The following is a 71,742-nucleotide window of genomic DNA, read 5'->3' on the forward strand; positions in this document are numbered from 1 at the left end:
ACCTTTCACTTGCGCGTTAAAAGAAAAGCAACAATAATAAAAGAAAAAGAAAAATAAAAATAAAAGAAGTATATCCAATATTGTATTGGGCATTTGGGCTTGGCAACAGCAGTAAGCACGTGCACGCACATGACCGAAATGTAGATTTTTTCGTAATTAAGAGAACCAATACTTTCATTATCTTATGGATTTAATTAAAGTTTCCAACTTTTGACGACATTCTTGGTATTCTATTAATTCAAGTAGCTGAAAAAGAGAGTGTTTTGTCAAAAACAATACCAAAGATTCCACCCCTAATTTTGTCTCTTGCAACCTCTTTTGGCGTGTGGGTCTCCGCTGAGTGCAACAGGGAATCATTGAGAATGTTCTTTCTTTCATACTAATATTGGACATCATCGATCGACCACCTGATCAGTGATTTGTAAAGATATCATCAATCTTCACGTCTCTCAGTGTAAAAAGCATGGAATTTGATTTGCACGCAAGTATGATGGAGTCTTATAAGCTTTGCTTTTTGCAAAAGGACCTATGAGCTATCGTTTCCTAACAGCATCTTTATCAGTGTTTTGTACGGCTACGTCAATGGTTGTTTTTTTTTTTGTACGGCTACGTCAATGGTTGTTCATCAGCTTAGAAGTGTAGGAAAAAAAACAAATGCTTGATCCAGAAAAGTTAGATTAACTAATTTGTAACTTTCACTAGTGGATGAATTTGGACCAAGTTTCCAAGCCTCCTCATTCTCACTAGTGTATGTGATTCTTCCAAATTGTCCAGCATGTGTGATTCAAAGCAACACCATCACTTTTCGTTTCGAATAAAAAAGAAAGCATAGCTTACTGCGATTAAGTCTTCATTTGGATATAAATGAAAAATTAAAATTATTTTACTATTTAGTTTATTTTTACTCTATTTATAGATCTTATTATACCTTTTGGTACTATTCATGGATCCCATTATACTATTTCAACTAACTTTTACATTTATTTACAGTACTTTCAACAATAAATTTTCAGTTTCAGCAAAATAAGCTATATCCAAACAGACCTTAAGTTTTAGCTGAATTATTCCAATACTCATTGGTCATTGGATATATATCATGTGTGTGTAGAGAGGGATATATACTACTTGATATAATTTCTACTTACATTATACCAATTATTAATTTTATATTAGATAGATTATTGATATATAGTGAGCGTTTGGATTCGGTGCCTGCGTTTTCCTCTTTTGCGATTTCCCTTTTTTTTTTTTTTGCACGCGTAATGGGAGACAAAGGCTACTATTCATGTACTGTGCATGAACAGTAGCCGAAAATTTTGACTTTTTCAGCCATTTTCAGCACATCAGTGGGTCCCACGAGATCCACAAACTTCACTTTTCAGCAATTTTTTCATTAAAAATGGATCCCATGACACTATTCACACATTTAAAAATTATTTTGCTACAATATTTTCAGTTTCAGTAAAAATAAGCTCAATCCAAACGGACCCATATAGTTATTGTTGGATTACATTGAAAGAGCACTTGCATCTAACTTGTTAAGAGCATTAGCATTTGGGGATGCAAAAAAAATATTTATTACACATTCTCAAAACCTACTTTATTTATTTTACCATCCCATTTTACAACTCACTCAACATCCCAGTTTTGAAAAAGACTGAATGGCAAGCCTAGCAGAAATGATGGAGAGAGAAAGCTTGAAACATTCTGATGAGGAAGCAGATAATTTGGCCCGTAGTACTAAGAAGTTTAAGGATAGTCATAAGGTGGAAGGGGATAAAGGAGATAAGACTCACGCTAAGATAGGAAGCTACAGAGACAAGTTGGTGGGATGTATTCCTGGGGCTTTTGAGAGAGCTTTTGGGTTTGATAGTGATATGCAAGAGGATGTTGAATCAAATAATGAGGATGAATTTGCTTAGGATGGCAATCTCAGAATGTGCTTCTCCAGGGAAGAAAAAACCCATATGAGAGCACCTTGGTATCAAGGTTTAATCATCAAACATTTTGGAAGGAAGGTGGGTTACCCGTATCTGGTATCTAAGATTCAAAGCATGTGGAATTTGAAAGGAGGCATGGATTGTATAGATTTAGGATTTGATTTCTTTCTAATCAAGTTTGAGCTTAGAGAAGATGTGGATTACATACTAAAAGGAGGGCCTTGGTTTATAGGTCAGCATTTCCTTGCCATTAGACAGTGGGAGCCTGAATTCCAAGCATCCACAGTAACTCTCTCCTCAGTTGCAGTTTGGATAAGGTTGCCAAAGTGACCTATTGAGTTCTAAGAACATAATGCTTTGTTAAAAAAAGGTAGAGCTATTGGCCTTATTTTACGTATTGATGCTAATATTGCTAACGGGGTTCGAGGGCGGTTTGCCCATTTCTGCGTACAGGTAAATCTTGATAAGCCGCTCGTTAAAACAATATTTCTTGGGAAGCTTAAGCAAGTCATTCAGTATAGGGGTATTGGCACTCTTTCCTTTGAGTGTGGCTGAATTAGGCATAATAGGGAAGTTTGTCCTTTTTGGGTCAGTGAGAATGGTAAGAGCACTCAAGAAGGTCAGGGTAGTGGAAGTCATGATGAGCAGAGGGATGGTGCCGTAAAATCTGCAACGGAGAAGACGCCGGTTTACCAACAAGAAGCTTATGGTGACTGGATGTTAGTGACTTGGCGTAAGCCACTGAACAAAGCCCGAGAGAAGCCAAATAACTCTAGTTCGAGCCCAATGGACGAGTCTTCTCACACGTCCTATGATAGGAGATTGTCTAGTGCAGGGGATGGTGTTAGGGCGGTTGGGAAAAGAAAGGCGTCGTTCTTTCAGCTGGATAGAGTGCGTAGAGATGAGTCTAAGGGCAATCAGTCCTATCAAAACAAGACAAGTGATGTGAAGAGAATTTTTTGGAGGGAAACTCGTGCTAGCACTAAACAAAAAGCTAAAGGAGTCGTTGACATCCAAAGTAGTTATATGGGCCTGAATAAAGAGAAGGGTCTTTTTGTATTTGGGGCTAACTCAAGCCCACCTAAGGAAGCTGGGCCGGTTCATTCACTTGGTTATGTGTCACAAACAACATGGACTGATTTAAAGCTAGGTATACGAAGTAAAGTCAGGGATTCAAAAACTTTGAGTTTCATCAAACATGAAAAGAACAGAGAGGTGGGCGATGTACTACAAGGGCAAAATAGTCCCAATCGTGGATGAGACGATCAAGTGGATCAAGCAGGACCCAACGGAGATCTAGGGGTGGTTCGACTTGGAGCTGATGCTGGCATGGAAAAATTTATTTCCGTTGACGGCGGAGAGCGGAGTGCTAGGTTACCTTCCATTGATGAGCATGGCCTGGGAGTTGACCCTGAATCCGTGGTGGAGGTTTGTAACGGACAACCTAACTGTTCTGCCACTTCCACCACCAAGCTCAACCTCGTTAGGGACAAGTTCAGGGGAGCTGCTCTCGGAAAAATCGTTGACCGAGATAGAGAAAGAAGAGATGGTAATGGCAATTTCAATGAGGAAGATTCTCATAGACAAGCCTGTGGAATGCTTTATAATGGGGAGTTTGAACAGGGTGAAGATGATACAAAGTGCAGAAGCCAAGATACAAGGTACCATTCTTACCAAAATGTCAGTAGAGGAGAGGGGCATAGTTCACCACTCGGTCACTCTATTCCGTGAGAGGTTAGTGAGCAAAGCAGAGGTGATAGAAGCATGGAAATTAAGAATCATTAAGGATTTATCTTTCTCAGTGCTTTTTGATCCTACTAATTACCCTTTTAAGTTGATGAATACACTGATATGGAATTATAGGGGTGCTATGAAACCCCAGTTTAGAAAAACGGTTTTGGATTTGGTGGAGTGGCATGCTCCAATATTAATGGTAATCACAAAAACTAGATTGAGTGGTGCTAGAGCTGTGGAGATGATTGAGTCCCTGCCGTTTGATAGGTCAGTGGTAGCTGATACTATTGGCTTCGCGGGTGGCATTTGGCTTCTCTAGAGGACTGATATGGTGCATGTGGAGGTCTTGGCTTCAACTGAGCAGGAGATACATGCAATTATCCGGGTAAGGTCTCAATCCCTTAGCTGGATTATTAGTGCCATTTATGCTAGTCCTAGGTTTGTAGAAAGATGCATGTTATGGGATAACCTTAAATTGATTGCTACTTTGCACGATCTGCCTTAGGCTCTTATGCATGACTTTAATGAGGTTATTGCTAAGGGAGAAAAGGTTGGGGTAATCCAATCTGTCAAAGGAGGGTGCGGGCTATAATGGATTGTATGAATGAGTGTCAAATGATGGATTTGGGGTTCTCTGGGCCCAAATTTACTTGGACTAACAAGAGAGAAGTGGGAGGTCTTATACAGTGTAGGCTGTATAGGGTTTGGGCTAACCCTGACTAGAAAGCTGCCTTCCCTGAAGCTACTGTTACTCATCTGGCCAGAGTTGATTCTGATCACTGCACTTTTCTTCTTAGTTTGTGCCAGAATATACCTCATGCCTCCAATCGGCCATTTAGATTCCATCCTATGTGGCTGAGTCACAATGATTTTCCTGCCATTGTTAGGGATTCTTGGGCTGGCATGGAATATGATCTTATGGGTGCAGTCACTAGATTCACTCACAAAGCTCAAAGTTGGAATAAAGAAGTATTTGTGAATATTTTTGCAAGAGAGAGACTAATCATGGGAGATTGAGGGAGCTTATTGAGGGCCCCTTAACCCGAGGAGAAGATGATTTAACTGTTAGACAATGTTTTGATGAGAATCATGTGTGGATGCCTTCAAGCATTTCTTTTGAGCCCCTAGGTAATGTGCTTAATTCCATTTTGGCCACTCCATTCTCTTGTGAGCCTCAAAATAGTGATAGTCTCATGTGGGCCTATTCCAAAAATGGCTCATTTTCTATTCAAGCAGCCTATCTTATAGAAAGAGGCTTAAACCCCTTGAACCCGATTTCTTTGTCTTTCAAGTGGGTTTGGAAAACTGATACTTTTCCAAAGATTCAATTCCTAATTTGGCTATGCCTCCATAACAGTCTTCCCACGGCTCATGTGCTAGGTTCAAGAGGTTTAAACCTCGATACAATGTGTAAAGTGTGTAACAAGATTTTTGAAACCATAAAGCACTTGTTCAGAGGATGTGAGTTTACCCTTCAGTTCTAGATGCAAGTTCAGGTTCCCCATTGTTATAGACACTCTTTCAATCTTCCCTTTAATGAGTGGCTGGAATACAATTGTAAGGATGTGATGAATACAGCAGTCAAAGGGATGCCTTGGAAGGTGTTATTTCCTATGGGTCTGTGGCACTTATGGATTCACAGGAATGACTTTTTGTTCAGGACAAGAACAATTAATTCTCAGGTTTGGAGAAAATGTATTCAAGGTAGTGCTGAATTCTTTTCAATTGGGCTGGTGACTAAGACCAAACAATTGAAAACAGTGGTTCCTGTGGGTTGGGAGAAGCCACCGAGAGGTTGGTTGAAGCTCAACACAGATGGTTCAGCTATGAAAAATTCGGATAGAGCTGGTGGAGGGGGTTTGATCCGGGATCATGATGGGGCTTGGCTGAAAGGCTTTGCAAGGGGGCTCAGGTACACTAGTAGTGCCTTGGCTGAACTGTGGGCGCTTAGAGATAGGTTGATTCTTGCTAAGGAGATGGGGATTCAGCAGCTAATAATTGAACTTGATGCTTTGAGTGTTGTGATCCTTTTGAACAATGACACTGAAAATTCATTAATGGAACCACTTCTAACTGATTGCAGGAACCTTTTGAAGGAGTTTCCCTGCAAGCGTGTGATCCATGCTTTTCGGGAAGCAAACCAATGCGCTGATGCATTGGCTAAAATGGGAGCGCAATCATTGTATAGTCTTGATATTTTTTGTAACCCACCATCTGTAGTGGAGGCTATTTTGGCTGCTGATAAAGCTAATATGTATTGTAATAGACTTGTAAATTCTTAGTTTTTTATTAAATCATGGTTTACCAAAAAAAAAATCCCAGTTTCTATTTTTACATACAACTCATTAAAATAATATAAACTATACCAACAAATAATATAAGCAAATCAATTCTCTCTCTTCTCTCTCATCTCTTTCTCCCCACTTTTCCTCTCTCTCCATTAAAATATTATTTTTTTTTTTTTTTACAACCCATGAATATTAGGGTTGTATATATACAACCTTACTATTCACAAATGATCTAAATTTGTAGATACCCACCCCCGAATGTAGCATATTTTTAAAGATCTAGGTTGTAAAATAGCAACTGGGAGGTTTTTACACCCCCAATGCTAGTGCTCTAAAGAAACATTTCAACAAATCCATAACCAAAGACACCTTACTTCCATGCATCAAACTCAACATTTTATCTAGCAAACTTAGCAAATGAACAGTGTCTTGATAACTCTATCAATAAATTGTTCATCTCCAAAGTTATGAAAATTATTATTATTTATTCTAAACTCTCTCTCTCTCTCTCTCTCTCTCTCTCTCTCTCTCTCTCTCTCTCTCATAACGGTTCATTTCTCAAGATCCTCTCTCTCTCACATAACGGTTCATTTCTCAAGATTCTTTGCCAACAACGATCCAACCACCACTCTCTCACCATATACCACCTTCAACTACCACACATAAATAGATTTGACCGCTAGTGCCCTATATCACCTCTCAAGACCATCCACACGTTTGTGAACCGACCTTCCTTTCTTAAATCTGTGGTTGTCACTTGACCTAGTTCTTAACAACAAATGCCATTGCAACCACAAACTTGACCTCACCACAACCAAAGACCCATTTTGGAGTTGATGCAGATTTTAATTTGGGTTGGTTGGGAGTGTTTTCTAGGTTGATGTAGGGTCAATCTAGGCTAGGTGATGTAGGTTCAAATTTTGGTTGGTGTGGATTTTTTTTTGGATTGTTGCGGGTTCAATTAATGGACTTTGTTTTAGATTTTTTTTGGGTTGATGTTAGTTGTGGATTTTCTGGGTTGATAGTTGAATGGGTTGTAAAAAAATAAAAAAAAAAAAAAAAAAAAAAAAAAAAAAAATCTTTTGTATTGATGCAGGTTCAATCTATGTTGTGGATTTTTGGTGCTTGACATGTAGGGATGGCAATTCATGTTCGCGAGACAGGTTCGCATTGTGTCAAGCCATGAGTATTCAGTTATATGGGTTGACTCAAACCCGGCATATTTAGTAAACGTGTCAGGAATTCTCAACCCGAATATGACTTGTCTATTAAACAAGTCGACCCAACCCGACATGTTTAACTCGTTTAATTAACAAGTCATGTAAAGGTCAATACAAATAACCCATTTAAAGATCTATTTGATTAATAGGTTATACCTAACTTATATAATTTTTATCAATTCCCATATATCTAAAATTAAAATACAATTACAACTATAAATATAGTAATAAACATATAAAAACAACCATTTATTAAGCAATAATATAAAAATAATTAATAACTTTATAAGCTAAACGGGTCAAATGGGTTCACATGTTAAATACATACACGACCCGTTTGTTAAATGGGTTAGCCGTGTCAACTCGAATATGACCCGAACTCATTTAGCCTCAACACATGACCTATTTATAAATGGGTTAGTCGTGTCGGGTTCACAAATCGTATCAAATTTTGCCACTCCTATTGATATGGTTGAATTGGAGGAGAGGTTATATATATATGGGAGAGAGAAAAAAAATAGAATAGAAATAGAGTACTAAGACTTATGTAGTTATTTGGGAATAAATAATTAGGTAAAGTATAAAAAGTGGATTTTTAGATCAAATTTGACTAAAGATATGTTAAGCCTTATGTGAATTCTCTAATCTCATACATTCTCTATTCGCATAATATCATGATAATTAGAGATTAATAACTATATCATTTATAAAATTATAAATGTATAACTTAAAAAAAAAATTAACTTCAAAATTATACATAGAACAAGATTTATTGATTAACTTTGTGTACATGTTAACAAATTATTTTATTAAAAAAATTAAGTAATGTAATATTAATAAAAAGTTATGTGGAACTGTATATTTATATTTATTTTTTTGATGGGGTCGAATTGTTATTAAAATTTTCATAATTTTGGAGAATGACAGTATTCATCTCTATATGTTAATTATTGTGACTACTAATTGGGATACAACTTTTTATAAGGAAGAATAAAGGTTAAGATATTAAGAGTGGGCAGCTCTACTCTTCACTGTTCACTGGATTCTCTCTCAATGTCTACTTAATTTGTTGCTGACATGTCTTGTCGATGATCATTCTAGGCTCTAGCTTACTGTCTCTTTGTTGACATATTGGTTTGTTTGTTTCATTTTGATTCAAGTTTACTGTCTCTTTAGTTGACATATGGTTTGTTGGTTTCATACTTTCATGTTGTTTGTTTGAATCAAGCTGTAGTGGGGAAATTAGTGGGGGGAAAAAATTATGTTTTGGCGGGCGGTCGGACCAAATGAATAGGAGAAATCACAACAACATTTTTCAATGTTTGGGGAAATGTCAGAAATCTACTCCTACTTTTGTAGACGAGCCCTTGGATTTTTAATTCATGTAACAAATTATTCCCACAAATGTTATTTATTTATTTTTTTTTTTTTGAGAATCAATCCAAAGAAACTTTATTAAATCAACCAAAGTCTGTTACAAGAACATGATGAAGTTGTGGTGGAACATCCTCCATCCACACTGTAAGAGCATCAATGTGTCTAGCGTATTGAGCTAAATTATGGGCTAGAGAATTACTCGATCTGCGGGTGTGCAAAAAGGAAATACAAGAAAAACTTCCAAGACTCTGCTTGATATAGGAAATCAAATGGCCAAAGGAAGTAAAGGACTCCTCCTCACTTCGTAAGGCTGAAATAATTAGCTCTGAATCTCCCTCGACAATAACAAAGGGTAGATGGAGTTCAAGAGCGAAAGAGATGGCTCGCACCGCTGCCAACGCTTCTTCCACTTCGTCTGAGGAAGATGGTAACATATATATATATATATATATTTTTTTTTTTAAATAAAATTTTCATCCAAAATCTTGTTTATTAACCAGACAAGTTAAATGATAAGAAAAAATTGAATAAAAAATAATGAGCTTAGTGAGATAAGTTTTATTTTTTAAAATAGGATCAAAATTTCTGATATTTTTCTAAATTTTAAGGGAAGTTAGCATAATTTACCCAAATTTAAATATCAAATGAGTATAAAGAAAAATCTACTAGAAGAGGTTTTATGAGGAGGTTTCACTACCTTTGCTTGACGTTTAGATACTATCTAACACAGTAAATTTAATATTCTATACAAACTATATTGATGAGACTATACTCTTAGACATAGTATGAGATAGAATATTGTATAAGGCTATAAGCATTCTCCTCCCCTGCATGTTGGTAGTAAAAAAAATATATCAACGGCTTTCATTAGACATTTCCATAGTATGACAGAGACCGTCCAACTTTGACCACTACAGTCTACATACGCTTTCATTAGACTAAAAGTTTAAACATGTTCAAACTATTTATTATGGGTTTAAGTGATAATTTAATGATAATAATATCTTTTGTGATGTCTTATATATATATGGTTTGAATCTTACCTTCCTTTTCCTACCATGTACTTATTTAAAAAGAAAATGGAAGTTCATTATTGGAATTTCATTGTCGTGGGTTTCAGTTAACTCAACTACTAAAGTTTCTTATGATTAAATAAGAGATTTGAGGTTCAATTTCTGCCTATATAAAAAATCGATTGATTTTTTGGTCTGATGATAAAAAACTATTATAAAAAAACGGACGTCATTAGTTGAAACTCTCTTTTAAAAAAAACAAAAAGATGGAAATTTTATGATTAATTATGGCCAAATAAATGGAATGACACTCTTTTTTACTCTTCTTGAGTAGGAGATGTCTAGATGATTGTGCATCATTAGTATTATTAATTATCCAAATAAAGCAACAGCCGACAACAAAGTCCATTAAAATCTTCTTCTTCTTCTTTTTTTTTTTCTTTTTTTCCTGATCGAAGTAAGGATACCCTGAGTAACATTGCTCCTTTTTAAAATTATGTATTCAAACTACTTGTTAAGACTTAAAATGGCAAGAGCCTTATATCAAAATTTTAAAAAGTACTTGTTAAATGAACTAGATCATCCGACCAATCCGATTTACCATGAGATTACTTACTATTTCTTATTTTGCTTTATTATTATTATTATTATTTTTTTGGCAGAATGCTTTCTAAGCTCACCATGCGCTATCAATTTTTTTTTTTGGTAAACACCATGCGCTATCAATTGCGTTCATATAAACATGCATTGCACGCTCGTCTATATGATTTCTTCCTGTTCATAAAAAAAAAAAAGATTTCTTCCCCTTTTGTGTGTTAGTGCCTCCTGCCTCCTGGCATGCAGGTTTTTAGTGGGCCCATTAACATATCATAAGCATTTTAAAAATAATAATAATAAATAAATAAATAACTGATATTTAGTAATTTTTAGTGGGCTTACTAAAACATTGTAATCAATTTTTTTTAATAAAAAAAAATCTGATATTTAGTGATTTTCTGTTTGTTATTCCACTACTTGCCATCAAGCAAAGTCTAACTTTGATTTTGCAAAATTGTGAATCTTAAGTTCATAACTATAAGTGACACTAATTTTGTGAATTCTATCGAATTTCCATAGTTAAAAAAGGAAAAAAGAAAAAAAAAAAATCAATTGCTATGCTAAAACTGAAGGTTTAATGAAAAGCCTTTCAAAACAAGGATTTGGATTTTAATTTAAGCATTCTTTAGAACTAGTATGTAGCCCCGTGCTACCACACGGGAATTGATATATTATTAATCATGAGTTTATTCATGTTTAAAAGACTCAGTTAAGTCTAAATTCATATTATTAACCAGAAAATTTCATTAACAAAACTTAGCAATATATATATTTTACATAGAAAGATGAACCTTGGTGACAATGTTTATCCAAAAGATCCATTCACGCTTTTGAATCTTCAATCTCTATTGGTGATTGAAATTTTCGCAGCTTAAAAAATTTTAAATTAAAAAAAAAAAAACCCTCAGAGTTGTACTCATTTTGTAGTTTTACGATAGGTCATTTTGTAACATGATGGGCATTTGTGTGAAGAAAAAACCTCTGAAGTTCCATGGCTGATAAAAGAAATTCTCTCCAATCTCTTTTTATAGAGAGAGGGGTTTGTGCGTGTTTTTATATATCCTTCATAGTTGTATTATCACGAAGCAGGTCCAATAGATTTAGATTGGTACTACCGATTTCCAAAGCATGAGTGTTTAATGTGTTATTAATTTCATCTCATTGGCTTCTACACATGACAGCAAAATTAAAAATAATTAGATTGTACACGTGTATAGTAAAATTGGACTCCAATTTCAGATTCTAATTGAACAATTGGAATGATAATATATGATAGTAACAACAATTGGAAAATTCAAATAAAATTTCGAATTAAATTGTAACAATCTGAATAAAAAATTCCAGTAGAAAGACAGGGTGGAGTGATCCACTCCAAGAAGTCGACCAAACTTGCGTAAATATAGAATAATAAATCTCTCTCCGGAAAATTTACATTATTCATAACCTTTACCTTCACTGAACATTTTAAAAACATAGTGACTCACATCTGCCATCTAAACATCTACAATCGAGTCATCTCCAATTCGCGTGAGATTCCATTGATCACTAAGTTCCTTTGCAGCCTACAAAAAGTATCATCCATCGGTCCACAACAGTACTTTCTTCATTGTTATAGGTGCCAAACCTGAACAAAAAGCCAAATATAAGGATAATGAATTTTAGGCATAATGTGCATCTAATCACATATTAGCAATTTATAACAAATGTAAAGATGTAAACTTTGTAAGTGAATGGTAAACAAAACTCAGTGTCAGAACCAAGAAGAAAGCACTTTAATCCGAAACTCAGTGCAAATGTAAAGATGTAAACTTTGTAAGCAATTTATAACAAAGATGCAAACTCTGGCTTTGCTATCTTTTTGGAAATTATGCAATGTACCCAAACCAAGTTCTTATTACCGATATTAATCTCTTTGGTTTTCACGTTTGACTACAAAATCATGAAAAAACTTAATTAGCACAGTAACTCACTTGACCCGATACATAGAAGTGGTTTTAATAAGAATGAGCCCACATACATTTAGCCACATGATGCAAAATTCAATTTCAATTTCAGATTCTAGACACATGGCACAAAATTAGAGTTCTAATTTGGAATTTAATTTCACACTCTCTCTGCTTCACCTATTATTTTATATATAGATTAGGGAAATACCATGTAAACAATATTTTTACAACAAATCTTAAGTGTCAAGTTGTTATTGGTTGTTATTATTGGAGTAAAAAAATAATTTTAGTGTTAGGTTCAAATTTAAACCATTAACAACTAACCACTTATAATTTATTGTAAAAATATTGTGAACGTATCACATTTTTTAAAGACTAGAATTGCATGCAAGGCATGCCAAAATCATAACCATTATACTGGTAGAGATATCTGCCCACCATTATTTCTAAAAACATCATTATGCTAAGCATTGTACCAAATTATCTTTGGTGGGAAACATCAATAAACATCGATCTATACCACCCAAGTAACACCTACAGTGTGATACAACCCCCGAATTAATTGTCACCCCCACCATCCCATCTATTATACATATTTTTCATCTCTCTCTTTTGGACTCCTGCTCATTTGGTAGTACTCTTCATGCTGTCTCCTGTTTGGTTTTTTAAAGAAAGCAAAGTAAAAGACGCGCCATGTTTTACTGAAAATAGGAAAACATAAAAGGTAGAGAGAGAGATAGTAATTGGCTAGCCAAGTAGCCAACAATGCTGCCCATGAGTCAGCTAAATGGGCGGCCAAATCTATTTATGTTGGTACCTTTGTCCTTTTGGAAATTCCGGCTTGTGTGCACTACTCCAAGCTTCAAACCAGTAAGATCCTAATGTCCTTTGTTGTTCTTTGCCGCTAATAAAAGTTACATCTTTTTAATATAAGCAAGAATCTAATGTTCTGTGTTGATCTTTGCTGTTAATAAAAGTTACGTCTTTTTAATAATGAAAAAAATGGGAGAGGATATGAATAATTCATGTAAAAGAAAAAAGTTTTTGATGCACTCCAACGCAGACACAACTAATCATTTATGTGGAGCCAAATTACAGTATTGTGATACCCAAAATCTCTAAGTTCCAAACTTTTAATTTTTGGGCCCTGAATGCTAAGAGTCATGTAATTCATGAACTAATATTTATTGATATTTCTAACGGAAATGTCTAAAGTTTAAATCTTCCCTCCCCATTGTAACTATCGAATTAATAAATAAAAAAGATCCTAAATAAGAGTCAAAGTATCAAACATATAGTCATTGAGGGAAAAAAATGTTCATTTTCTTTAATGCTAAACAAGTTCTTATTAGTGGCACTTAGGAAAATATGTAGGGTATTTTTTCCCCATGTAGTTAACCAGAGTTTGACAACATGCCCCTTAGTTGAAGGGATGTTGTCCTATGGCATCTCCCCCATAGTTGCAGGGGGAGTGGCTCGTATCATGTTGCATTATATAAAACAATGATAGTTGTATGTGAGTCAATACTAATGGTCCGTTTGGATTGAGGGAGAGAGAGGGGGAATAGAGTAAACTTGGCCCAAAATTAGCATATTTTCAGTCAACTCTACTTTACTCCCTTTCACTCTCCCCTCAATCCAAACAGGTCCTAAATTTGTATGTGACAAGGGATGTCCTTTTATAGATGCGCCTTTTTTATATAGATGAGGTCAATAGCAAGCCTCCATGTACTTTTTTGCCAAGTCTCAGCTGGGATAGAATGTCTCGAGTGAGAGATTTGATCATTCTAGGTGTAGCTTGTATTAGGTTATTTTGTTTTATGAGTATGCTCAAAGACTTGATTGGTTGGCTAACCCTAAGTTTTTAGAGGGTGCCAACTAAACTTGACAATGATAATAATTTCTACTAATTTTAAGTACAATAATCTTTTAATTATGCAATAAATTTAACATCTAAACTAATAAAATTATTTAAAGGAGAATTCATTTGCATTAGATGCAGTAAAACTTAACTTCGTTTCCATTTTATGAATATTTTTCCAAATAATGTGAATTTAATTAGTCAAATATCTTGAGTGTTTAGACTCAGAGAATCTCCTTCACATTATTTCATCCTAATAATATGGAGATATTTATTTGTGTTTCTTTCAACCAACTTATTAAAATATTTGAAGCCTTGAAAGGCATGCATGGAGTAAGGCACTTCGCTCTTTATTATATGTGCAGTGACATGAGGGAGCTCAAATGCGCAAATACAAACAAATGGACTATCAAATTAGATTTGAAGAAACATTGGGGCAATTGCCCCCTTGATCTCCTTATGACCATAGCCTCAACAATTAGCAGTAGCACAAAGCAAATTATTCTTCCCCCTTTATAAACACCCCCCCCCCCCCCCCCCACAAATATTAATTTTCTTTTAAGGGCCACGAAGCCAGAATGGCGAATCGGGGGCTTAGCTACAGATCTCATTGTGGTTGAAGGGAGCTAACTAAAAGCAATTATGTTGTAATCATTACCAGCCCCTGTCTAACAAAGTGAAAGAGAAAGTATTAAAGCATTATTAGGACACAATTATTTTATAACTTGTTAAGTAACAAGTAACAAGTTTTAATTTTTTTGGTAATACGACAAAGCAAATATAGAATAATTGCGAATAAGTCTGTTACAAAATAGGTCGACTTTATTAAAAAAAAAAAAAAATCTTCAATCTCCACTGCAGACAATGAGTAATCAAAATAAACATAGTCATTAGATTATTTAGCTCCTCACTTAGCAAATGCATTCGCGTATTAGTTCACATCCTTGAAAATGTGTTGCACTCTAGATTTGTGGAAGCTTAACAAGTTGTGATTGCAATAACATCCTTTCTTAGTAAACTCTTTTAATTGACATTTAAAAAAAATGAAAACAAAAGGCAATTGAGATTACTTTTATAATGCACCAATCACAACATTACATATCAAACTCTGTGTGTGTGTGTGTGTGTGTATATATATAATTTATTTTTGATAGATACAATAGATTTTCAATATATAGCATTCGCCTCATCACAATTATTCTTTATCATCATACCAAGATGCTAATTGGTTTTACAGTGTATGTGAAGTTTGAATCCCAAATATCTTATTTAATACCAAAAATTTGTACTAATTGAACTTGGGGAAGAACAAAGTTCGGCCCATACCAAACTTAGGCTGAGCACCATCAACCATAGGCCCATCCTACGAATGAGAGTCCCGAGCTAATTTGCTTAGGCCGTTGTTCTCTATAGCACCCAAGCAAACCTCTTATATCCCCCAAGGAAGAGAAGCAATGCTTTGGGGGAATCCACCAACCGAGCAAAAGATTCAGCGTTAGGTTCAAGTAACGAGGAAATCATGCTAGCAACAAAGCAATGCCCCCCCCCCCCCCCCCCCCCCCCCCCCAACGCGATGTAAAACTAAACATTCTAGAACAAGAGTCTAAACTCAAAAGGCCACCCAATCATCACGAGTGGAGGGACCCGCATGTCAATAGAGTATTCCCTCATCATTATGGGCTCACTAATGGGAGGGTATAGAAAGGAGAGGAGGGGTCAGTAACTAAGGTTAGAACATTTTTTAGGGGAGAGAAAACACGAGAGAAAGAAAATGAATCATCAACCAATACTAGAGTAAGGTAATCTAGCTCGAGATGCCTTAAAGACACCTCGTTTGTCTGAGATCCTCCTCGGGCAGCATATTTCTAGTAACAGATCACCTCACAATCATACATCACAACCATTCATTAGCCAGACTTCTCTTACGATCTCCCACTATGTACTATACCCAAAGCAACATATAAATTAATTTGGAGTTCAAGCTCAACTATCTAGACATCGTTGTGGACTGCACCACCGCAAAACTAGTTACAAACCACAAATTATTAAAAAAAAAAAAAAAGGGTCACTAAATTTATTGAATAAATTTGTGGTGAGCTATTGCTATTAGGCTATTATTGTTACTGTTACTATTAGTATCATGTGCGACGTAGGTATTGGTCATCACTAAATTAAAGATGTAGGCATGCGGGTCTGGCAGGTTGATCGGGTTTCCGGGTTGAGTGGACACCCCTTACTTTAAACATGTTCGACCAAAAATACCTTAAAAGATAATTAATAAATCCTTGAAAGATACGGTCTGAGGCGGAAATAAGAGGTATACGGCGGGAAAAAAAATAAGCATATCAAAAACAAAAAGCAAAGGGAACTGAAAACCTCTCAAATTAAAAGCAACCTCTCTCCTATCAAAAAAACAAGAAGCAACCTCTCTCTCTCTCAGACCATTTAAAAGCGACTCGAAGATAAAAAGAAACCCGAAAATGAGAAACTCTCTCTCTGAGTTTTGTCTTAGACAGAGATATTAGGAACAGAGTCTGAGACTGAGAGCTTCTCAAACCAAGTCCATTGCCTCCATCTTATGATCACAGACACAGCCGAATCTACTTTTTCACAGGTACGTACGTACACACTTTCATTTCTCAAAACAGAAAAATCTAAACAAAATTCTACATTTCTGTGATGCCATTTTTCACAATGATCTTTCATTTTACCAACTTTTTTTTTTTTATAAAAAATTTCTGTTCAAATTCCTCAAAAACTGTGTCTACATTCGATTCTATCTAGACCTGATAATAAAAATCGATGATGTGACGGTATCGCATTCTTCTCCTCTAGTTGATTTTAAAGATATGATTCGTTTCTTTGTGTCAATTGCATGGCGTAAAATTCTTTTGGCATATTTTTGAGTGCTTTTGCCTCTATAATGCGCGCTCCGTTTGGTTGCTGCGAAAAGAGAAATGAAAACGAAAATAGTAAAACTTGATGCTCATAATTTCATTATTCGGCATTCCAGATAATGTGAATGTATTTCCTTACTTTAACTACAAAAATTCTCAATTTTCTCCCTAACCAAACAAAGAGTAAAGCTAATTATATTATTATTATTTTTTTTTTGATTGAGAAATTTAGCATTTTTATTATTATTCTGCTAAAAGGAATAGTAGTTCCACAAAGAATCATTTTGCTTTGTTTTACAGCCTCTTTATCTCTGAACCCCACAGAGCAAAGTGAAACGAAAATCTCACACCAATCAAGTGTAATGACTGAACTGCCAAAGATAAACCCTTGAAAACCTCAGAAAAATACTAGTCCGAAGCACAACGAAAGCGAGGGCATAATGGTCGTATAGAATATTTAGTAGGGTTAAAGGAGAAGCAATTCTGTTACAGAGTGAACTTACACAACAAGAAAACAGTGAGTACCTTTTTCGTCAACAAACTCCATGACTAATGCTTACACGCATCCCAAGGAGATGACCAAATTCTGTGAAATTTTTTTTTTTTTTATTCTTTTGAGTTTGTTTGTTTAATACTAACTACTGTAGTAAAAAGTTTAGTTTGTGTGAGAGAGAGATTGTGGGTCCCAAATAATTAAAAAACAACGATGAATTTTTGTGACTCTATTCTAACGCATGCTTTTTCAGCAGATTTCACGGTCCTGATTAGATCCATCAGAGTAGGTATCAGCCAGTCGTCCTTTTGTGCCGTGCGTTGCACGTTTCTACGGTACCAGAAAAATTCTTCTGTGTGATTTTTGTTCGTGGTAGATACGCTTTTCCTTAGCTTATTTGATTTATTTTGGTATACATAATTTTTTTAAATCTGATTTTTTTTTTTTTTTAGTTTCTCTTTTAGGCGTAGTTGTATTTTGCTTAGTTTAGCTTTAAGTAAAATAAGTTATCAAAAACTGTACTATTTTTTTGTATTTCAATTTATATTCCATTAATCATAACTTATCATGTATTTATATAACTTTCTTTATAAAATTGCAAAAGTTTAAAATAGAATAAAAAAAATTAAATACATGATAAGTAGTGATTGGTAAAATATAAAGTGAAACATAAAGTTATACAGAAGATTTGTATTCGTTTAGACACTGAGCACAAGCAATTTTCGTAATAAATTTTTTTTGTATAACAGAACAATATGCACATAAATAAATGCATTTATTTACAGTTAAATGCATTCATTTTAAAGTATTAATATGCACAGTGCATATAAATAAATGCATTTATTTATTTACAATTATGACAATTGACCACTAGACAAGCACATAAATTTATTTATTTATTTATTTAGCATAAGATATCAGAGTTCAATCTCTGTTTATACCAAAAATCAACTAATATCTTAGTCTAAGAATAAAAAATTATTATGAAGCGATATAGAATAGAACTCTTAAAAAAAAATAAATAAATAAAAATAAATAAAAAAACACATTTCGTATATCTCTTATTGCCTATTTGCCTTAACACACACGGTGCTACATAGCTTGTAGGCTTTCATTGCGTGAGCTGTGTGTAAAAGACAAAGTTATTTACAAGCCCAATAAAACCAAAAGCCATAATTAGCCCAACCCAATCCAAACTCCACCGAGTCAATTTTTGTTAGACAATTGACACTTAGGTAACGGTACGTAAACATTATTGGTATCCCATATTCCAAGTGCAATAATGTCTCTGAATCACAATCTGCAATGCAGGGAATCATAGAGCAACTAGCTGAATGAAGAATTTTTGAATAGGGGGATCTTTCTTTGCTCCATATCTATGCTCTTTGTTACAGAAGACAGAGCATTGCCCAGCTGAACTGTATAGGTTGTAGAAATGGAGAGCGGTGAAAGCAGAAGTAGCAGTAGTGGGAGACACATTGTGTACAAAGACTCCTCTTGGTTTAGCCAGTTCCGAAATGGGTCCAATCCTTGGATGGCCAGATATGTCTACGCCTTGATATTTCTAGTTGCAACTCTGCTAGCTTGGGCTGCTCGGGATTATGGACGCTCTGCCTTGACAGAAATGGAGAGTAAGATTTTTTGCTTTGATCTTCAAAATTTTGCTGCACATTTTGTGGATTTTTTATGTAAAGAACAGTGATTTTTTAAGGAATTTCAAGCCTGTTGTCATTGCTCAAGCTCTTTTTCCTGTACAGTTAGTTTAAATGTAAATTTCTTTCCCATTGCTGTAAACTAGGCATCCTTGTTGGCACTGAATAAATATCCATTTGGATTTTACATACATAAACATCCACATTTGTCTAGGTACATTTTGAAATGCATGCATGATATGTACAATAATCCTTAGTAACATTGGTTACAACTTACAAGGAAGGTGGTTATGAAACAAATTTGTAGTCTTTGAATTGTATACAATTGTGGTGAGCCGTGAATTTACACATGATCAGGGTGGAGATATAAGAGGTTTTTTTTTAAAAAAAAAAATATGCCTAGGCTTTGCTCCTAAAGTTGGTGAAGTTCTTAGTCAAGCAAAACAACACAGACTATTTTGATAATTTTGTATTCTGATCAGACCATTAGTACATCATGTCAATGCACATTTGCTGTGGGTACAGGATTAAAAGGATGTGAAGGTGAAAAAGATTGTTTGGGTGCTGAAGGTGTTCTTCGAGTGAGCTTGGGTTGTTTTGTATCCTTTCAATAATGGGAATAAAATTCACTTTAGTTCTCAATAACAGCTTGTCTTAAGAGTTTCCTTTAGTTGAAAAGCAGCTATTTGTATGATTTATGATGTGAGAAGAATGTGAATTAATTTGCGCAGCGTGTGTGTATCTTATAACTATGGTGTCCCTTGACCAAATTGTTCAGCTGTCTACCTAAATGATTTAAAATAGAAGTTTTACTGTGTTAACTCTTGGATTTTGTCCTGTAACCTTCATTTCTTTCTTCCTAATGGATCAAGTGAGCCTTAATACTACTTTAGACGTTCTTCATCACAATGTGTCTTTCAACAACTGGTTCCTCGAAGTTGGGTGAGCCCAGAGATTCATGGCATTCTGGATGGTGGTCTGTCAAGATTCCTGTGTGGATTTCCCTCACCATTATCCCTTTTTTGCTTCCTTCTGCCATTATTCAACTCTATGGTTAGTCCAATTCCATTTCCCAGGAAGCTTGCTGGTTTTATCTTTTGCTTAGTTTAATGAAAATTTTCAAATCTGTTGCATTTTTTAATTAGCCAATGTTGTGCCTGACCTTTTTTTTTTGGCAGGAGGATTTGCACATTTTGGTGCCGGGTATGTATGATTCCTGTTATAAAATCATGTCTTCAAATCACATATATAGAATATGTTTGTACTAGGAGTTGCCGATATAATTATTTTATGTTACTTGACTCCTTAAAATTGTCTAGAAATTTTTAAATGAAGTTTTTGCAATTCCTTGTTCAGGGTCTTCCTTTTAATTCAGCTGATAAGCATAATCAAATTCATTATGTGGCTGAATGATTGTTGTCATCCCGAAAAATGTGCAGAAAGATGGTAAGAATCTTCATCCAAATAATTATTTCAAGCCCGTTTTGCTGCATTGTAACATATAGTTTGCTTGAGATATTATGTAACAGTCCAATACTGTACTTTTTATTTGTATTCATCTTTGGTGTGCTTTGTAGTAGGGCTGTAAATGAGCCGAGCTAAGCTGAGTATTAAAAGTTTAAGCTTGGCTCATTTTCTTAGTTCACAACCTACTTGATTAACTTATTCTATTTTTATATATTGAAACCATGACTAAAATGAAATATCTCTTCACAATTTTATGAATTTTTACTACGAATAGATTGTTTGTATCATCAATAAGCTACAAGTAATAATTTAATATCATATAAACCCATGACAAACTTATACAATCCAATTTCAAGTCTATATAAATATATTTTTGGAAAAGTATACATATAAAAAAATATAATATTATATATAGTTAAATTGAGCCCTCATGTTCACGAGCTTGTTCATGAACACATTATTATGTTTGAACTCAGTCCATTTAATAATCGAGTCTAAACTTAAGGCTTGAACTTGACTTGTTTTCTAAACAAACGAATATAAACAAGTTTTTTCTTGAATCGAGCTTGAACTGTTCATAAACAACTTGGTTCATTTACAGCCCTACTTTGTACTCCTCATTGGTGGTTTGTCGTATATGTTTTATTCATTGAGCTTTCCTAGTGCGGCAAGTGGTGAGACAGCGATAATATATTTTTATTTCACCTTCACAAAACTCTATTCATTCATATACAAGTCTTTAGTACATCTAAGATAGTATGTGATTAAAATAGTTTAAGATGTCTTGTTTCATAAACTGTTTTGACGATTTCAACGGTCACACACGCAAACAAAAACACTAAATAATGCTTTCTTGCAAATAGGAATGTACTGTGGCTTTTAGACAATGATATTAACTACTGAGGTTGCTCATCTCATTCTCACTGCAGCCAAATTCATGTGATGTTACTCGCAACTACTGCATATGTTGTGTGTTTAGCGGGAATAATTTTGATGTACATTTGGTACGCACCAGAGCCATCTTGCCTCCTCAACATCTTCTTCGTTACCTGGACCTTGGTACTCCTCCAATTCATGACCAGCGTCTCTCTTCACCCAAAAGTAAGTTCTGATCATCAATGTGCCTCTCAGTTCTTTCATATTCTAAACGAATTTGATTTAGATTGCTAATCTTTTCCTGAAACAGGTAAGTGCTGGCATCTTGTCACCAGGGCTCATGGGGCTTTATGTAGTATTCATCTGTTGGTGTGCAATTAGAAGGCATGATTTCTAATCTTTGGTTGCTTTGCTTAAACAAATGTTATTGTTCAATGGTTTTAAACTTACCATTCATAATTCTTAGCTTTTCGGGCAAACATGTCAGTTTAACGAAAGCTTTTTACTTGCAAATCAAGATGTTATGAGGTTGGGGAGTTTATATTGGGACTTGAGGACCCAATTTTGTAGCCCATTGCTCACTTCTGACATAAACAGAAAAGTACATGAGGGGGAAAAGTGGTTTGAAGAAACACCCTCACCCTTCCAAGTGAAAAGTTATGTGCCAAAAAGAGATTGTCTTTGAATTCTGCTTCAAAATCTAAATTCATTCATCTGATCAATTAAGCCAATTTAATACATTTAAATAGAATGGTGGAATCTTAATGTGGTTCATTTGTGCTTTCTGTTATCAATTGCTTTTAGAAAATCAATGTTATCTTCACATTTTCTATTTTTCTAAATTGAAAACTATCCATGTTTACAGTGAGCCAACAGGGGGAAGTTGCATTAGAAAAGCAGAGGCTACAGACAAAACAGACTGGCTTACCATCATAGTAATATCTGGATTCTTCATAAATCTTTTTAGTAGTTTGGAGCTCGGGATTTATGATTGTTATCTCACAATAAATTTTTTTTGTGATCTGTGCCTAAAAGTACTTTTGAGTTTTCTAAGTTTGACAACTGATTTCAGTATTTCTGAATTGTTTATTCTGAAAATCCAGGCCATTGCCAGTCTTATTAAAAAAACAAAAACTTTTTAGTTAATTTATCATCTTTCAACTGCTCTGGCTGGCTATTTAGCGTTATGCTCAGTGTGGCTAAGCTTATTTTATTAGAAAAATAAAGAATGTACTCTCTTTTTTTTTTCTGGAACTCAATGATCACATAGACCATGAAAAACACACTTGGATCTGTCACTTTTACACCAAGGCCAATAGTTCATGATAAGCCAGCCTATACTGTACATACAAAATGAACTAATTTAATAACGAGGTCTTTGTTTTCTTTTTCATCTAAAACAACACACCAAAAACATCTCAGAAGATTTTGTAAAAAAATGTTGTAACTTATAATCAACCCTCAATTTTGGCCAGTATGTTTAATATGACTCTGGCAAGCTTTTGTTTTCACTGTCGCAATTTTATGATCCTCTTTTCCCAGTGTGACAATGACTTTCATATGTTGACAGAGCTTTGTTGTTGCTGTACTTGCAATGGTTATTGCAACATTTTCAACAGGCATAGATTCCAAATGCTTTCAGGTTTGCTCCATATTCCCAACCAACTTCTAATTGGTTACCAACATTTCCGCCAAGGTCTATCTAACAACAGCTGCAGCTCAGGACGGATGACGTGCAAGCTGAAGATGATGATGTTCCATATGGTTATGGCTTCTTCCATTTTGTCTTTGCCACAGGAGCAATGTACTTTGCAATGCTATTGATTGGTTGGAATACCCATCATGCCATGAGAAAGTAAGTTCTTGTATTATCTTTGGTCCATCAAATTGGTCTAACTAAAATATTTCCAACGTCAATTATAAAATGACAAAACCCAACTTCAGAAGCCACAAAACCTTTTCCACATATTATTCTATCAGTTCATGGATCATTAACAAAAATCATTTTCATGCTGAGTAAAGCAATGCCATACCTGCAAAATACTCACTAAAAGCATGCCACATCTCAGAGTTCAACCTGTATTTTTTCTCAGTTAAGCTCATTATAAGCAGATTTACTATTAGTTCAATCTGTTTGCTTCCTGTCAACATAAGTATGATTTTGGCAAGGAAATGATGTGTTATTCCCCCATGCCCTTCTGCAGGTGGACTATCGATGTGGGTTGGACCAGCACATGGGTCAGAATAGTAAATGAGTGGCTGGCTGTCTGTGTTTACTGTAAGTACTGTAACAAAAACCAAATGTCACATGATGCTTTTCTGAGGATAATCATTTTATCAGAAAAGTTGGATGAATTATGGCTATTTTGAGAGTTTGGATTACAAGTTACAGCAAAGGCATAGAATATTCTTAGTTGGAGTCTTGTGACATTTTTGATAACTAGCATGCATACTTACTAAAGACTAACTATGTTTTGCAGTATGGATGCTGGTGTCTCCAATCATATGGAAAAACAGACATGCAGCTGAATCCACATGAGATATTCAAAGAAATCTCCATTTTTTTTTTCTTTGGTCATTGCCCACTCATTTATTGTGCATATGGGAATCCTTCGCCCCTTACAGATAGGAAAGGAACTGCTATATACTCAAGACTCAGGCCAGAGCAACCCAGCCAATATAAGTGTACTGATTGGATTTTTTTTTTTTTTTTTTGGAAGATATACTCCTCTGGCTTCATGCAAAGGGTGAAGAAGGAAAACAAGAATTATTCATATTACTTGAAAGATGAGATCCATCTTGTTATTTGTAAATACAGTACTGGCAGATCATATAATGGATATCTTATGGAACTATAAAGGTCTCGGATGCTAATGAATTTACCAAAGAAAAGAGGGGATCCATGATGAGTTGTAGTAGAAGTTGTTTAACTGGTTTGACGAGTTATTTAGCTATCCAACTACATTTATAAGGTACGTGATTTTCCTTTTCATGTTGCAAAAGAGATTATACCAAGTACCGACGACCCTCTCAAACATTGCCCAATACAACATCCTAATTCAAATTGCAGCCACTTCAATTTGGCCAAGCTCATACCAGGAGAAAGAGAGAAATTTTTTTCAAAATAAGTAGGAGGGGATTGTCAATATCAGAGCAAGCATTTATATCCCTATTTCATGGCCAAATGTCTTTCCAACGAACGACCGGTAAACGTTTGAATCAGATTTTCATTTCATCATGAAAAAACTACATTTTTTTCAACAATTTCTTCCGCTTAACCATATATGTATCTATGGTAATCTTTCTTTGAGCAGAACATGTGTTCAAGCTGTACTAAGGGCTCGCTAAACTATTACTGTATTAAAAAAAAAAATGTTTGAATTTAGAAAAAATGACCTCCCCGTATAAATGAGCTACTCAGACTTCATTGCGGCAGTGGCAAACTATAAGCAGAATGTTGCATTTGTAAACAACTCTTTGACCATAAATTTTGCTACAACTTGATTAAATGGTTGATTGTGAGTAGGGGATAATCGCTGTCATATGGACTCATCATTTTTTCTTGACCACTCCATCTCACAATTATGTCAAAACTTGTGTCCTTAGATTTCTTTGGATACTCTCCATTTAGACAAAAAATAGGGTGTCATGTCCTAACAATTTAGAAAATTGAGTATAATCAACCCATGATAGAAATTTATAATAGGCTAAAGTACACTTTTGACCCTTAAAGTTTGAAATTGTTTTCATTTTGTCCCTTTGTGATTCAATATTTTTATTTTGGTCCTTCATGTTTGATTTCATTTTCATATTGACCTTGTTATCCATTTCTATTGGTAATCTAGAAGCACCTGACATTATATGGGCGACGTGTCTTAATGGATAACACTTATTTGACATTTAACAATAATACTATTGTTAGAAATTTGATTGTTATTAGATTAGTGTTGTCCATCAAGACACGTCTCTCATATAAGTCAATTTTCATTAGTAATATTATTGTTTTTTTCATACAAAACAAAAAACAAAAAACAATAATATTACTAATGAAAATTGACTTATATGAGTGACGTGTCTTGAAGGACAACACTAATTTAATAACAATCAAATTTCTAACAATAATTACTTAAATGGATGGCATGTTTTGATGGAAGACATTTATTTGAAAAAACAATAATATTACTAATAAAAATTGACTTATATGAGTGACATGTCTTAAGGGACAACACTAATCTAATAACAATCAAATTTCTAACAATAATTACTTAAATGGATGGCATGTTTTGATGGAAGACATTTATTTGACACTTAAAAGACCAAATTACTAATAGAAATTGATGAAATAGCTAATATGTAAACAAAATCATACATGGGGGCCAAAATAAAAATTTTGAAATGCAAAGGGCCAAGATGAAAATAATCCCAAATTTTAAGGTCAAATATGTACTTTCGTTTTTATAATAACAATTGTTAATAAACTATATCAGGAAAGTTTTTAACACCACTTAAGAAATATAAAAAGATGTCAGAAAAATTAATTTTTTTATCATTTTCCCATAAAATATTTCTAAAAACAATTCCTAAACCAATACCCTTAAAGCATTCGTTAATATTTTCCTTATAATAATTTGCCAGTAATCCGTGCAATATACAAAAAATTTCAACAAAATATAATCTTTTTTTCTGTATGGAATTTGATAAGGGTAAACTACAAGTTTGGTCCCTGACTTTCACGCCGTATGTCAATTTGGTCCTTAACGTTTCACATGTGTCAATTTAGTCCCTAACCTTTTGATATTGTATTAAAATAATCTTTACCGTTAAGTGATGAATGGAAAATACTGACGTGGTTAACAGTCAAAATAAAATATTATTTTCATGCCACATATATTGCGACTTATATTGCCACATCATCATAAACTAAAAAAAAAAAAAAGCGTGGACTAAAAACCTAGAACTTTCTTTTCCTTTACTTTCTCAGGGATCATTTTGGGGTTAAAAACTCAAACTGAAAACTCAACTTTATTCATTTTCCCAAATTTTCCCAGCAACCAAACATGGAAAAAAACAGAACTTCAAAGCTCATGGAACCATTCTTAAATCCCCATTCCCAGATTAAACAATAAAACTTAGCATGTGGTGGAGTAGAGAGCAGCGGCAAGATTTCTCTACCTAGTCCCTACAATCTTTATTCAATGGCTAGTCATATGGAGGAATTCTGTTGGAAATCTACGGCTTTTAATTGATATTTGTGTGGGGTCACTTGCCGATGAGAACTATGGTTTCCTCCTAGCTAATAATTCATATACAAACTACGTTTTCAATTCTTTAACAAATCACCTCCCCAAACTCCCTCACAATCCTAATTCCGATTATCTCAACAAGAAGACTTTCCCACAAATGGAAAAGCACCGTCAATGAGGCCCCACCCCACCATCCAAACATGCTGAGTTTTTGCTATTTTGAATTTGGGAATAGGAATATCATGAGCTTCAAAGTTTTTTTTTGTTTTTGTTTTTACATATATGTTTGGTTGCTGGGAAAATATGGGAAAATGAAGGAAGTTGAGTTTTAAGTTCTAACCCCAATTTGGTTCCCGAGAAAGCAAAAGGAAAAGAAAATTCTGGGTTTTTAGTCCATAAACTTTTTATAGAAATTTCTTATGATGACATGGCAGTATATGTGGCATGAAAATATAATTTTATTTTGACTATTAGCCAAGTCAGCATTTTTTATCCATTACTTTAACGGCGAAAATCATTTTGACACAATACCATAAGGTTAGGGACTAAATTGATACATGTGAAATGTTAGGAACCAAATTGACATTTAGCTTAAAGGATAAGGACCAAACTTATAATTTACCCAATTTGATAATTACAGTTTTTATTAATAAGCATTTATAATGATTATGTTTATATATGACACTATCATATCTACCATTTAAAGAAAACATGATTGAGCAAGGTTTTATTAAGGGATGTAAATATAGGAGGTTTTCTTGGGAGAGTTATTCTAGGACCTCAATAAATTTCACACCTATTTTCACTACTATCCTATATGGAAAACTATGATTGGTTGTTTATCAGTTTCACATGAACCCACCTCAACCACATTAGATAGTTGTGAAAATTAGTCTAGAATTAGTTATGGTCCTAGAATTTTTCTTTTTTGGGATATTTATAGAATTTAAACATAATTAAAAATAAGTTTTAGAATAATTATGTAGAAAAAATGTAATTATCAACTTTGCTATTAACACAACATTTTTCACAACTTCTTAAGATAGTAAACTATGAATGGTAAACAATCACTTTTACATGAACTTACCACTATTACAACTTTTATTTTTCACCACTCATGAATCATGACTCCCTCCTTTTTTCCAAGTAAATTCCATTACTCAAAACCTGCTACTATTTAAAAGTTAAAGGCCGCTATATATATATATATATATATAAACAATTCCACCTTATGCCAAGAGTGTTTTCAAATTCCTTCGACATTATTTCAAGAGCTAAGTGCAAAGAGTAGGTTTTGGCGAGGAAGGCATGGAGACATATCACAAATTCATTGGGTTAAATGGAAAACTATGTGTAGAAGCAAGACGAAGGGTAGTATGGGGTTTCAAAATTAGGAAGCCTTCAACCCAACATTGCTAGAAAAGCAAGGGTGTAAGATTCTCCAAGAACCAAGTAACTTAGTAATTACGCTCTATTTGTTTCTGCAATAATATTTTCTAAAAAATAAGTCATTTTCCAAAAAAGTATTTTCTATAAAATTATCTCATTTTCTATGTTTGGTAGCAATTTTAAATGAGTTGAAAAACAATCTCATAACTTCCCTTATTTAGCTTGCTATAAGATAGAATTTTTTTTCTTTGACTCATTTTTTCTTATGTTACCAAACACTAGAAAACACAAAAATATATATATATATATATATATCTTCATACAAAATTTTCCATTAAAACAAACAGAGCGTTAACCATATTCTAAAAGTATGATACTTCTGAACCACGAGTTTCATGGAGGCAAAGATATGATCTAATTCCTCATATACATGGAAGAGCATTGTTGCAACTCGAAACCTAACTGAGATGGGTTGTGTGTGGTAGATAGGGAATGGAGTATGAGAGTGTGGAGTGATGTTTGTCGACACTCTCAACTCATATAGTTATTACCTCAAGATTGTAAGCCCAAGACAACATCATGGCAAGCTCCCCAATACCCTAGGAAGCATAGACACTTCATTTGGGATAACGTACCTGTGTCGGACACGCGTCAGACACTTGACACTCTTCGGACACTTCTGCATGCGTGTCCCAGCCATGTCTATTTCAAAAAATAAAAAAATACAGGACACAATCGGGACAAGAGAACAAGAAGAATCTAATACCCTCTCACAAAACAAAAAACATCATGGCAAGGTCCCTAATATCCTAGGAAGTATAGACACTTTGTTTGGGGTGTCGTACCAATGTCAGACACATAACACTTCTCAGACAATTTTGCATGTGTGTCACAGCTGTGTCTTTTTTAAAATTAAAAAAAAAAAATGTGGGACACAGTCGGGATAAGAGAATAAGAAGAATCTAATACCCTTTCACAAAACAAAGAGAGCCCATGCTCTGAATAGTAATAGTGTATTTAAAATTTTAATAAATATCTTTATTCTTAATTTTTATTCTAATTTCCAAACATCCTTTAATAGTAAAGGATTTGCTTTATTGTCCATTATTACTCTTAGTTTGATATATATATATATATATATATGAATATGAAACATTATATAAAAATAAATTGTTAATAATATATAGAAATATGAATAAAAATATATTTAATAATTATTTAATAGACGTAACCTACCATAACAGTTTTGTACTTGTAATCATACCCATATCTGTATTCATGTCTGTGCTTCTTAGCTAATACCAACCGGTTGTTGTTACTAAAAGTCTAAAACTATACCCATCGTTGCAAGCTTGCCAAAGACAAGAGAATTTGATTTTGGAATGCAACACCAAGTGGCATTTTTACTGTGTGAACCGCCTAAGGATAGCGCTAACACAGAAAATCAAGATCGGGTAGAGACTACAGAGGTCTAAAGGAAATTCAAGCTACAAAAATGTGAAAGCCATTTGGGGTATGAGGGTACCAAGTAAAGTTAGGTTGTGTTTGGAAACTCAAATTTGAATTTATATTTGGATTTTAAGTGCATAGATTTGAAATGTCTTGATTTCAAATCCAACTATTTTATATGTTTAAAATCTCTTATGGATATGGTCCAATCCAAATTCTCAATATTTTAAAACTATTCAAATAAAATATTTAGATTTAAATCACTCAAATCTAAATCCACATGCCCAAATCTTGCTATCCAAACACACCATTAAGGAATTTGAATGGGGGCTCACAATGACTCGCTTCAAACCTGGCCACACAACATATATGGGTAGTCGTTGGTACGAACGATGCAAGCTACAAGAGGAGACCACGTTTTGGCATACCCTCCGGATTTCTGGTAACTTTGTGTGGAGAACAGTGGAATAGAAACCTATGGAGGTTTTGAAGTCTTCTTCATCACAGCCTGGAAGATATGGGCAAGACGAAACAAGTGGAACTTCAAAGGGAGGAAGAAAGAACTGACAGGAAGCCTTTGAGTATTGTCAGGGATTTAAAGCCATCTCCAACGTGAGGAACAACAAACCACAACTGGCACCACCGCACCAACACGATGAACACAAGAGGCTCCAGGGGTAGGTGTAATCATTCAAGTTGACCAAGCTTGGCTCACTGCAGGCTGCAGCCCTGGTCATGGAAGGAAGCTCTGGAGGCTGAAGCGCTTGTGGCAAACCACACAATCCATTTGCATAGGTGGGAATAAGAGATATCACATTCGAACGGGACTCATACAAGTGGGGAATGCTCTCAACTCTCAAGGCTAGCACCTCGGACTTATCAAGGGTGGGACATCTTATAGAAGAAACTCGTTTCTTACTCGCCTCGTTGCTGTTTTAGATTGACAAGGTCATTGAGTCGTATGATTCAATCCTAAAGATCATGATTCCCATATATTAAATAAAGGTAAGAAACACTATCTGGCAAAAAAATATCTTCAAATTCAATAATATTTAGCATACAAACTGTACTCCACTATAACATCACTGTATATATTGTTTTCATTAACTTTTCACAGACTCGACAAGCTCACCACAATGATGAAACGATTACAAAATCATACAATACAAACGCCCAAAGATATAATTATCCAGCTTATAGGGGCAGCAAATAAAAACACGTTCGGCCAATGAAACATTACACGCACTTACCTAACACCATTTGCCACACAAAATTTTGACCTTTAAGTCTCCATGACAGTGGTCTCCTACCCCCTTTTCAATCATATGCTGTGCCCCCCCCCCCCCCCTCTCTCTCTCTCTCTCTCTCTCTCTCACAGCACCAAATAAATTTTAGATGACCAATGTGGGCATTTGATTTTTATCACGGGTATGAACAGAACAATTCTCTCCTTCGGCTGGCTAAATTAAAACTACCACAATATAGAAACCAAAACTTTCCACCCAGCAACTTGACAGGGAGCAACAAGTTGATGCTTAACCTAAATGAATCAGAAAGGCTTTCCTTTTCATATTTATCCAAATGGGTTTCCACCAGCAGAAGAGTAAGGATTTGGTGTAGCAGGTGCTGAGAATCTTCCAGCCAGCTGCTGATCCATATTTAAGGAGCTAAAAGCAGCCCCATCATTGCCCAAGCCCCCTAGTCCTTGATGCCTGCAAATATACTCAAGGAACCTCGATTAGTGACACAAATAGATATGAACATTACTGGTAAAGAATGAATACATAACATCCAACACAACCATTTTTATAACTAAAATTATGGTATAAGAAGCAATTACCCTGAAGGTGGCATGTGTGGCATGTTACCGGGTACTTGTTGTACCATGTACGCCCCTAAGGTTTTCACAAAGCAGAATTCAGAACGTGAAAGTGCATATACAAAATTATTTATTTATTAAGAATATGTGAAAAGTTAGCAGTAAAACATAGCATAGTGGGGGGATTTTTTTTGGAGAAAAAGATGTCTGTACTTGGAGGTACTGCTGATACATAAGATGGTGCTGGGGGAGGCAATGCCGATGCATAAGGTGGTGCCTGGGGTGCCATCCATACTGATGGAGGAGTACCATAGCTGGAAGTGCGCATTAAGCCTGAACCAGGCTGGATATTTGGTAGAGCACCTTGCAAGGGTGCCATGGAAGGAAACTGCATCAGAAGAAACACACATCAGGAAAGACTACAACTACTGGAAGAAATATTCAGATGTACAGCTTAGAAACAGTTAATTCTTAAGAGTGATTCTAAGGTTACTACAAATTTTACTATATTAGCTTTAAGAACTTATGTGTCAACTATTGAATACAGGACAAAAACATGATTAAGAAATTTATGTAATATGAGGTTGATGTGGTACCAATCACAATCATTGTCATGTCAATTTGTAAGCATTTTGTAGCAGAACAGGTAGTATCGTTAGCATTTTCCTTTTCTTACTAGAAAAAAGGAGCTTTAGCAACAATCCCAACTAACAGATCATGTGTAGCATATCTAACAAACTGAATGGTCAAATTGAGCACTCCCAAAGTAATTAGCCTTCTCTAATTCTCCATGTGTGGCATCCAAAAGAAAGTCTTTTCCAGTCTAAACTAGATTGAATATCCCATATTCACCAAAAAATATCCCATAGTCATCTTTATAAAATTATTAATGTTTCAAATTACCCTTTCCACTAGTCTCCTCTGACAAGTTAATGTGCTAAAACAATACACATAATAATCCAAATAAGACCAAGAAAAACCAGAAGCAGTAAGTGGGATCAATTCAAATGAGTTGAGATCAAATACCGTTGAGGCTTGAACTGAAGGTGGTTCGCTGCTTAAGTCAAATGGGTTTGAAGATTTTGATTGTTGAAAAGTTGGCGCTGGCTGTAACAATGATAAAAAATTCAAGCATTAGTGATTTACTTTATTCATTGATACAAGCCATTTTGTGAAAGAGAACCACTTAGAAACTTGATAAGTTCAGAATTTAATTTTACCATAGCATATTGCATAGCAAACCCCATGCCATGGGGTGGACCCATTTGCCACCCTGGCACTGGTGCAGCAAAATGTGAATAGGAGGTGGCAGCAAAAAGGTCCTGCAGAGGCATCAGGGTTTATTATAACATATGTAATGTATATGCAAATTAAATAGACGTCAAAGAAAGCGCAGTAAAGAGACAATTACCTCAGGCAGTGCTTTTCTTGCAATTGATTGTGACACATCACTAGAAGTGGGCACATTTACAGGTTTTGAGACAACTTGGGGTGCTTGTCCAGCTGGAGCACTTGAAGGCCCATGTGAATTAGTGGTAAGTGATGAATTCCACTGCTGCAAAATTTCCCACAAAGCAACAATGTAACTACTTGTAACAGGCTTCCATTACAAAATCTAGATGACCACACTATAAGCCCACCTGATTGCCTGAAGCTAAATCAACTGAAGGTGTAAATTGGTGAGCAGTTGATTGACCACCAGTAGCAGGAAAGAAAGAAGGTTGCTGATGCTGCAAATTAGGCGCTTGCCCAGAACCTGGAACTTGGGCAAATGAAACACCACCATTAACAGGCAATATTGGCATCAATCCAGGGGCAATTGCGGGTGCGCCACCAGGGGGAAACGCTGACACACTGCTTATTGGTGAAGCAACAGGAGCACCAGCCGTATAGGGCAACGCCGGTATATTCCCTACAGGTGCAAAAGCTGAAACACCAGTATTAGGTAACATTGTCAAGTTGCTAGAGGTTGCAGTTGTAAGAGAACCAGCCCCACCAGGATTTCCAGAAACATGACCAGGTACAGATACTGAAACTGATAATTGTGATAATACATCTAATGTATTGACATTTGAAGGGGCTTGAGATACTTTTGCCTCTGGAGCAACATCAAAAGAGGCCCAATTGTTGTCATTGGTAGAAGTTGCTGAATTTCCAGTTGGTTGAGTCACAAATGTTTGTTGTGCTTGTGGAACAGCTGCGGCAATTGGAGGTTCAGGGTCTGCATCAAAATCAATTAAGCTTCCAGAAGTCTCCACTTTAACTTCCACCGGATTCCCATTACTGGATCCCAAGCTACTGGAAGATGCGGTTCTCTGCATTTAAAACCAATAACAGAATGACTCCATACATGTGCTTTTATTAACGTTTGAGGAATATTAACCGATAACAGAATGACTCCATACACGTGTTTTTATTAATCTTTAAAGATTACCACCAAAGGGGAAAACACAGACTTGCAGGGGAGTATAATCACACTGCTTGTGAGTGAAATCAATTTAACTTGAAATACAGCTAGCTATCATACACATATTTGACTAGAACATGGATTGCTATAAGATAGCCTCAAACATGGATGAGTATTATGTGCAAACCAGGAATGGGTTCATTGTAGCCATCAAGTGTTTCCCATTAAAGGATGTAGAAGGTTACAGCTTCATGAAGATTCCATAAATGCACCGAAAATGGAATTTACTAAGAAGAAGAAGAAGAAGAAAAGGACATAGTTTATGGGTTCCAAAGATGTGTCTTCATCTTTCCTCTAACCTCTCAATTATATTTCAATTCAATAACAATAATGGATTGCTGAAGATAAAAATTCAGTTTACTCCACATAAGATAAAATAAAGAATAGCTTTTGCCCTTTTCATTCCAAAAATATCCAAGTTATGATAAGAGCCTGAGGTTGAGGTCATGGATTCAAATCTCCTTTGCACCATATTTACTAAACTTTTTCAAGACCAAATCGCCACCCTTCCAGTGACAACCAGAAACCATAAACACCAACACACTATTTTTGTAATATATTTTGGCTAATGAGCTCTAGCTCAGACAGCATCTCCTCCCCCCATCAGAAAGGACCAAGGGTAAGGTCATGGATTTAAAAGAATCAAAACCCACCGGGTACGTGTGAACTTCCCAATCCAAAAAAGAAAACTATATTAGGGAAACACTCCAAGCCCTGGCCCTCTGTCAGCCAACAAATCATGGGCCCAAAAATACATAAGAGTAACAAGAGATACAGCTTTGACTAATCAGGCATATATCAAGAAATGACAATAAATGCAGCTTTATTGAGAAGAAGCCTCACCTGTGTATGTGAAAAGCCATCAACAGACCTGCCACCATTGGCTTTTGGAGGTTCACTTATACGAAGAGGTATTACATTCTCTCCCAAAATCTCTCTTACAGGCCGCACCATAGGAGGGCTGGACGAGTTTAAATCTTTAGGTTGCTCAGGTGATCTGCCTTCCAGCTTAGAATCTCCATCAGATTCCCGACGGTCTTCAACTCTCCTTCCATTTCCAAATCTATCCTCTCGACGCCAATCACTGACGATCTCAGGACGAACAGGACTTCTCTTATAATCACCATACTGCCGACTTTCTTGCTCGTAACCAGGACTTCTATCTTCATAACTTCTTCCACCAGGACTAGACCTATCACTGTACCGGCGTTCATATGTATCCTCATATTGTGGGCTTCGAGACCCTCCTTGATATGCATCTGTTCTCCTGTTTTCATACAACTCTTCCTTCTCACCCTGCTCAACACACAATGTAAAAGGGAAAAAAAAGACTTAAACAGTCAGATTCAGTGCTATCTAAAACAGATCCCACAATCTATAAGTAAAAACTATCTTATAAGTTTATTTCTTGAAATATTAATATATTATATGCATACAGCTTCAAATCTGAATTAACATGTCAGAACTATTAAAAAGGGGGGGTTAAGGGGCATTTTACCATCTTGACCCTAGGAGGTTTGTCATAGTTCCGCTCGCCTGAATATCTTCTATCCACATAAACATGTTTAATAAAGTCCCGAAGTCTCTCAACATTACTGGCAGCGAAATTTTGAATCAGAACATAAGCTTTTTTGACAGATATAAACAGAGCAGAATATAAATGAGTGACAACCTGCTGTCAGGAACAGAATGACGCTGCGGATCCAATTCTTTAAAGTAGATCTCCTTTGCATGCTGTGAATAGAAGACAGATGAGTCCAACATGAAAAATTGAGAAGAAAAAAAGACAAAGGGAAAGAAAACTTGGCAGATCTCTGAAAAAAATTCATGCATGTCTACCTTATTCCCCCCTTCCTGAAGGGCAGTAACTTCTTGTGAAGTGAATTTGGCCATTGATACTGATTTTACTCGATGCGTGAACTCCCGACTGAAAATAATTACACATAATCAACAGACTGCAGGTATGACATCAAAGGAAATACTATTTGCCCTCTCTCTCTCTCTTTCACACACACACACAAAGAAAAGGAAATTTTAAGAAACATCAAGACTTACTGTATTCCACTGCAGGTAGTGCAAACAAATGTCCAGAAATTTGTGCATACATATTGAGGTCCCTGCTTAGCAGAAGATAAAGAAGAAGTTGTAAAACAAACCATATCTACTTTTCCATTTAGGAAAAATTTGAGTGTAAACGCTCTTTGAACTTCTTAGTAACAACACCAATACTTTATGTAAGTGAGCACCAACTCAAAAATTGCTATAAACAAGTAACAATCTTAGAGAGTCTACCACAGTGGTTCTTTCATTAAACATACTGATGGGATTTAGAGGTTGGACCATTGGATGTAATTTTATTCCATGTAAAGTAAATCCTAAAAGAAAACACTTAAACAACAACTTCATCTTGTGTCTGCTCTACATACGCAACCAAAACAACCTGAATTCCAAGAACTTTTTGATCCAGAGATTAATCAAAGTCATGATCAACATATCAATTCTTTCTTTGATAAGTGATAGCCATGATTGATATATCAATTCAAAACAATTTATGTTACAAGCCACACAGACATTAAAATTCTAACCGAAAAATCAGAATTCAGAAGTAAACAATAGACCAAGAGAATGTTCAAGAAATTTTGAAGAGTTATTTCTCTAAACCTGGAAGAATCTTAAATGCACAGTTTCATTGAGACAGGATTCCTATTAAATGAAAAGAATACAAAATAATTAACATAACATGGTAACATGGTTATAAATTTAAGATTTTGTCTTTATAACCCATTACATAATGAACGTGCCAACATTTGGAGATACCATAGAAGGATCTGGAGCAGGAAGAAAGAGAAGCAGAAACCACTTAAGTAAAGGGATCAATTGCGTTTCGTCCTTTCACCGTAGCAAGTGAGGATTAAAAAGCACCACATTTGATGACTTATTAAGGGAAATACAAACTAAGAGTATCAATGAAAAATATAGCAAAACAATTCCCCTTGCCCCAACAAAAGAAAAGAAAAGTAAATCCTTAAAACATTAAAAGCTTTCATTTTCAAATTTTATCCTTCTTCAGATATCCAGATAAGATATTGATTTCAGTAAGGTCTTTCTAATTACTGATTGCATCTCTAGAGGTATCCTATAGCTTTATCTCAGTCCAAGTAAAATGCTTAAAAGAGAAGGTTTTTTATAAAAGCTTTCATTGCTTGATTTCCCTATAAATGGCTATCGCACACGTGTCAAGCCCACATATCCTAAGCAATGATATTAACAAGAAACAGACAAAACCAAGTATAGATTTCAATGAATTGATCGCCACAGTTAATGACATCCCCTAGTAATCAATTTCTCACTAGTTCATGGCAAGTTATTTAGTGTTACTTCACATCATTTTAAACAAAGCCAAATAGAAACTAATAAAAAACAATCAATGAACGCGCGAAGTCCAATTCCATTAATTCACAATGCAATACAGCAAAGCAACTCTCAAATGTAAGGTTTTGGCAATTAAAACTATCTCAGTAATTAGTTACTATAATGGTGGAGAAGGTAAATGGATAGCATACCATACTATTGCAATTGATACATCGACGATTCTCAGTAAGTTTGAGTAGACCGCGTATAATTCGTTCGTTTTTCTCATCCTCCTTTCGACTAGCCATTTCTACTTCCTAGTTCCTACACCAATTCAAACCAAATTTATATTATAACAACAACCACAACAATAATAATAATAATAATAATTTCTTGGTAATAATTCAGATAATAACAATAATATTCAGAAAGTGCAAAACAAAGTAGCTCAGATTTTCTCAAAATGACGCCGGATTTAGAAGCCGAACAAGGAATTCAATAATCCTCCGTTCAATTGCTCAGGAAATTAAGAAATTAATATAAAAACATTGACTTTTCTTTTTCTTTTTCACTTCTAACTCGCTTAGACACAGTTGATAAATTGAAGAGGAAAAAAAAAAATTGAGAAACCGAAATATTGTTTATTCCCCTGCATTTTCTCGGCAACCAAACAGAGGTTAAATTGAATCGAAATTCAACCTAATGTAAGAACGGATCTGAGAAATCCGAGCTTGATTGGAGTCAAACAAAAGGAGTAGACTCAGGTAAGACGTGTTTGGAACCCTAGAAAGTTGAGGAGAGAAAAAGAAGGAAAGAGTACCTGAAATTTAGAGCAAATGAACAGAAAGTGGTTTCTGGTTCTACTAGTTGTGCAGCTTTTTTATTTTCAGCTGAAGGCGATGCGTGAGAGAGCCGCCACGCGCTTTGCACTCGCGCTCTTAGATAGAGAGAGAAAGAAAGAAAGAGAGAGAGAGAGTTGCAGATCTTTGCTTAAAGGGTTGGTTGGTAACTAATACTACTACGGCTTTTGTACAGCTCACACAGCTTAACCAAAGTCTTGCTTTTTCCCCAAAACTAAAAAATAAACGTAGAGAGAGAGAGAGAGACAGAGAGAGATGTGAAAGTGTGTGAGGGTTTTTTTATTGTGTTTTAGGACACAGAGTAGGATAGCATACAACTCTTCTTATTACACTGTCCCTACGGGCATGCGCGGTCCTGGCGCTGTCTGTTCGTGGTCGTACAAGGCGACTTGACTGGACTGTCAATGCCAAATGGCAAATTACCCTCCTCTTGTGCCAAAAAATCCAAAACAACTTTTTTTTTTCACGAGTAGTTTTACTTGTAGTGACAACCGTTTTACTTTATTGACTCGAACTTTCACCTTCTTAAGTTTTCGGTTACTGTACATTGAATGAAAAGTTTTTATTGTCACATATGTTCAATTGTGTAATGTCTTTTGCCACCATAAATTTTAATTAGAACGTGGGCCTGGTTGGCAAGGTAATTTTCTTTCGTTTTTTCAAAGTAAAATGAAAATAAATTTCAAAAAATTGGATTAGGAAGTGAGTTTCAATTAACTCAATTGATAAAGTTTCTGATGTTTGAATAAGAGATTTAGAGTTCAATTCTCGTCTATACCAAAAACTGATTGATGTTTTGGTCTGATGATAAAAGAGTTATCATCAGAAGCAGACGGCATAAGTTAAAACTCTCAAAATAAAATTGGACTAAAAAAATATTTTCTGAAAACAGAATACAAAAATGTGTTTAGTACCATATTTTTAGAACAATTTTTAAGAATTGACAACATAAAAGTCAAGAGCATTATAACCTAACTAGTTTCTCTTGGTATTTTCAAAATAGACATCTAGGATCAAAACCTCCCCTCTCCATTATAAATATCAAAATATTTATAATAGAAAAATTATATATATATATATATATATATTGTTTGGTATGAAGATCAAATTTTAAGGAAAATTTAAACTTTTTTCCAACAAAAAGTAAAAAGTTTTAGTGATGAGAGAAAATTCCTACAACACACTAACAACACAAATCTCTCTCTCTCTCTCACAAACAGTTAGAGCATTTCTCCTCCTCCCACTCCAACTCACGACACAAACACCATCTCCTCCCATCTCCGTCAATCCCTCAATCAACTGAGTCAACTTGGTCCCTTCCCCTCTGACCCTAACCTCCCACTTGATCTCTTGCCCCTTTTGCATCAACCTCTCCAACCTTAACCCTAACCTTCATTATTCTTCTTCTTCCTTCTTTGCCCTCAACCTCACCAGATTGCCGTCTACATCCTTTCACTCACCATATACATCTCCAACATCCCTTCTCTAGCCATCAAGTTCTTGACGTTATTCGACAAGATTAGCCTCATTTGGCATAACTTTTGCTACTTCGCACGCACGAGAGAGAGAGAGAGACCCTTTTTGCATCCGTAGGACTGTGCTTTATAATTTTTTTAATAAATAATAATAATAATAATTCTCAAACATTTTCATATTCAATGCAAATAATTAGAGATGGTCCAAAACTCCAAATATCTATCCATGCGCATAACATTATGATTCTTTAAGAGTTTGTTTGGGATCCGTTTATTTTATTAAAATTGAAAACTTTTTACTGAAAGTACTGTAAATAAATATAAAAGTTAGTTGAGATAGTACAATGAGACTCATGAATAATACTAAAAAGTATAATAGAGCCCATGAATAATACAAAAAATAAGCTGAATAGTAAAATAAGTTGGCAAAAAATAAGCTAGCCAAACAGACACTAAATAAAAGGTAACTCTATCATGGAGTTACTAAATCTTATCCATCCACAGAGGATTAGATTTTATCACATCTCCTTCTCAAAAAAAAAAAAAAAAAGATTTGATCATATCATTAATAATTTAACAATTACCAAAATAATAATAATTAATTGTTTTATAAATACAGACGATGGGGTATTTCAAAATTGATGGACATATATGGAACTCCATAATGAATTTTCCCTACAAATTCTAGAGAATCTTAATCCTTGGGATCTAAATAGCTATCAATTTAACTTTCGAGAGGATGTACATTCCTTTAAAAATGTGAATAAAGAGGTTCCTTGAGACATTTGTTTCCTTTTTATGTCTATTGCAAATTAATTTCTAAATACTCTCTGTAAGGACACGATTCCTGCGCGGCCCAGTGACATTTTTGGGTTCACGCGGGAGAGATCCCTCACAATACGATTTGTAGAGAGTGGGCTTGAAAAGCTTGGGCTTGGTCACGGGGCGATGGTCCGGTCTGGATTTCAGAAAGGTCCCTGTGGAAAATGGACTGGGCCTAAACGTTTAAAGCCCCGCCATGCTGCCACTTCTGAGAATGGGCTCCTCGGACTTGATCCGAGGACCCTTGTGATCCTTTCCGGCTGTCCCACGGAGGACCTTCTCTCTTCTGTGCATGGATCGTTCCAGCGATCTTATTCATGAAGTCCTTCCTTTTTTCTCCCCCCCTTCTAGATTCACTTACTTCTCCTTTTATACTAGCGTGCATTCGATGTCCTTCGTCCACGTGTAGGGTCAGTCTTTACAAATACTGACATTGGTCCCATCAGTCTAATCCCGGAATTGTTGGGGATGACTTGATAAAGCTGCAGAGTACGGTTCTGTCAGGCATTGGGCCTTATCTAGAAGGGTATTTAGGGTAATCGCCCCAAGGTATTTTGGATTTCCTTACGAATTTATCCCTCTATTTTGGGCGGATTATGGGCTTGCCGAGGACTAGACTGTCCTCGGCTGCCTCCCAAAATTGGTCTGTGCTCTGCGTCATGGAGCTTGGGCCACAGTTCTCCTCGGATTGGGCCCTCGGACTCTCTAAGGGCAAATGGGCCTGGTCCACGAATTGTTGGGCCCCACACTCTCCATTTCAAGAAATTCATAGATACTCCCGAAAGCATGGATAAATGGTGTTCACTTCTCTCACATTTATGGCGGATCCCACCATAAATTTAATGAGCAGCCACACCATAAATATGAAATGAGAAAATATCATTTTATGTGTTCTAGAAATACCTAAGATAAGAATTACTCTTCCATTTAACTATTGCGCCTTTTCAGCTTTTCCCCTCTCTTAGAGAGTAAATTGATTGTGCTTTACAGGACATTGCCATTTCAAAGCAATTAAACATGGTACATTTCATTATGAATATTTAATTTTCATGAAATTGTCAGTTACACCCCTTAAATTATTATTATAATATTGTGACATTATATATTATTAGATTTATAAAAAAAAAAAAAATAAGTCTTAATCGAAAATGGTCCATTTCCATTTCACGAAATAAATGAAAAAAAAAAATCTTACTACATTATTTTGTCTGTTTGAGATTCGTTTATTTTGCTGAAACTAAAATTTTTTTGCTAAAAGTACTGTAGATAAAAGTAAAAGTTAGCTGAAATAGTACAGTGAGACCTATGAATAGTATTAAAAAGTACAGTAAAGCCTATAAATAGTAATAAAAATAAACTGAATAGTAAAATAAACTGACGAAATTAATCATGCCAAACAGATACTTAGTATTTACATTAGACTCTATGAAATATCGTTATCCTCCTGGTTCAACTTAAAACATTAAACTTGAGGTAACGTAAAATCCCCTAATTCCTATCAACTCATGGTTTTGCGTTCATCATTTCATAACAATAAATAAGTACTTAGGTATTTGTAGGCTGAATAAATAGAAAGTACTTGTAACAATTTTGTTATTGTTCTCTTCTTGGTCCACGTTTTGAAAGAATTTAATTAAACATGTGATCCATCTCACCCTTTAGCCGTCAAATTCTTTTTATTGACATTCTTATTGCCATGAAAATTCTTCTTTAGATGGCTTGCCTTCTCCGTACCTTTGAGGTAATAATATGAGAATGCTTCTAGATACTAGTAGTTTTTTTTTTTTTTTTTTTTTTTTTTTTTTTTGTTGCTAATTCTAGATCATTTCATAACAATAAATAAGTACTTAGTTATTTGTAGGCTGAATAAATAGAAAGTACTTGTAACAATTTTGTTATTGTTCTCTTCTTGGTCAACGTTTTGAAAGAATTTAATTAAACATGTGATCCATCTCACCCTTTAGCCGTCAAAGTCTTTTTATTGACATTCTTGTTGCCATGAAAATTCTTCTTTACATGGCTTGCCTTCTCCGTACCTTTGAGGTAATAATATGGGAATGCTTCTAGTCCTAGATACTAGTAGATTTTTTTTTTTTTTTCCTGCTAATTCTAGATACTAGTAGATTTTTTTTTTTTTTTTTTCTGCTAATTCTAGATACTAGTAGAGATACTGCTTGTCAATATTAGTAGTTCCAACATTAATTCATTTTACCTACTTATTTTGTTTGATGAGAATTTTTTTTTTTTTTTTATGAATTCGTTTTGATCGGAATACCAAACCAACATCCATTGTCCGCGTGACATCTATGCTACCTAGCTTTTGCCACATTGGGAAAAAAAGGGGAAAAAAGAAAAAAGACAGACTCTAAATCATTATATAAAAAATAAGTATATATAAGTGCTGCTTTTTTAAACTTCGTTTTTTTTTTTTTTTTTTTTTTTTTTTTTTTTTTTTTTTTCTAATATTTTATTACATTTTTAGCCAAAAACCTAGCTAAACTATTGACACAAAATTTTTAAAAAAAAGTTACATATCTATTTTATGCTAATAAACAAGTAAGTTTGAAAAGGACAGAATCCATATACTTATAGTAGGGACGCTCTTAGACCGACCATATATATGACCATGACAGTAGGTGACACTAAGGGTCCGTTTGGATACAGCTGAAAACTGAAAACTGAAACTGAAAACTGAAAAATACTGTAGCGAAATAATTTTTAAATGTGTGAATAGTATCGTGGGACCCATTTTTAATAAAAAAGTTACTGAAAAGTGAAATTTGTGGATCCGTGAACAATACACGATGTGCTGTGATTGGTCCAAAAAAATTTGAAAAGTCAAAGTTTGTGGCTACTGTTCATTGAACAGTGCATGAACAGTAGCCGCTTGTGGGAAAATCGCGTGAAAAAAAAAAAAAAAAAAAAAAACTGAAAAACGCAAACGCGGATTGGGCAAAAAACGCCCAATCCAAACGCACTCTAAATTTTTTGAAAAGCCACCATGCCCAACTTGAAAGTTGACCAGTAATCTGTAATCACTTGTTGATGGATATACGTAATGATACATGGGGCGAATTTTCTTAATGAAATGTTGAATTTAAATTTGACAACCAAGGACTAATCAGAACGTTTTTATAAATTATAAGCACGTCAATCTTTTCATGCTTATCAATCTAACATTTACATATATTTCATTAAAAATCTAGCCTATCTTGCATCACACAATTACTTAATTTAATCACTCAATATATAAATTCTGGACCTAATATCTTCCTCTTTTTTAGTTTCTGCTTGACTCGACCTTTTTTTCTTTTTCTTTTTTGAGAAAAGCTTGACTCGACCTTTTTTTCTTTTTCTTTTTTGAGAAAAGCTTGACTCGACCCTTATTCCTTAGAAACAACAGTATTTCTTCATAACTTTTATTTAAAGAAAACAACAACAACAACAACAACAATATTTCAAATCTAATAAGGCCCCAAGCTTTCAAAACTATAATAATGGAGCACAAGATTGGAGATTCTAGTTCTACGTACCCAGCCTCTATAAACTCCCAAATTAATTAAACACACATTAATGTATAAATGACTGTTAAGATCACCAACAGGGACACCTGATGTGAATGTAAAAGGTCAAGCAACTTAGCTGAACTACTGTTCATTCTTAATTCCGAGTTTCTGAACTGGCTTCAATCACCCACAAGGAAAACTAAAGCTGTCTTGTACGTAATAAAACAGCTGGCTATCAGCTATGGTCTTCTAAATTCTACTGGTTCCCAACCACTCATTATATGTATATATATTCCTTTTTGTTCTTGTTGGTTTTTTTTAATACATTTTATGTTCCCGCCTTTAAATCTTAAGATGTGTTCAATTTCTTTATTATTTTTTTTTTAAAGATGCGTTCGATGTATCCATGTTTCTTATCTATATATATGGTTCCAATTCAATAGTAATCATTAGTTTTTTCTTTATTATGTTATATTAATTCATATTGGATTTTTTATATTTTAATTTATGGTTTTTTTTATGCTAAAAATTGATTAGAAATATTTTTGCTATTTTAATATTTCAATTGTGCAATTAATTCTTTTATTATTATTATTGTTATTATTATTATTCTGATTAGTAGATCTACACATTTATTGGGGAGATGGGGTTGCTAACTCAGTACTATGCTTTTAAGTTGATTGGTTGGAAGGTTAGAAAGAGAACATTGCTCTGAGGGTGATGATACTGATACCCATTGGTACATGATTTAAGGGATTGGTACAATGTTCAGAGCAACATGCCAGCATTCCTTTAGAAGCTAAAAAATAATAATTTATTTATGATGAGAAGGAAAGATATTTTGTTTCATTAGAGAGAATTATTTGATTTTTTTTTTCAAAGAATTTACATGGTACACTAAGATACATGTCATCAAGTCACCGACTTTCTCAACCTTCTAGTATTGGGCATTTATTAGTCCCCATACATGGTCTTTCAACTTCGTGGATTCAAATTTAGAAGTGACCTGAGCATGATACATGTTAAAAAATAGCCATGTTAAAAAATAGCCGTATTTAATTTACTGTACAAAAGTACCAGACAGGAGTCGTGTTGTTAACCTAAAATAGACCAAAAAGGAAATTTATATTTATATTCAAGAAAATTAACGGTTTTACAATTGTGAAGTACTCAAATCAAAGTTAAAAAAGTGCATTTTAGTTTTTTTATTAGTTCTAACATGGGACTAGTAAGTAGAGACTTATCTATTTTTCTTGTTGATATATTTTATTCATTTTATTGATTTAAAATTTCATTTAAACATTTTGAAAATTAGTTATATTAGGATACCACAAGTTTTAACTGCATAATTAAACGTAAAATTAGAAAAAAAAAATAAAAAATTATGTTTTTGAATTAACTATTATCGTATTTTGTAATTTTCTTTATAATAAAAGCACTTGTAGCTAGAACATTTTCATTTGAAGATAATTCATGGAATACTCTAGTATTTTTTGTGTGGATAGACATAATTAATTGAGAATTTGAGATCAAGAAAGAAAACATAACCAAATTACCCAAAAAAAAAATCTATATATCTATATATATAATAATAGATGAAACTGAGAGAGACTCAAATTAAAATCTCAAATTAGAGTTCCAATTTTGTGCCATGTGTCCTAAATTATTTATTCTTAAAGAGTTTTATTTCTTAATTTTAAAATCAAATGTGGGAAAATACCATAAATATTCATTCAAGTGAGTTATAAAGTACAAAAACCAAAGAGTCTAAAATAAATAAATAAATCATAGAAAAAAAGTGCTTCACAAAAAAAAAAAAAAAAAAAGAGACAATTTACATTTTATATCTATTAATATCCTTACAAAATTTCTTAAAGAGTTAATAAAATACAAAAATGACTATTAATACTATTTAAATTATATATATATAAATTATATTATGCATCTTATTATATATCGTTAAGTATATCCATGCATATGCATGAGGTTACAAGCTAGTAATAATAATAATCGAACCCTTTTGTATCCCTTAACCTTACTTCTTCTTCTTTTTGTTGGTTTTGTAAGGACCACTCTATCCCTAAATCCTTTTTTCCCCCCGCATAAATGATAGTAGACTTTATTTATACAAAATCATGTTGTATAACGGAAAAGAAAAAAAAAATGGACATTCTTCTAACCAAATAATAACCTCCTCTTTATCTTTTGCAACACTAGCTAAAGTTAAAGTAACATGATTACATCGTAAATGTACGCTAATAAAAGAAATAAAATCAAAACTATCACAAATAAGTTTAATGTCTTCAAGAATCCAAGCTACTTCAAAAGAACAAATTCTATCAAAATCCAGAAAAATCAACGAGTTCAGCAAAATTACTTTCAACAGTGACTTTAGAGAAACAAGTGCTTAGACAAAATTGTAAAGTCACCCACAACACAAAAGCATCAATGCAAAGGGGATTCAATTCCTTCCTCACTTGAAAATGTAGGATTGCAATCCCTTTTGTCAAACCTAACTTCGCAAAACCGTCCATATCAAACCAAGTTTCAAAAAGAAATAGGACTTTGGGACCTTCTTCACTCTCCAAACAACGAATATTGCTTCTAGGATCACAAGCCCTCGGCAACTGAGGCTTAGATATTCATGTTGGGGGAGGGGGCTGAAGAACAACCCCATAAGTGGAATGAGAAAGTAACAGATTTTCTCTATCAATTGCTTGTTTCTTACGAATTGGAATTTCCAATGGTGAAAAGATACTATCAACAGCTTTAGAGGGAAATTTAGTGGGAGAAAATATAGTATTGGAGATTTCCAGAGTAGAAGGATTGTTGGATTTATGTATGAGACGTTTCTAAGATTGAAAGGAAGATTTAGTATGGCCTAAGAAACCCTCTGAGATATTTGGAATAGTCTCCACCTCTATATCAAAATTCAAATCCCCCTTAACAACCTTCTGCTTACCCATATCTAAATCATAAATTAAATTTCCTTCAAGTATCTTCAACTTATCCTAATCACACAAGTCACGGGATGCATTGTTTACAAGGGGGATTTTTGAAATAGTTGTTTCATTGGTTAATTGTTGGGTAGACAATCAAACATTGAGACTTCTCTCCATCTGCCACTACTATAGCTAATTTTAAAACACTTTATCAGTAGACAGTTTGGACTTTTCAAGTAAGATCACCAAAGGGTCATTAGGAGAATTCAAAATGGTTATGAAAATATTATCCAATATAAGGGCTTTTGAATTTGAAGAAATGATAGAATTACCAGATAAATTGGATTTTGGTGGTATAATATTACGGCCAGATGTGCTTCTAGTGGGTAATGAGTTTGAGATGAATCACCCCTTTCTTCCTCAGAGACATGAACTTCAATATCATCTTCCTATCTTTCTCTAGATGGACTTAAATTGCTCCTTTTTTTTTTACCAAAATTTTTAGTTATAGCACGAAGCCATGGACCAAACTGAAAATCATTATCAACTGTTAAAAAAAAAAAAAAAAAAAAAGGCGTCTTCTGTATTTTTATTTTTTTGACGTTCACGATCCTATGGCTGAGTATACCACATCGATAGCAAAAGATATTTAATTTCTCAGATTTGAAGAAAACCAACCTTCTTCTACATTTGCAATATGTACCATTTTACCTTTCATTAGAGGTTTTGTGATGTCAATGTCATCCCTAATCTGAAGAAAGGGACCCCAAACTAAACCACTCTTAGGAGCATCAACCATAAGAGGATTACCAATCTCATTAGCTATACGGGTGCCAATAGTTTTGTTTATACTCTTGATAGGAACATTGAAAACGTGAATCCAAAAAGAAGAGCGTTGAAAGGTAACATTATTAGGGTTGAGATCACCATTGAAACACTTCAATAAAATAAGTATTTTATCAAAAGACCAGGGGCTTTTATCTTGAACTTCAATCATGTTCTCTTCCTTGACAAAGATAACTAGAAATAAATTATTCCCAAACTTCTTTGATGGTCACACCATGAGAGCAAAACCAAAGTTGTTGAAGAGTAGATTGAAAAGCCTACTTATTGAAATCTTTGTTGGTTTGTAATTTGAACAAGAGATTCAACTGGCTTGTTGTTTGAATGGAGCCACTTCATGAAAAATAATAGCCATAACACCTTTTTTCTTCATTAGATAAGAGAATTTTTTCCATAATTCCTCCATAGATGAGTCCATGTTGGATTACAAGAAAAAAAAAAATTAATAATTGGGTAGAAGAATAGAGGGAAAAAATGGAAAATAGGGGAAGATAATAAGGAAAAAAAATGGAGAAGGGAAGATGGATAGTGAGAAAGCAAAGAAAACTAAATCCCCTACTACAATTTGAAGCAAAAATATGAGAGGTTTGAATTTCATGTGAGGAAATGCGAGTTAGTTTCTTTTACTTTCCAACGAGAGAAGTTTTTACGAACAGAATTGAAGATACTATATCGTCTTTCCATCCCTTAACTTGAGACAAAGAAATGGAATACTTTGCCCTTTTGGGTAAAGACTAAACTTGTGTTTTGCTTTTTTACCTCAATTTTTAAAATAAATAATCTAACTTAAAAAAAAAAAATGTTGTTATACATTTAAGATAAAAGTTAGCAAAAATTAGATATTTAGATACGTACTATACAAATAAAATACTAAAAATTGCAAGATATCCAAACAGACACTAATGTAAAAATAAGTGAATGTAAGATTCTAATTATTATCTTAGTTAACAAATTAAAGGACCCCCATGAAATGATAGTAACCTATTTGTCCCCATTACAATTTCCAACGTATAACATGTAACATTCGTGAACCAAACATTATTGTAGTGATCATATATTTACAATTGATTTGTTTTATAATTCAAATTAACTTTTATTAATTTTAAAATTTCATTTAATCTCACATCATTTTAAAATTTAAATGATATAATACCTGGTGAAATTAAGGGCGTATATGAGTTGATTCAAGTTGGTTCAGGATGAAATCACCATTCAACCAAATCAAATTGGGTTTGGAATCATGCCACTTGTTGCCAACCATGGGTATATAGGTCTTTGTTTCCATGTCTTTGTTATTCCATCAGGCGGATTGGTCAAAATCGTCGAATCTTGTTGAGATGTCATTGATTGTGGTAGGAACAATACTTCTGGTGGAGATTTGAGGGATCTTGTCATATTTGGTCAAGATCTTGCAAGAATTGATCAAGATTTTATTGGATTAGGCTAAAATCTCATCACATCTATCAAAGAAACCAATATATCGGCGGAGCACGATGAAGTATGTTTAATAGTGGTTTTCGATTGGATTTGTTGGAGTTGGTTTCACGTAATGAGAACCACCACTCGACCCATGATTGTTGGATTGTTCTTGGCAAAGACCCACCACCATCCACCATTAGTTGGATAGGTTGAACTACAGTTTGGCTCACGGGCTCATGGTTGGACAGCCCTAGGTGAAATATAATGGGGAAATTGGGCTTTTGCCCTTTATTTTTAAAATATCTAGCAATATGCCATTGTTTTGAAATTATTTAGGTACATGTCCCTATTTTGGAAGTCAATTTTTAAAAAATCAAGTTCCAAGAATAACTTGATTTCATGGTTGTCGAGTTATGCAAATTTGTTGCCATGGTGGACAATCTGACATGGCTTTTCCCATCTAAAAATTCCAGTTGGAACTCCATTCAAACTCACTATTTAAAATACCACCGAGTTCTATGTTGTTCTATGTTATAAAAAAAAATAGATTTGAAAGTGTAACACGATATTGTAGACCCAAGGTCCATTCTCTGCTTCAGCTGCTTATCTCCCTCACTGTCTCCTTCAGTCGCATCGGAACTCTAGTATCTCTAATCTCATCCCTCTACTATCTCCCCGAAATCCCTAAACCAAAATTGAAATCCCCAACCCTCTGTTCACTCTCCCTCGCTCAAGGTAATGTATTTGGCGATATTGTTTTTATTTTGTTTTTATGTGTTCTGCAATCAGGGGCGGCGCTAAAGCATATTCAGGGGGTTCAAATGAACCCCCTGACTTCAAAAGAAAAAACTATATATATAAATTAGCTTCATACTTTAATTTATTTTTAAAAATATTTATTTTTGCATACTCTGACTTGAATTTTGCACATCTTTATTATAAGTATTTTCGACTTTAAGAATAAAGAGTAAGTTTTCTTTTTTTTTTTTTTTTTTTTAGAAACCGAATAAAGAGTAAGTGTTTGTGAATTGTAAGTGTAATTCTTTTTTATAAATTTATATTATATGTGTGTGAGTGTGTTTAATATTGATTGTGTACATTACTTTTTGTTATAATGTTATGTATTTGTGTAAATTATGATGTGTGTGGATGTTTGTATGTACAATATAAATATAATATAATTTTATATAATTTAATAATTAAGAAATAGAGATGGTTTTTTTATTTATTTATTTTTTTTACATGTGTGTGTATTGTTATCATATTATAATAACTTTTTGTAATAAAGTTAGTAAAATTCAAGAAAACAATTGTAAAGTTAATGATTGTTCAAGCATTGCCACTGCACGCCCTTAGTGAGATGTCACTCTACAAGTATAAGTGTTTGTAAGGTGTGGGTGTGAGGGGTAAGGGTCGGGGTTCAAGTCTCTAAGATGGAGCTTCACACACATGTACACTTAGATTAAACTATAGTAGAATTTCTCTCTTGTATAAAAAGAAAAAAAGAAAAAAAGAAAAAAAAAGATTGTTCAAGCATTTAACTGGTTAAGAAGACACATAGTGTATGTATAATTTATGTATGAATGAGTGTGATTGTGTGCGTTAATAATTAATATAAAGCCAATGAGTTAAAATTAGTCTTTTGGTCTAAAATATTTTGATGAAAACAAAGTCAAATAGATAATAACAACTGTATAAAGATAAAAATGTTAGACAAACTTAAAAAAATAAAATGATCATAGACTCATAATTACCCACATTGGCAATAGATATTCATAATGAACTATCCACATTGGCAATAGATATTCATAATGAACTATCATGTAACATTCAAAATTTGAAACTTGTAGAATAAAATTGTAAAACTTTATGTATTATTATTATTTTTTCGATAACTCAATATATTCAAGTTCTCTTTTTATTAAAATTTTGTAGTGACCTCCCTAAACAAAATTTCTGGAGCTGTCATTGTCTGCGATATATGTTTGTTGTTTTTGTCTAGGTGTGACTCCTTTTCCCAATTTTTACTCTGAGTTTTTTGGATTGGTTTTGGGTTTTTCGCTTTGAATGTTAGGGTTTCGTGGGATTTGTGTATTTGATTATGGGTTTCGCGGTGCTTGAATGATGGTTCCAATGTATTTGATATGAGTTTCTTGTATTTGATTATGGTTCTAATGTATTGGATGATGGTTCTGATTATGATGGTTTCGAATAATTTGATAGTGCTGTTGATTTTGGTGTTTTGGTTTTAAGATTAGATCATAGCATTAGAAAGCCAAAATTGTTTTCTATATATTGTTTTTATTTTGTTTTTGTGTGGTCTGGACATGAGATAAAAATCCAGTATAACTTGATAATATCGAGTTACAAATCAAAAATTGCGAAGAACTCAGCCTTTTTAATATTGAGTTATGATTTGAAAATTTTATGAGGAACTCGATTTTAGTAAAATCAAGTTCTAGTTGGATTTTTTTTTTTTTTTGGGTCTAGCATGGCAAAAATGACATGTAACTTGACAACAGTAAAATCGAGTTCTATGAAAAACTATCAAAAAATAGAGTTCCAAAATAGGGACAAGGACCTATATAGTTTGAAAAAATCAAGTTCTATAAAAAACTTAATTTTTAAAAAATTTAGTTCCAAAATAGGGACACTGACTTATATAATATTGCAGGATATTTTAAAAATAAAGGGCGAAAGCCCAATTTTCCCAAAATATAATTGCAGACTTTGCAGTATTGTTGCGACTTCCGGGCCAGCCGACTCTCTCCCCTCCCCACATGTTTGGCCCAAATCCCCCGTATTCACGTAAAACAAAACCCACTACTGTTGATTATCAAAAAAGAAAAATACTGTACGTACAATTGGGCGTACGGCATAATACAAACAAATGGGAGCATGGGACCCATTAAGCTTTTGATGGGCCTAGAATCTCCTCGTAAACGCTGAGCTGGCAAGCACCTTTTTCGTTGTTGCCAAAACAGAACTCATTGTACATTTTACGGCGCAGCAGAGATTCATTTCTCTCCGGTTAGCAACAGACAAAAATAAAACACTGAAACTCTCGCGCCCTTCGCTTCCTTCGTAAACAAGCTCTGCACAGTAACAGCAAATCAAGAACCAAACAAGAAAAACACAACCAAAAAAAAAAAACTCTCACTCTCAGAGAGCTCTCACCAAGCTCTCTGCATCTGCTCTAAAAACTCATGGAAATTCAAAAATTGCTTTAACTAAGAAGCGAGGGAAAAATAAAATACTGTGTGTTTTGGAAATGGATTCTTGGAATTTTTTAGGGTTTGATTAGAGACTAGGAATTTAGAAATAGGAATCAATGGCTGGTATGGAAGAAAAGAAAGTGCAAGAAGAAGAGGAAGCAGAGTACGAGAGCGATTCGGAGGCGGCGTTGCAGTGGGCAGCGCGGAGAAGAGAAGCGAGTGACGAAGATGAGAGCGAGAAGGAAGGTATAGAGAGTTTTCGGGTGGTTAGGATTGGCGGCGAAGATGGATCGGACGGTCTTGATGGAGCTCCAGAGTACTATGACCAAGAGTCTTATGGAGACGAGGTTGGAGAAGAAATGGAAGAAGTTGAGGTGGAGGAGTGTGAAGCGCAAGGTAGTGTTGGTGATGAAGATGAAGGTAGGGTTTCGGAGGTGGTGGTTGTGAACCAGGAAAGAGAGGAGGTTCTTGATGTTCCGAGAGTGGGAAAGTTTTACATGCACGACGATAGGTTTGGAGGCAAACGCCGTGGCCGCCATTGGTACTCCAAGTAATCTTTACTTTGAATATATGAATATTTGTGTGTATGTAATTTTATGTTAGTGTTATTTCGTTATTTGGATCATTTACTTTTCACTCTGGTTGATACAGAGTTGTTGTTGTTGTTGGTGGTGGAGGTTGTAGTAGGGTTTAGACTTTAGAACACTTTATTTGAAGGGATTATTTGGAATCGTTACAACCTTACAAGTAATTATAACTTTTATCATTGTTGGTAATTTGGAGTTTCTTTTTCTTTTTAATTTCCAAATTATATGCATATATATATACATATATAATGTTGTGATACAAGGGATTGTTGATTGCTCTGATGAGAAAGCAGTTTATGCGTCTAATTAAGTAATTGTGATATAATAATGTGTTCACTTAAGTTAATGGACGTGACAGCCAGTTCCTTTGAGGACACGTGGTTGGTGGACTCGAAAGACTTGGGGTTTTGTCAATCCAGAGGTCCCAAGTTTCATCCACCACACTATCGGTCCATGGAGTTTTCAGGGTGTCTTAAGGGCTGGGAGTGGAATAGTCTGGCCAAAGGCTGGAACACTACTTATATTCAGTTGCAGTGCAATTTTTTTGTCATTTGTTTATACATTCTGCCTCACTTTCTTAAGTTGATGAAATTTACGATGTAGTTGGCCCTGAGTTTTCTCTTATCAAATATGATTTTGGAAATTTAAAGGCGGCCATGTGGATTTTTTGGAGTAAGATGATCTCTGCTTTTATGTGAAGTGACCTGTTAAACTTAATGCTTAATAAGGTTGTGCCTTTGGCATTGCTTTGACATGTATGCCTCTTTTACTGATGTATTTTTTAATCCTACATTCCTTGAACAATGAGATTAGCACATTTGTTTTATTTGGTTGTAAATGTTGACTGCAATAAGAATGATTGGAATCATTTTATAAAATACAGAGGTAGACACATCAGATATTGTATGAGATGCAGGAATGCACATGATTTGCCTCCATATCTCACATTTTTCTTTTCTAATTATCTCAATACCCTCCCCCCCACCCCAAAATTTTTTTTTTTTGCTTGTTCAATATATGGTTGAAACATAGTTTTGTTTGATTCAGGAGTACTCCTGGTAGAGTGGACTTGTGGAAGCCTCAAGATGAACAGCAGTGGAAGCATGACAAGTTTGAACAGATGGCTCTGCCAGAAACACGCATTAAGGAACTTCATGTTGAATGATTTTTTATTTTTTATTTTTTTTTCTTTTTCAATCCTGATTCTATACAATCTGGGTTTGGGATATTAATACACACACACACGCACACACATATTAAATTTGTGTTGTTCAATAAATTAGTTACACTTATGAAGATGCCATGATGATACGTCCTCTACAATATTTTCAGGGTAGTTGGATTCCTAGGGGTCATCATCAAGGACACATAAAGGATCAAGGCAAAGGCCATGGGTACATAAGAGCTAACCAGTCTAGACCCCATGATAACTTTGTAAATGAAGATGATTCATTAAGAATTGTAAGGGGGAGGGGACCTGTTAGGTATAGACCTGATTTGTGGAGAAATCATGTAAGAATTGTAGGGGGAAGAGGGGCTATAAGGTCTAAGCCTTTTATGAAGAGCAGCGATGTAGTCCCTCCAACAAAGTATGAAAGGTAAATAGAAATTTTGGAAGTAAATAAATTTAAATTCAAAATCCTCCTTTCATTGAAAGTTATTGTTAAATCTAATTTTTGTTAATGTCAATCTTTTTAGCTCTGGGAAGTTCAGAGGAAGTACTTCTGATACTAATTCAGCCAGAATGTTATCACACTCTTCAAATATTCAGTGTGATTCACTTGCCTCAAAGAATCTTATTTCTGCATCATCTTTGGGTTCTGCTTCTCCTTTGTTTACCATTGTGAGCTCTTCTAGTCACGAGGAGTCTTTGAAACAGAAAATAAATGCACATGGAAGAACCAATAGATATCATCCGACTTTTGTGCCATGGGATGATACTAAATGTTCCAACACATCTCTGCAAGGGAAAACTTTAGCTGATTCTTTTGACTGGGATAAGCTTTCCATTGAGGATTCCTCTCAGACAGTTGCGGAGAATTATTTGACCAATCTGCATTTGCAGTCTCCAATGGCCTGTACAAAATATATGGTTGAATCTCCCCAGCTGAAGGGTCAGAGAAGCAGTTTCTCTCTCTCAAAAAAGAATTCTCATCAGTCAAACCCATCTTCTAATCAAGTTAATAGAGATCCTCTGCAAGCACGGCCCCTTGTTGTTCAACAAAGGTCCACTGAAAGCACAGTTCAACCTCCTGTACAACTTTATACTCAGCAGTTGCATCCTGGAAGTAGATCTCAACCATCATCTGAGTCTTGGTCACCATATTCATCTGAACCAGTAATGTTGGATTCTCTACCAAAATCAGGTAAAACAGAAGTCGCGTTGGTTGGAAAAGAAAGCGGTGCAGTTCAAGCAAGCAAAAGAGGTTCCTTTCAATATGATGGAACTATTGCTCTTCATAACAATGCTGCCAATCCATCACTTCTGCCTGGTATGTCACTTTTGTTGTTCTTTCTTTTTTCTGTTTCCTGCCCTCCTTGCAAAAGAAGAGGTGTTGAGTCTTCTTATCTTAGTAGCAGCCATAAGAGTTAGTATTGTCATGGAGCCTTATTGTATTCTACTACTGGTAAAACTTCGGTTGGGTACCTGCCTGGTAGTTCTGGCAATAATCATTTAACTGTATATATATATATATATATATATATTTATTTCATTGTCAGTAGAAGGCAGCACACTCCTTTGTGGGTGCAGTTGTGCAGAGAGAGAGAGAGAGAGAGAGAGAGAGAGAGAGAGTTGCCTCTATGAATATAGCTACCATTGGATAGTGGCAACGTTTCTATAGTAGTTAATAGTTATCATGGATTTTCATATTCTGAGTTTTACTGTTTGGAAATGCAGGTCTGCAATTTGGGGGTCTGCATCATGGTGGTCTTGCTGATCCTGCTGTTTGTATGGCTTTCCCTGGATATGTTAGTCAATCCCAAGTTGGATTTGGAAATTCTGAGATTACATGGTATGGTTATTATCTTATTACAAATGTGATTCCTCATGAGTTTCTTTGTTGTTGCCTCAAACATGTTGAGGCCCTTGGAAGGTGGACCTTTGAATAACTAATTTGTTGGATTTGGGGTTTTTGTTGACTGAGCAATAATCATTCAGAAGTTCTGTTATTAATTATACTTCTTGATTGAAAATTATAAGAAAACCATTCCCAGTTATTCCAGCAAAAATTTGCATGTGATGATGGTGGGTGTGACTTGGTGAACAGCCCCTCTTATAAGATAACAAATCAATGAGTCTTGCTTTGATTACTTGCTGATTTGAGTTTATACATTATTTCAAGATTATGAAAAAGAAAAAAAATTGAATTACCTTTTTAGGATTTGATTTTAAGATATTGTGCTTCAAATGTTACCTTCTGTTATCAAAGAGAGTTTCAAATATGTTGCAATACAGTGTGAGATATCTCTGTCAAGCATTCTGAAATGCTCAAGAAAAGGGAATTTAGCTGAGGACTAAGAATAATTTTTTGCAGAATGAATCGTTGTCCATATGTTTCATTTCATCTATTGTATGATATTCTTTGAATTAAGTTTAGGAGGAAAAACTTTGATAAATCTAATAAAGATACTATAGAATAATGAAAAATGGTGAGTAATCTTCCAGGGTTTTTAACTTTCTGTTGATCATCTTACTTGGTAGTGCCTAAGTCATTTATTTTTTTCTCCCAGTTAATATGGTTAATGCTTGGGAAAAAATGCTCATAGTATATGTTTCTAAAACTTTATATTGCAGATAAAACTATTTGAAACTTGATTCATTTTAACAGAGTAGCACCACATCAATGTCATCGAAAATTCTATGTGCAAATATAGCTTGTTGAGATTGAAATTAGATCCCTGACTTGATTTCAAATTATTATAAAGCTTTGTTGAGTTGAATAAAAAGTTGCAAAATAATTTTTTTGGTTTTTGGTATTTTACCTTAATATGTTCATTATTTGGGTTTTCCATGGTAGTATAAGCATCCTAAGAATTGAGGGTGTTCTCTCCAGGTTACCAGTCCTCACAGGTTCTGCTGGAACTATTGGTGCTGCATATCATTCTCCCCATGTTACTCTTGATGATGGTTACGCGGCTCATTTTCCAGGGCAGTCATCTTCTGTTGGTGTCTCTAGGTCAGTAGCATTGCAGGCTCCATGTATCTGAGAATTTAAATTTTAAATATATAGATTAAAATTGTAACATTATATCCACACACAAGCACATAACCTCTTTCTTTCTTGCTTGAAACTCATTGAATTGTTATTGAAGATTCACCTGTTCTCTTGTGTTACTTTTATGTACTATCAAAATATTTCCATTGTTGAATCAATTTGATTGCAATCATGGATTTGCACAATGAGAAATATGTTGTTGAAGGCTTGAATAATTAAAGTCAATGAGGTAATAAATTTAGATTTAGTAATATTCATCTAGGACAGGACAAAAAACTGCTTAAAGTAGTGCTGTTTGGATTGTTTTCATTCTAATAATGAAAAGGGTTTTTGGACAAGGATTTGTGCAATTAATAAAATAAAAAAAATGTCGCTGTTTTTTCATGTGTGATTGATATAAAAAATATTCTTTCTATCTAAAACATGGGCATAATTGTTTGCATTGAAATTAGGCATTACTGTTGCCATTTTTGTAAACATAAAACTTTTTTTTTTGTTTATGCAACATGATGTGCTGGAGATAAGCATTTTTGCATCTTCAAATATGACAGTTTTGGATTTGGAGTTTATTTACCACTGGATTCTTTTTAACCTAACTATTGCATTGCATGTCTTCAATACAATTTAATGATCTGCTGTTTTCATTTTGGTGATATTGGGAGTACCTTCTTCTGAAGCACCCTTCCCCATCTAACTGAACTACATAAACTTCTTTTGAGAATATGTTAGTTATATTTGAAATAGAAGCTGAGCTGTTAATATTTTGTGCAGAAATATAGCAGGCACAAACAAACGTAGTGAGGGCAATAGGCATCCAGATAGAAGTGGTTAGTTTTGCTATGCTTTTCTTTTGGTCATGCAGAAAAATGCTTCTTGGATTGCTCCACCCTTGTCTTCTCTTGGATGATATCGAAAAGTTTAACTGCAGAAAATTTGAGTGATGAACCTTCTAAGCGACACTTCAAACCTCGGAGGCAAGTTGACTTTGTATGTGTTCGAATGTGCCTGAGCATGCAGACATTTGTTACAGTGCGCCTTATTATTATTTTTTTAATCTTTCAAACAGATATTCAGAGATGAACTTTAACAAGGAAAGAGAATAAAGTAGATTGTTTGAGAATCAGGTCAGTAATGTTATTTTACTATTGAACTGATCGATTTCTGTCAATTTCTAAGATCTTATAATTTCTGATGTGTCAGACCCTCCCTGTTCTTGATCTCCATCCATATTTAATTCTGGTTGCTACAAGTTGTGGTTTATTTTCAACTATTTTAGGTGATCATTTTGTTCTAAGGTCCCTTGTCTGATCCTTCTATAGGAAATTTCCTATATGTAGATGTTAAACCATTGAAACTATTTATAAAGCATGTTCTAAATAATTTGTTTTTGTTATGGTGCTGTGTTGACGAATACATTTTTGTGCAAATGAGTTTTTTCTAATTTGCTTCCCTTGTGTTGATGGTTGGTCATTTCTTTCTCTTCCATATATTCTTTGATTCTTTTATTTTTAATCCTATGTTTAGGATTTGTATGTTAATTTTACACCAATTTGGCTGTCTCTAGGCCTAAATTTTATAGCCAACTGGTTTGGGCTAGTGTTATCACTCTACTTCCCTGCAAATATCTTGGTTCAAATTTTTAATAGCAGTTTTTCATTAACGCTGCAGGTCAATATCAATGCATAATTGCTTTTTCAAAATTGGATAGATTTAATGCGTTTGTACAATTTATTAGAGTGATACATTTGACATGGCTCAACATCAGTGTATTTACACCTCAAAATGTTCTTGTGCACCATCTCCTTTTTAAGAAACAATATCATAAGGTTCTGGACTTGGATGCTTGGTAACCTATTATAAGGGCTTCATTATTTGAAACCTGCTATTAACTACGTCAACTCTTGATTGCTGAATTTTGGATTTCTATGAACTTTTTAATTGTAGAGTTTTCAGATTTTGCCCTATACTCAAATATCAATCCATATGCCTGAAGCTTTATTATTCTGTTCATGCAGCTCTACAAGAAATGCCTAGACCATGATGCAGTTAATTGAGTCGAACCATTGTTGAATTGGCGAGCAACTTTATCTTCATATATACATGGCAAATCCTTGGGTTAGTGTTCCCTGTACAGCGAATATGGATTTAAGGCCTAAAAATGCTTGGAAAGATTTGGACTATGTGCAAAATTATGATTCTGCTCTAGTGCTTATTCCCTTTCTAAGATCTCCTTCACCCTTTTGCCCCCAGATTGATATGAAAGCGTATTAGAATTTAGAAAAGAGAGAAAAAGAGCAGACTATACAGTTGTTACTTGAAATTGCGTTAGAACTTGCTGATGCTGTCACCGCATTAATGTTTTGTTTTGGTGCTTAAGATTCATATATGCAAAAAGTATGATTTTTTGACATTTGAGTGTGAAACTTGTGCATGAATGTGGCTAAGTTACATTTGTTAATATTTGTGATGGCATTGGCAGCTAATCCAGCTTGCTATCAACTTTATTAGATATGGCCATATGGGACTAGGGGATGAATAAACCGTGTGATACATTAAAAAAAATGATAATAAGTGAAGTTCGATTAAATCGTAATTATCTTGGGCCAGATTGTCGGATGCTTTAGCTCTTAAATATTAGTTATTTAATCTACCGACTTCTATTGAACAATGGTATCTGGTTGTCTTCATTCTTTTTAGTTTTTATCAACATGGCGGGGTGCTACATTATGCATGATTGATAATACTGGTTCTTTTCCAAAAATAAATTTTTTATATTAAAATAAATTGCTTACAGAAGCATTATGCACTATTTTCTGTTTGCTTTCAGTACTTAAGTTTTGATGTGTGATTAGTGTGCTGTCCAAATTCAGACTGAACTATAATTACAAATTAGACTTCCAATAGGGTTAAGTTAGAGACGTAATGACAATGGCCGTTAATAGAAAATTATTCTCATGGGACAAACCCCAATAAACATCATAGAATTTCTCTTTCTTTTTAATTTGATTTAGTTTGATAGTTGAGGATGAGAGATTTATATCCTGTATGTCTTAGTTGAAGAAATGCCAATTAATCTACAAGACTCTGGACAGATTTAGATATTCTTTGAGGGAATGTACAATATTATTTTATACAATAGGAATGATTTATATATATTCTAAACTACATTTATAGTTACTAAGATTGTTGTCATAACTCACAAGTTATGATTTTATTACTTTATATGAAAGGAAAAAAAAAAAAATTGGATGAAAAAATATATAGAGTTATATCAAGCTATTGCCACTTTATGGGGATATTTAATAAAAAAAAAGGTAGGATTCTGTGGGCAAGTCATTTCCCACTTAACAGGGTATACCACATGATTCCCTCATTAGCCTATGGCCCCAATGCTCACGAGTCTTGCATGGCTTGAATTTAAGCGCTAAAAGAGACGTGAATGAGGTGCTTGACCGCTAAAACCCCCCACACTAGGGTTTATTGTCACTTTTGAGTTTGAGCCATTAACTTAAATCTTATCAATTTGAAGTTAACCGTAAAAATAAAGTATGATTTTGTAAACTGTTTTCTTTTTATAATGTGGCGTATGGTAAATTTGAAGTCCCACAGCATACATGGTGTTATGATTTTATATTTTAAATTTAGTTATTTTAGAAAGAAAATAAAAAGAATACAAGACAAGCTATAATTGGTTGATCATAAAGTGAAACACAAAAAGTGATATAAACGATTTGTATTTGTTGATAGTATCATTGGTCTTAGGGTAGATATTCAACTATAACAATGACCTTCAAAAAAAAAAAAAAAAAACTAAACTATAACAATGGAAATAATCATCTTGATCCTAAGATTTCACAACAGTATGAGGCAAGGGTTCAGGTAATTGCTCAATGGCAATTATAATATCCTTTATGATGCCTTATCTTTCTTTTTCTTTTTCCTTTTTTGTTGAGAGGATACGTAAAGAGATGGCAATGGGGCGGGGCGGGCCCGAAGGATGGGGTCTTCATCCCCGCCTCGTATGGTTTTGTCTTGCCCCATCTCCGCCCTGCCCCGCATGACGGGGAATACTTTCTCACTCCATCCCCACCCCTTGGGGCCTCGCGAAGCCCCGCCCTGTCCCTTAAAACTCTACTTTTTGTTAATTTGCTCTACAACTAGTACAATTTTTTTAATGAAACTTATTTCATTAATAAAAATATACTTGAAATTACAAATTTATCCCATCAAATCAATTTTTAGAAAAAATTGAATAATATATTTAAGTGTTTAACAAGACAATCATAAAAATAAAATAAAAATCTCATATTATAACACATAACAAAATAAAGACAGAGAATCACATTGGGTAGAATAAAATATGCTAATATTAATATGTTTGTTTAAATAGTAGGGTTTTAGGGTATGAAAAATTTACAATAACCCTTGGTAATGTGGGGCGGGACGGGTCTAAAAAGTCTAAACTCATCTCCGCCCTGCCCCGTGGTGCAAGGCTAAAATCTTGCCCCATGCCCGCCCCACTACCCTTGCTGGGCAGGGAAAACCCGTGCAGGGCGAAGCGGGGTGGGACGGGTTAAGCGAGGCGGGAAAAAATTGCCATCCCTAGATACATTGCCTTATCTACGTGGTTCAAACATCATACCCTCTCTCATATCTAGTTATCTAAAAAGTAAAAACAAAAAGCCATTCACATATTAATTATACAGTAATATTACATTATTATAATCTTACATTAATTAAATCTCAATACAAAAATACAACATTACATTGTTTAGAAATGTGATGTGATATATTTTATAATTTTAAATTATGATAATATTAGAAAAAATAAAATAAACCAAAAACTTTAATTTCACATCATTGTAATGTGCACTACATGCACATCACAGCGAACCAAACGCTCCCTTGTGCTCCACTAATTGTGATATGTCATGTGTTTAATTTTTTTATTTTTATTATAAAACTTTAAACTTTAGTTTATTTTATAAGAAAAGTAAAATATATATATAATGTAAATTATAATTGGCAGAGCAAAAAGTAAACCAACAACGATTAACACCCTCCCCAATTTTTATTTTTATTTTTTAAACAACACTTTTATTAATGCCCTCGAGAAAATGAAAGTTCAGCCACTGGGCACTTGGACATGGCGTGTGAGGCTTTTGTGTGCCATACTTGGTAGTTGGTACACGGACACGCGGTGTGACGTGTGATTTTTCATCGCTTTGTGTGTTTCGGACTTTAACAGAAATCGTGACTCACGATTTCAGTTTATGAAAACATACAATGTGTTATCCCCTTAATTAAATATAAGATGAGATGCAATGTGAAGTTATTTTCTAATCATAAATAACGAACTTTTTAAAGATAAATATTTTATGAGGAGGTATGAATTATAACAAAGTGCAACCAGATAGGATTCAAAATTTTTACAAAATAGGTAATTCAAATATATAGTATCATGATGTTTCAATATATTGGAATTCTTCGTTGTCTATAAATTAAGGGCTTGAAATAGAGTCAAACACACTATTTTGTAAAAGATAGAAATCTTCAGAATTGCTGTCTACAGTCGGTGGCTTTCTTGTATCATGGAGTTGAATCACCTATAACTTGGAAACAAACTCTTTGGAATGATGACAATTACAATTAGATTAAAGAGGTACAGTGTTCTATACATAATTCAAAGTCGCATTAATTTCTTATTACTGATTCCTAATCATTTCAATAACAGTGTGTATATATATATATATTATTTATTTATTTATTTGTGTTGATTGGGCACAAATTTTCCTCAAAATTTTCTTAATAGCATATTGTTTTATTGATAAGTTATACCTTTGGCTACTAAGAGTGCAACGAGAACTTATAAAAGCACCATCAACTAGAAAGCTGAGTGCAAATGCAGGTATAGTTTATTTGTTAGAGACGTGGAGCCATGACTACAATGTTTTCTAATGAATTAAATAAGGTAGGTGGTCTAGTGGTCAGGTTCTAAGCTAATACGACTTTGGTTTTAGGATTGAGTTCTCCTAATTTCCACTAGTGAGCACGTTGGTGTTTATTTCCCTTCGTGTTATCCTGGGTGTATAGGGATTGCCACCCTTCTCTCCTATGCTTTTTTGTGTTAAAAAAAAAAAAAAAGGTTTTCTAATGCACAGAGCTGAATGGTCTCTTCCATGATACTATGCGCGTGTAATTTTTACCATTATGTTACTGGAAGACGTCACTCCACAGTTCCGAGAAAAGGAGTTCATTTGGTCTCCAGTTAGTCCCTTTTTTTTCTCTTATGGTGGATCTATTTTGTGACTTGTGGGACACCCAATTACCATGTGCCACATAATGTTGCCACCGCCATTGAGCCCCAAAAATCATATTGAAACTTACCTAGTTTTTCGCCATATGACTATAAAACTAAAGTGCTCCATGCACTATGATGTGTAGGGTAGTGTAGTACAGTTGGCCATGAAGCAAAAACAAGAGAAGTACTGCTACTTCGTAGTGATCCAACATGGAACTTTCCTCTTCTTTTTTGCTGGGTCATTCATATGAATCATATTATTCAAATGCCCCCACATGAGACTCTTGCAGTCCAACTTTAATTTTTGCATAGCTTAAAGTCATGTGACCAATCCGTGCTTAACATGACTTCACTAATAACTTTTCAAATATTCATCTCCTCATTCCCTTTAGAAGAAAGGAACCATTATGATCACATGGACCAACCTGTAGACAAAAGGTACATTAATTAACAGAATCATTCAATCATCTAATAATTCAAATACTCTTCTGAGCTCATGGCCTCCAATAATTCAATGCCTCCTGTCCCATTTCCATTTGCCACTAAAATATTCAAGGCAATGACAAATACGTCAACAGCCTCAACTCTCATTGTGTCTTCAATTATTATTATTCTATTTTCTACCCATTACTCCACCCCAAAGGTTACTTCAGGAAACTACCTTCTTCTAATCTCAGAGGGTTTAAGTAGTTAAGAAAAGAGCTACCAGATGTTTGATTATTTCAATGTTGGGTTACCAAATATTCCTTGTTTCTTATCTTTTCTACTGGTCCTTTTCTCATGCATGCTCGTTCATCATAAAATTTGGGCATCATGATCATGCTTATCTAGTACATAACATATCCAAACCAATCTATAAATATTCTTTTCCTCAAACTTGGGCTAGCCATCATCACACGTCATAAAGTTCAGTTTTCTATTCTTTCCTCCATTGGAGACTCTGACTCTCTTTTCTTGCTCTCTTTACCTCTTGAATATATGAAATAGGCTTCCTCGCTTTCAATGTATTTTGGGTTTATTTGATTTAACAGAACAATCACATGAGAGACACACTTGTACTCAACTGCTTATCTCACATGAAGTTCTTCCTTTCAAGCTTTATATTGTAGAAGTGTCTAGTTGAAGTCTTAATAGTGCCCTCTTGGGTTACTGAATCACCGTCTACATTTCTTGACCAATTGATTATATATAAAGTGAAGGTCTTGGCTTTTTTTTTTAATCTACGTAGGCTTCATTGGGTTCTGTTCAACTTTTGTCTTTCCCAATGAATATTTGACCTTTTTAGCTTCTCTGTTCCCTCTATCTCTGTGTCTCTCTCTATCAGTATATAATATTTCACATTAGTTTGCCTAGGCATCTCGGACTTCACATCACTGAAGTGGTTGGTTGAGTAGGTAATTTAGGTGGGAAGGTTGTTATTTTTTATGAGGGGAGGTTCTGTTTAAGTAGCTTCAGATTTGTCTGAGCTAGTGAGTGAAAACTTGTAGTTGAAAATGGGGAAGCTAAGCTTTGGTAAGGTGTTAGACTGTTTTTGTCTTACTTCTTGCTCAAGCTCTTGCTTCTGCATGAACTCTGCGGAAACCCAAGATGAGTTTGAGAGCAAGCCATTGATTGCAAGTGATAAAAGCCAGTTACTGAGGTTGAAAGATGTTGTTTCTGGAAACCAAACCTTGGCTTTTCAATTGAAACCCAAGGTGAGCCTCTTTTTTCTCTAAACTTACTTTTACACTTCTGAGAGAGAAGAACTTGTTTAATTTGGCAATATCCAATATAGTTGGAGTTCTATTAATTTTCAGTTTGTTGATGAACTGTGCAGATGGTGATGCTAAGGGTGTCCATGCACTGCAATGGCTGCGCAAGAAAAGTTGAGAAACATATCTCAAAGATGGAAGGTATGTAAAAATGGTCCTCTCTCTCTCTCTCTCTCTTCATATCTGCATTACTAGATTAGCTATCAAGTCCTTGATTGAAACTAATCAAACTATAAGACAATTTCTTAACAATTCTTTAACAACATTAATTATTAATGTTACATATATATTTAAAACATGTTAGTAATGTTGCTCCTTAGCCCTTTTACAAGCATATAAATTTTAATAACAATCCTTTACGTTTCTTTTTTCAACTTTTTTTTTTTTTTTTTTGGGATTAATGGAACTAATGATGAACAAAACTGATTCACAAAGATGAACCCAGTTGTATATCTAAAAAGGGGAAGACGATCCGTTGAACATGTTTTCTGTGTTTGTATGTGCGTTTTGCAGTTTTTGTCTGAGCAAAAATATATTAAAAAAAGAAAAGAAAAAACCATTCGAATCATAAGGACATGATGCTTAATTCTACTACAAGAAAGTACACAAAATGTACAACATCCCCTCAATAAATTTAGGGATACAATTTTTTTCACAACTATTTGTGTTAACAAAGTATGTTGTAATTGATGTTTAATAAAAGTAAAAGATTAATGTGAAAGAGATATTACTCAAATTGCAACTTACCATCTTCACAAACTATGAAGAGAGATGTGAAAAAATTTATCCATACCATACTCATATTTGTATATATGCACAAAAATAAGACCAACATTTCTCCCCCGTTTTATTTTTTTATTTTTGATAAAAGGTTAGAATCTCCCTTTTTAACCTTATCTTGCTGTTTCTCTATATTTCTAAATAAAATTTTGTATGGTTTTGCTTGTGTATATAGTACTATATATTTCACCTAAAACTGAACTTATCGCTTTCTGCCTCTTCTCAAAAACAGGAGTGACCTCGTACAAAGTAGACTTGGAAACCAAGATGGTGGTTGTTATAGGAGACATTCTTCCTTTTGAAGTGCTGGAGAGTGTCTCGAAGGTCAAAAACGCAGAGCTTTGGAATTCCCCATCTTGATGAACATGATCAATTTCCACTCCCAAATTATTTATCATTCATACATACTGTATAATACAGATGTCCCCATTTGTGTTCTCTTTCTATGGAGAGGGAAAACAAAAATCTACCCCATCTAATATTGAGGTCTCTCTAGCTGTGACCCTATATGAAAGCTCAAATATATGGGCAGTGTTGCACAGTGTGTGCAACAAGTATTAGCCCAAATATATTATCAGTTTTGATTCAAGTACTGTGCCCTAGTAACCATTAGCCTTTACAATTTGGCTTTTAATTTTATTTGGTCAAAATGAACGGTAAAAAATATAGATTTAAAAAAAAAAAATTAAAGGTTGAACAATTTTCTTTTAGGGGTCAAGAGTCTTGTAATTGAATTGTCACCTCTCTCCTCATGCATAATTCAGGGTTCAAAAATGTATTTCTACAGACTAATTTCTGGGTAAACAAATTTTATATATAATTGGTATATATAGTAACTATATAAACCATTATTTTAAAATTTTCTCAATAACAATATGAATATATAATTATCTCTTTTCTTCTCTCTATCCCATGATACAAAACCACTTCTTCTCAAAAAAAAAAAAAAAAAAAAAAATTCCAAACCACGCTTAAAAATCAAAATAACAAGTGAATTTATTGGAAGACCAAACAAGAGGGACGATGCGTACTCGCATAAATATGCATAGCCCATAATGAAGGGCTCTATAAAAGGGGAGTATAACATAAATAGGCATAGATTTTTTTTCATGATGTTCTCTATGACCTTCACTTTGACTCTTTGAGAATGACATAGATCTTATTTATCATTTATTATTTTTTGGATAATTTAGATGAACAAACATTTATACTAGAGCTCAATAGCAATAATTTTTCACATATTGTGGGGCCAGAGAACTTATGATCCGACCCACTTTCCATTAGGACCCAGGGCCCGTGCCGAGGAGAGTAGTTGCCGAGGACAAGTGGTGAAAGATCAAATAGCCTAGAGATGCAGCCGAGGATGACTTTGTCCTCGGCATCCCAAGACTTCAAAGGGAAGAGCGACATGTCGTCAAAGACAGCCTCCAAAGCGCCCCCAGAAGAAGAGGCGAGTAGAGTGGGATTCACATGGGGGTACGGAGTGGGGGTGGTCCAAGATAAAGACATCACTTCCGCATTAAATGCACCCACAAACGTCCTAACCATATTAATGGGAAAAAACTCATGAACAGTGTGGTTTCGGTTATTGCAACTAACAGAGAGTGGGGGGAGATGGCTGATGGGACAGGTACTCGAGTAGGTACCTGCCTGATCAACAGATGGAGGGTCAGGATCAACTGAGAATGACTATATAATGTGAAGGCTTATGCGCCAAAGAAAGGGGGTCGGAAACCAGAGACCCAGAAGAGGAAAAGGAAGAATATGAACATTAAGTTTTATGGGCAAGATCCACAGATAGCCTTAGCTCATCTCTATATGTCCACCATAAGCACCATGATTAACCACTGTTCGGTGACCAAGGCCCAGCCTTTCAAGCCCACGCTCTACAAATTATATTGTTTGGGCCCTTAACGTGCGAATCCAATATCATTTTGAGGTCATTACAAATTGAGTCCTTACAATTGGCGCCGTCTGTGGGAAGGCTTGTGCGTTGGCACAGGCGGTGGATCGAGAAAAAGTCCCTCCATCACTTCCAGCAGCTCGTAGTTGTGCCCTAATATAAAGTTCCAGAAGGGGCTATGCTTCGAAGCATCAGTAGTGCGGATAGTTCTAGGGGCTTCCAACGTCAGATCGACGTCCCACACCTTGGCCGAGGGGCTAATTCCCCCAACTACTTAAGCAAAATATCTAAGTTTTGGACAAAACTAAGGTATTGCATGGTCTTCGGACTCAAACCTATGGGAAAACCAACTACTTAAGCGAAATATCTAAGTTTTGGATAGAACCAATGTATTGCATGGTCCTCGGACTCAAACTTATGGGGAAACCAACTACTTAAAGAAAATTCTAAGTTTTGGACAGAACCAAGGTATTGCATAGTTCTCGGACTCAAACCTATGGGGAAACCAACTACTTAAAGAAAATTCTAAGTTTTGGACAGAATCAAGGTATTGTATGGTCCTCGGACTCAAACTTATGGGAAAACCAACTACTTAAAAGAAATCTAAGTTTTGGATAGAACCAATGTATTGTATGGTCCTCGGACTTAAACCTATGGGGAAATCAACTACTTAAAAGAAATCTAAGTTTTGGACAGAATCAAGGTATTGCTTGGTCCTCGGACTCAAACCCATGGGGAAACCAACTACTTAAAGGAAATCTAGATACCAGGCTCGGCCTAAACAATACACATGACATCTCGGATGATGCCTGTATCTCCCCAGAAGTATGTTCAGACACAAGTTCAACGCCCTATGGGCTCGGGTAAGTAAGAATTCCGGAATATGATCCCAAATATATCATATGCACAACTATTCATACGTGTTAAGATAACTAGTTTAGAAATCAGGAGATCCGCAACAATAGTAAGTATCAGCAAGGGCAACTAACATGTAATTTAAAGGAAAACGGAAGAAAATAATTTCATATATGTGGTCAATAAGTTCAAACTGCAAGCAAACTATAAAGTTTTCAAAACAAAAGGGAAACTAGTTAAATAATTAAATTAGAAACAAATACAAAGGTTGGCCAGGGCTTTTTACTTCTTCGATTTCGTTTGGGCCACATCCTGGGAAGGCTGATCGGGATTAGCCTCGGAGCCCTGGGAAACATCCCCTTCTTGGGAAGGCTTGGCAGGATCAGCCTCGGTGCCTTGGGGGACATCAGTAAGGGGAATGGCCTGAAGGGACTGAACCAAGATGGCTGGCTTCTCAACACAGGAGATCTGGGCACTGACTGTAGACGGGGCGACCTCCTAAGGCATCTCGGGATTCAGGCCTCCAGGTGCCTCTATCGCAACATGAGGCTCTCCTTCTTCAGTTGACTCTCCAGGAGGGACGATGATCTGTGCAACTTCTGATTGAGCAGCCCCTGCCTCGTGTGGATCGCTCATAGCCTCGGAGCTGGCGGGGGCGGTCTCACAGATGGTTGAAGGATAAAATATGCTCTCCGCCTTCCACAAGTCGGACGAAGCTTCCACCCCAGCTCGTTTGAGGACCTCTACCTAAACCTGGGAGCAGTATAGCCTGCATACTCCCGGGATTTGAGCTTTAAGGGAGGCTTGGGTTTCAGCTACTCCCGTCTCGTAACCCTCCTCCTCAGCCTTGTCCCTAGCAGCTTCGGCCTTGTTTCTGGCCAACTCAGCCTCCTGCTTGGCTCTCACGGCTTCGTCCCAAGCAAACTCCGTCACGCCCTTAGCATTGTCAACCATGATCAGTTTCTTCTTCAAGTCACTGATCTGCTCCTTAGCTATCTGCAATTCCTCCTTGGCATCGAGTAGGCGATTTGTCTGTTCCTCGGCCTGTTTTTGGGCACCAGTCAAACCTGCCAAGGCACTATCCCTGTCTCGGGTAGCCTCCTTTAAGTCCTTCCTAGCCTTCACGAGGTCAGCCTCGGAAGTTTTGAGGGTCCGCGCAGCATCTATGCGTTTGGTGCATTCATCCTCGGCGGCCTTACTCTGCCCCTTAACTTCTTTCTCCATCCTATAGGTGGCCTGGATAGCCTGCTAATTGAGACAAGTATATTGTGAATGAAAATCTGGGAGCCAAAATCGATAGAGCCTTAGGTTTCAAGAGCCTTACCATACCTAGGTACCTCTTCACGCTAAGGAAAACCTCTTGCCTCATGTTCTTTAACTCTTCCACATTAGTAGGAAGCAGCATGGTTCTCCCTAATGCGTCGGCCACATAACCGCCATCGCCGTCTCCAAGGTCCCTCATGGACGCGGTTTCCAGCAATGGCTCCCCGTGGAGCATTGGGGCAAGAAGCCAAGCACTCGGCGCGGATTGGGCTTCGATCTCTTTCCCCTTGCTTTGGGCGGATTGGGTTTCGATCCCTTTTCCCTTGCTTTGGTGCCCAATCTTTAACTGTTTTGGAGCTCGTGGGGCTTCATCCCCCTCTTGAGAGGATTGGGATTTTCCCCCATCCATGGGTTCCTTCCCCTTAGGGCTCCTCTTTCTCTTTGAGTCAACGGGCTCCAGCCGAGGAGGCAGAGCTGATTGAGGAGAAGCAGGAAGTTTGGGGCGGGGAGATTGTGGCTGCGACTTAGTAGATAAGGACCTAGTCTGGACGGGCTGAGGCTGAGACGGGGGAGTTGGAACACTGGATTGCGGTTTTTCCTGTGCACCATTCCTCGGTTGACCCTCGATGAGGTCGAATAGGCTGGTCGGGGGTTTTCTCTTGAGACCCATCTCGGCTCGGAAGGATATTCCCACTGACAACAGTTCCGTTTCAGATAAGTCTGGGTCACCTAGATCACTGGAAGGATTCTCGGATGGGTCGGCTTGGTCAAATGCCCCAAAACCCTTCTCGGACAGACCCAAATTACCTTCGTCCTCCGCTGCTTGATGAGATGACGAAGAGCCCACCAATGGGATGCCCTCTGGGATAGGAGATCCTTCGGAAATCAAAAACCCTTGTTTGACTACTGTAATTTTCGGAAGCCGAGGACGGTTAGCTCTGATCACGTGCTTTGGGTCGGCAAATGACTTCTGAAGGGGAGCGTACCCTAAGATTTTGTGAGCGGCTCTGACTTGACCATCCTCGTCATTTACAAAAACTGCCGCTTGAAGAATGGTTTCCAAATCGACCCGGTTAACTAGATGAAAATGTCGGTGAAAGGCGTTTGGATCTGCAAAAAGAAGCATGTACATGGTTAGTAACCGAACCACACCAAATTAAAATGGCGTAAAGGATTGACACTCGTTTGCTCTCTATACCCCACTTGGTTCTCCCTCCACCATCGGGCATGGAAGGCCATCATGCCATTCCCCGGATACGATAAGAAAGTCCTTATTCAACCTCTTATTGGAGTCGGGGAGGCATTGGATTAGCCGAACTCTATCGTCTCTCGTCTTCATGTAGTAGGATTTGCCCTTCAAATTTTGGAGATTGTAGCACCAATTTACGTCATGATGGGTTAGTCTTAGCCCCATTTTTTCGTTTAAGGCATCCACACAACCCAGAATCCTAAACATATTAGCAGCGCACTGGGTGGGAGCTAATCGGAAATGCCTAAGGTAACTCTTCATTACTGGTCCCATGGGGATTCTCATACCCCCCTCTACGAAGGCGAGAATGAGAATTACCACCTCGCTCGTCCTTCTCAAAAGATGCCACTCCCCCATCTTACAGTGCCTCAAACTCACGTTGGGGGGAATCCTATAATCGGCGATGAACTTTTTCATCGCCTCTTCAGTATCAACCAATTTTCTCAATCTCAATTTAACCATCTCTAAGAGTTACTAAACAAACTCAGTGGATGACGGGAGAAGGAGAGGAACAAGAGAAAAATAAACCCAGAAAAGAAAAAACACGAGTTAGTGAAGGCAGAGAACTTACAGAAAAGAGGAAAAGTGCCTCGGACAGGCTTTTTGTGCTGGAGATAGACTTGAATTTGGATGAAAGTTTGGATGAACCTAGGATATATGCGCTAGAACTCTTAA

The 71,742-nt window shown here is 35.2% G+C and overlaps 4 protein-coding genes across 19 annotated transcripts; 3 read left to right on the plus strand and 1 right to left on the minus strand.

Annotated features, from left to right (window-relative positions):
- Positions 1–16,346: 16,346 nt before the first annotated feature.
- Positions 16,347–24,291, plus strand: LOC115976963 (probable serine incorporator). Of its 11 annotated transcripts, none has more exons than XM_031098543.1 (15): positions 16,352–16,590; positions 17,174–17,390; positions 17,620–17,738; positions 18,678–18,997; positions 19,544–19,617; positions 19,912–20,071; positions 20,197–20,221; positions 20,375–20,464; positions 21,415–21,586; positions 21,672–21,745; positions 22,227–22,296; positions 22,932–23,003; positions 23,080–23,216; positions 23,566–23,639; positions 23,842–24,291. In XM_031098543.1, the coding sequence occupies exons 4-15, from the start codon at positions 18,802–18,804 to the stop codon at positions 23,898–23,900; spliced, it is 1,203 nt and encodes a 400-aa protein (XP_030954403.1). In that variant the 5' UTR covers positions 16,352–16,590; positions 17,174–17,390; positions 17,620–17,738; positions 18,678–18,801; the 3' UTR covers positions 23,901–24,291. The 11 variants fall into 11 exon arrangements, with proteins under 11 accessions (XP_030954411.1, XP_030954412.1, XP_030954413.1 ...); XM_031098549.1 differs by having other exon boundaries at positions 17,620–17,701; XM_031098545.1 differs by having other exon boundaries at positions 17,623–17,738.
- Positions 24,292–30,462: 6,171 nt separating this feature from the next.
- On the minus strand, positions 30,463–38,143 carry LOC115976964 (probable ADP-ribosylation factor GTPase-activating protein AGD14). 3 transcript variants are annotated; one of them, XM_031098558.1, is made up of 15 exons: positions 37,900–38,140; positions 37,292–37,403; positions 35,784–35,845; positions 35,568–35,655; positions 35,401–35,462; positions 35,227–35,323; positions 34,572–35,024; positions 33,258–33,576; positions 32,902–33,188; positions 32,673–32,816; positions 32,482–32,583; positions 32,288–32,368; positions 31,475–31,649; positions 31,283–31,337; positions 30,463–31,154 (listed from the first exon to the last, which is right to left on the minus strand). In XM_031098558.1, exons 2-15 carry the CDS (start codon positions 37,385–37,387, stop codon positions 31,016–31,018), a joined length of 2,160 nt encoding a protein of 719 aa, XP_030954418.1. In that variant the 5' UTR covers positions 37,388–37,403; positions 37,900–38,140; the 3' UTR covers positions 30,463–31,015. The 3 variants fall into 3 exon arrangements, with proteins under 3 accessions (XP_030954418.1, XP_030954416.1, XP_030954415.1); XM_031098556.1 differs by having other exon boundaries at positions 32,673–32,813; positions 32,902–33,576; positions 37,900–38,143; XM_031098555.1 differs by having other exon boundaries at positions 32,902–33,576.
- Positions 38,144–51,877: 13,734 nt separating this feature from the next.
- Positions 51,878–59,373, plus strand: LOC115976965 (protein MLN51 homolog). 4 transcript variants are annotated; one of them, XR_004088461.1, is made up of 11 exons: positions 51,878–52,711; positions 53,796–53,904; positions 54,081–54,346; positions 54,447–55,240; positions 55,648–55,762; positions 56,804–56,926; positions 57,737–57,792; positions 57,894–57,939; positions 58,032–58,089; positions 58,166–58,241; positions 58,981–59,373. XR_004088461.1 is itself a non-coding variant. In XM_031098559.1 (10 exons), the coding sequence occupies exons 1-9, from the start codon at positions 52,278–52,280 to the stop codon at positions 58,066–58,068; spliced, it is 1,980 nt and encodes a 659-aa protein (XP_030954419.1). In that variant the 5' UTR covers positions 51,878–52,277; the 3' UTR covers positions 58,069–58,089; positions 58,981–59,373. The 4 variants fall into 4 exon arrangements, 3 of the variants coding, with proteins under 3 accessions (XP_030954419.1, XP_030954421.1, XP_030954420.1); XM_031098559.1 differs by lacking the exon at positions 58,166–58,241; XM_031098561.1 differs by lacking the exon at positions 58,166–58,241 and having other exon boundaries at positions 53,796–53,895.
- A 4,768-nt stretch (positions 59,374–64,141) lies between these two features.
- LOC115978422 (protein SODIUM POTASSIUM ROOT DEFECTIVE 2) lies at positions 64,142–66,428 on the plus strand. The gene is made up of 3 exons (XM_031100438.1): positions 64,142–64,960; positions 65,083–65,158; positions 66,030–66,428. Exons 1-3 carry the CDS (start codon positions 64,760–64,762, stop codon positions 66,155–66,157), a joined length of 405 nt encoding a protein of 134 aa, XP_030956298.1. The 5' UTR covers positions 64,142–64,759; the 3' UTR covers positions 66,158–66,428.
- The last annotated feature ends 5,314 nt before the right edge of the window (positions 66,429–71,742 follow it).

Source organism: Quercus lobata, chromosome 2 (assembly GCF_001633185.2).
Source record: "Quercus lobata isolate SW786 chromosome 2, ValleyOak3.0 Primary Assembly, whole genome shotgun sequence".
Taxonomy (NCBI): Eukaryota; Viridiplantae; Streptophyta; class Magnoliopsida; order Fagales; family Fagaceae; genus Quercus; species Quercus lobata.

Bases quoted from the DNA above. Each gene is read 5' to 3' on its own strand.
- LOC115976963 (XM_031098543.1), top strand. From the start codon at position 18,802: ATGGAGAGCGGTGAAAGCAGAAGTAGCAGTAGTGGGAGACACATTGTG. The intron at 18,998-19,543 runs GTAAGATTTTTT...CTGTGGGTACAG, and splicing joins TGCCTTGACAGAAATGGAGA to GATTAAAAGGATGTGAAGGT. The intron at 22,297-22,931 runs GTAATATCTGGA...ATATGTTGACAG, and splicing joins CAGACTGGCTTACCATCATA to AGCTTTGTTGTTGCTGTACT.
- LOC115976964 (XM_031098555.1), bottom strand. From the start codon at position 37,387: ATGGCTAGTCGAAAGGAGGATGAGAAAAACGAACGAATTATACGCGGT. The intron at 35,463-35,567 runs GTAGACATGCAT...TTCTATTCACAG, and splicing joins TTCAGGAAGGGGGGAATAAG to CATGCAAAGGAGATCTACTT. The intron at 31,338-31,474 runs GTACAGACATCT...TGAAAACCTTAG, and splicing joins TGTATCAGCAGTACCTCCAA to GGGCGTACATGGTACAACAA.
- LOC115976965 (XM_031098559.1), top strand. From the start codon at position 52,278: ATGGCTGGTATGGAAGAAAAGAAAGTGCAAGAAGAAGAGGAAGCAGAG. The intron at 52,712-53,795 runs GTAATCTTTACT...TGTTTGATTCAG, and splicing joins GGCCGCCATTGGTACTCCAA to GAGTACTCCTGGTAGAGTGG. The intron at 55,241-55,647 runs GTATGTCACTTT...TTGGAAATGCAG, and splicing joins CAATCCATCACTTCTGCCTG to GTCTGCAATTTGGGGGTCTG.
- LOC115978422 (XM_031100438.1), top strand. From the start codon at position 64,760: ATGGGGAAGCTAAGCTTTGGTAAGGTGTTAGACTGTTTTTGTCTTACT. The intron at 64,961-65,082 runs GTGAGCCTCTTT...TGAACTGTGCAG, and splicing joins CTTTTCAATTGAAACCCAAG to ATGGTGATGCTAAGGGTGTC. The intron at 65,159-66,029 runs GTATGTAAAAAT...TCTCAAAAACAG, and splicing joins ACATATCTCAAAGATGGAAG to GAGTGACCTCGTACAAAGTA.